Source organism: Liolophura sinensis, chromosome 8 (genome assembly GCF_032854445.1).
Source record: "Liolophura sinensis isolate JHLJ2023 chromosome 8, CUHK_Ljap_v2, whole genome shotgun sequence".
Taxonomy (NCBI): Eukaryota; Metazoa; Mollusca; class Polyplacophora; order Chitonida; family Chitonidae; genus Liolophura; species Liolophura sinensis.
In genome coordinates this window covers 32,724,900-32,796,988 of record NC_088302.1, presented here as the reverse complement: position 1 = coordinate 32,796,988, position 72,089 = coordinate 32,724,900, and the positions used below count along the sequence as shown (strand labels likewise).

Here is a 72,089-nt window from a genome sequence, read left to right as displayed (position 1 = left end):
CAGGAGCCATTTGTTCTCTTCGCCAATGAGGGCCCTTAAAGTCCCTTTAAACTGAGATGTCATGAAATTCATGAACTCATCTTTGAATTTGCATCATATTTCCTGTGCTGTATTTGGCTACTGATCAAATGTTGAAAAAGGCACTCTTCAAACTTATGAGCTCCAGGTTGTTTGGAAAATAGATGTATATATATATATATATATATATATATATATATATATATATATATATATATATATATTTCATCTATACAGATGTATGTATTTATGTAAATATGCTTGGGGTTTTAAGTCATACTTAAAGAAAGCTAAAATATGAAGTAAGGTTCATATAGACAACTGAAAACTACATGTAAAAATACTTTCATCCATTTTTTTCAGATTTGTTTTAAGAGTGTTGAAAGGCATTCAAATATTTGAATACTATGGTGGGCTGTATGAGCTATACCGACGGTATCTAGGAACATCACATCACTTGTTTTTCCTGATGTTCACCTGAGGATGGAATTTTTGGGAACATTATAATCCGTAATCTTTTACTCATAGGTAAAAACAGTTATTCAACAGTGTCGTGATTATAGTTGGATAAACTTCCTGTGACGTCAGAGTTCCTAACCTCTGATAGTATGGTCCATACAGCTCACTTTAGAATTCAAATGTTTGAGTGCCTTTAACTCTGTTTGCAAAAATCTATAAAAATAAATGAAAGTATATTTATGCACAGTTTCAAATGGTCTATTTAGTGATGCCCAATTCGATTTGAAGAAGTCTTTTCCTTTACAGTTTCAGTCATATATGATAACGAGGAGTCATTCACAAACAAATTTACCACCACAACATTCATGAAATATCTCTCGCATTAACTAAAATAAATTGCCACAAATTCTTCAGGTTGACCATGTTAATGGAGCACACATACATGTTATGTTAATATACATAAAAGAAATTTAGATGAATCCTGAAACTCTTGTTTGAACCAATTTGGTTGACACAAAACTATAGCCTAATCCATCAACCAATTAGATTTCCTTTCATGGGAATCTCAGTATCCCTCAACAGCAAAGTCCATCCCTGTAAGCACTTGCCACATTTGACACGTACAGTCATCCACATCTCCTAAAGAGATTACTGATTTACTCTTTCGCAAGACATGCGGGATTACCTCAAGATCTGAAGATGCCACAAGTCACCTAAGGCTCTATGTTCCGAAAAAAAAAAAACCAAAACATTTTCAGCAAGCATACTGTCCACACCTGGAAATAAAATGGCTGTTTTATATCCAATATTCCAAATTAATTCCCTTCAAAAATAAATTAAAGACTGAAATTGGTATGACAAAAAAATGAAAATTTTCATAACTTCATTATCAGTTATCCAATGACATGACATACATGTTTTCATTTTAATCTAAATTTCCTCAGGGTCCTTTTAGGATCCTCCAGTAATTACAATTTAAAAGCGAATTACCGTACCATAAATAACAAAAGAACAAGCATATGGGTACAATTACATTAAGATTTCATAGTTGATGTCTTGAAAGGCCAGACATTTGATTCACAGGGCAGTATATATTGATGGTTTGCTGGCGTTAAGCAACTCTGAAGTTATGGAAGAAATACATCACCATCACTGGAATTAAAGGGCCCAACAAGCATTCCAGATAGTATATCTTATTGTATTTTTGTACAAAAAAGCAATACTTCTTACTTCACCTTTACATGTTCATTATAATTTTGTTGGTTTTCATCAGTCATAACGGTTGTGTTTGAAATGAATTTGCAATTTGCAATTAAATGTCAGATTAGACAGTTTCATTTATGCATTTATTTTCGTTGGGGTTTTAATAGCTACATATTTAGGAATGCTTTGCCCAAATGAAGGCAGCCATCGTTCATGATGCAGAGAATTGGAGCACCCAGAGAAAACCACCACACTTTGTCAAGCACCTGAAAAACCTTTTGTCTTACAGATGAAGCATAACCAAGAGCTTGGTTCAAGTTTGCATAATGCTTTAATGCATGGGGCTTCAAAGAGCCCCAATGACACTTTAAATCCAAACCCTTGGGTTAGCAAAACTTGCTGTCCTATCAGTGAAAATTCATTGAGAAACACGAATCAAATAAATAAATGCATGTAATAAATAAGACTACAATGCAGCACCATAATTAACCTAGGTGGCAAGTGAAACTGGAAAAGGCATAATACACAACTGGCATGCAAGCATTAACATTCAGTTCAAGCTGACCAGAAGACATTGGCAACTGACATGTCCTTTAAAAAGATTGGCATTGGTTTGTCTTCACTACAAAAAAAATAAGAGTACTGTCTGTAGAAATGGTATTGCACGAGAGCTTTTTGTGCTTTTACGCATACAAAGAGTGGAATGTGTATAAAGCTGTTCTCCTTGATCACAGCATGAAGAAATTGCTCTCTATTACACCAGGCAGGCTTACATCCCTCAAAGCCATGGGATAAAAGAGAGGCAAAGGAATCCCATGCCAACAGCTGAGACATAGTGCAACTAGCATCTTTCTGGGAGCCATCTCTATTGACCAGTGGACAAGGCCCTGGTCTCCTTCTAAGACTATGTCAGCACAGGCCTGAAGGAATGCATTAAACATAGGAGAGATGATAAAAGTGGAGAAATGGGCCTTGGTAAACCAGTCGGCTGGACAGAGCAGCTATTGTCTAACCCCCATCAGGGATCTATAAAACTTAAGGAAACTCCATAATCAGAATGAAGTGAGATGTAAGGAGATTTTGCCCCTCTATTCTGATAATACCTTGATATAAGATGAAAACAGTTGCCAAGGAAACCAAGCAGATTAGGCCTTAATTGGATAATTATTTCATTGGTGAGTGTTTGCAGACCCATCTACAGCTCTCTAAATGAGGCAGGGCGGGTGGACTGTGACCAAACCGATCACTCATCAGCGTCATAGCTCGAGTCAACACCCGCCACTCCCGTTAATGGGCCTGCCCAGGTGGTCAAGGCAGGATACCTGATCATTCATACAAAGTCCTTTCACAGATTGAATGTGGTCATCAAGTGGACACATTCACCAACATATGCACACTGCAAGGTGTCATTATACCAATACAAGTTCTTTTTTCACAACTCATAGATTAAATACGCGAGTAGCAATACCCATAAGTGGATGACATGAGACATAATGATTGCATACATATGTATAAAGTAATTGTGAACAATGCTAACATCAGACAGATTGACATGATATAATACAAGTGATATATATCTAGCGATCTGACATCATGTCATCTGGAAACATTTGTTCTCCACATTATCCATTTTGATGCAAATCCAATGAGGCATTATACTGCAAGTAGTAACTGCAGACTTACCACAGTAAATACAGCTGACTTTTTGTGGCTTCTATTACATGCAGGTAAATACAGACCCGTGTCTCTAAGAGTGTTCAATTGGTCTGTTCAACATGGCTCTGGGCCCCATTTTACATAGTGGAATACAACATTTTTCTATCGTACATTTGTTGTACAACATTTTGTACGTCACTATTACCGTACCACTGTCCTATATTTATATGTTATTGAATGGGTACGGGCTGAGATGGACGAGTTCTGTTGTTGCGTGGCTGCCAAGCGGGAATGAGGTTGAGTGGCTGCGAAGCGGGAATGAGGTTGTGTGGCGGAAATAGAGTCCACATCAGCCTGTATACATTCAATAACCTATTTACTATGCACCAAACATTAATCCTTTCACTAGGTAGCAAAATTTAGGCGCCGAAAATGAAAATTTGACACAAAAATTTAAGCCCTGTAGTATTATTTTTATACACAAAATGACACAAAAATCTGTACAGGGAGAGAAGACCTGGTGTCAATGAATGATGTAACATTACATTGCCAATGCCAACATGCAACATGAACGTTGCCAATGCCGATGTGCAATACCAAAAATATACGGTACAATTGTCACGTTCAAAGATAGGCAAATGTAAAACGTTTATAATAAGTGTGATTACCATACATGTACAACATCTCTGTGAAATTGGGCCCAAGTCTGTTGCCTTGTGCTTATAGTATAGGTGTGTCTTCACAAGTGTATTCAAAATGTGACAGCTGATAGGTGCTTTAATATTATACATGTTGGTGTATCCAATCTAAACTGCTGCATTCCAAAAGTGAAAGCTTCTTGAGCGTCAGCTAGGCAGATGCTTATTACGGGTGTACCTTCCTAAATGTATCTTGAATGTGACAGATCATTTGTCTACACAGGTGCTTTAATATTACATGTATGTGTATCTACATGTATAAAGCTGTAAAGTTATAGCCTCCAGTACTTATTACAGGTGTGTCTGTGTCTTTACAAATGTATATATTGTCAAATGTGATAGCTTAGGTGTCTTCTTCATCAGGTGTTTATTACAGGTATACTGATCTTCACAGATGTATCCTTAATGTGCACAGCCAGGGTGTCTTGCCAGGTTCTTTATCACAGGTGTGTCTTGCCAGGTATCTGGATACCGTGACAGACAATTAAGCCTTGTCAGGTGTCTGTGTGTAAAAGACAATGTCTTGACATGGGTCAGGGTGTAAAAGACGATAAGTCTTGCAAGGTGTCTGGGTGTAAAAGACAATAAGTCTTGTCAGGTGAATGAACAATTTGACAGACAGTAAGTCTTGTCAAGAGTCTGAGTGAAAGACAAAAAGTCTTGTCAGGTGTCTGGAAAGACTGACAAATAAGACTTGTTCGGGGCCTGCAAAAACCCAATCAGTCTTGTTAGGCGTCTGGACAAGGTGGCAACCAGCAAGTTTTGTCAGGTGTCTGGACAATGTGACAAACAATTATCAAATGTTGTCTGGCATGTGGAAGATGTTGAAAGACTTATTGTGGTATTTGGATCGTGAAAACAATTAAGACTTGTTCATCTGCCTGGTCATCTGTCTACAGGTTCAGCACTGTGCACTAGATTTTGATGATGTGCATGTAAATGAAATTGAATCACTTTAATGATATGTCCTAAATAAAATCTGAAAACAAAACTGATTGATCCCTGCATAATTTCATTTCCCATGGCGTCACATACTGTCATAAAGTAACATTAAACAAGATAACATCTTATGAGCGTGCTCACATTAATACACATGTGTAAATATATGCTTTCATACAAACACAATTTAAAAAAACATAAATTTATGGATTAATAAAATTAAGAAAATATAATACTAAAAGGATAATTAAGATGAAGAATATATGGTCAAATTTATGGTCAAACTTGTCAACAAACTTAAGAATTAAGAATAATTTGGTGTACAAAAACATTAAATTGAGTAATTAATCTTCATCGTTTATGATGCAATCTTCCTTAAAGTTTTAAAAACCAATGTGGGCATGATTTTAACATCAATATCTGATTTTACAGCTTCACATAACCATACATATTACGCATGAAAAACATCAGAGGCTTTTGTTGTTTTGGAAAGGAATTAACTACGTGAGAAAAATCACAGCCACTGTTGAGAAGGAAAACAGATCTTTTACAACGACTACGTCCATTCTTCTTGAACCATGGCCTGAACATGTCATTTTTCAATCAGTATATGACAGTTTTACAAAAGGCATATAAGGCTATTAATATCTTTCACAAAGAAGTCAAATGACGGGAAAAACTGGAGCAATCAATACTCATTCAAGGATTATTGCTTTTATTATTAAATATGGTAAGGAAAAAAAACATGATTTATACTGGATTTCACTTTTGAAACTGCATTAAAATGTGAGTTTTACACCTAATAATATTGTAGAGAGCAAGAAACAATAATAATAAAAAAAAAAATAAATAAATAAAACAAAAATTAAAAAAAGAAAAAAAAAGTAAGCCCAAAACAAACAAGAAACAACAAAACATTTATAATATAATAAAAATATCAAAGGCTTTCTTATGTGAATTAATTAAGCATACAGCTGTTATTAATTTCTCACAAAAGCTAGAGTCTGATGAAACTCTTCCAGACTAAAGTCTTAGTTTCATAAATTTCACACCATCTGTGACGCTTTCCGTAATTTTGTGCGAGACAAAACCCCTGCTAGAGGTTGAAGTTTGAGGCAAGGGCAACTGTACACTGGAGCGAGTCTGTCTTATTATCACACCAGATTTACCTTCAGAATGTGGCAGATGTTACGTTAGAATTATTTATCCTGGGATATTATTGCGCCACACCGCCATGTATTGATTATTGTGAACAAGTTTGACGCAGCAGTCTGGTTGTAATTAGTACAGTCCCCTTTGTTTCTGCTGGAGTAGACTTTAAACTCGTTCACACATCCGTGGCGGCAAAAACTTGCATTTAACACGTCAACTGAGAGTTTAACTCTAGCATGAGGAGAAACTCCAGTGCAATATGCAACTGTTCTACATCTCTGCCTCTATGAAAAGTAAACACTTTCTCATGATTCTCCTGCATACTTGAGGAATAACACAGTGAAAAAAAACAAAACAATAGAAATGAAAAAAAAAAACAAAGCAAAACGAACTGTTTAATTTTTGGTGGCAATTAAGTTTCCTACATATCCTAATTCCTTAACCTTTTCAGACATGAAACAACAACCTCAGTTCACTTTTTTAATTTGTTTTCAGAGACAAGACTATATTGGTTGGATTGATAAATTTCAGGGTTTAATTTTGTCAGTCTACGCAGAATAACATTTTCACAATATGCTTCAATAATCACCTTGCAAACATGCCAAAAAGGTTGAAAAATCTACATGTACTATACGTGTTCATAAGATACTTCCTAAAAATTATTTTCAACTCAATATGTACAAATGATTTTCTCACGTTATTTCAAGCCTGTTTACTTCCTCATTATTTACTACAGCTGTTTGTTGATCTGACAATTATGGCTCTCAAATTATTTTTTAACATTTATATTACATATAGACAAAAGGGGAGACAAATCCATAGACAATCACACAGAGAAAAAATAGATGTCAAAAGGTCAACAACAAAAAAAAAAAAAAACAGAAAAGAGAGACAAGCAGCTAGATCTCCTGTTTTTCGGACAAAATAGGTCACAATGCACTATGTGTGATTAATAATATCATTGTAATAGCATTTGTATCAATATTTCAGCTGTGCATCGGTGTTGAGGTGGGAGAGAACAGCTTGACAGGTGTGAATGTTGTGTGACTCAATAACATTCTAACACAGCTAATTCACTTACACAGAAACACTGCACTCTGACAGGCAAGAAAGCACACACACCAGAATCTGAAAGCATAAATTCATTACCTCCAAATGCCTTTGTTTAATCAGATTATAGTGTAGTCTTGTGTATTGTGTTGGAATTAACAGAACCATCTGAGCAGTGTAGAAGTGATTTCCTCCTTTTCAGTTTCAATTTCATGGAGTAATATTCTTTTCAATTATCAACAGGATATTAATCGAAATGGACCAAAATATACCATTTACTAAAAAAAAAAAAAAAAAAATCTAACTTAATTTCTAAGACTGACATGAAAAATAGTGTTAGATAGCTAGCACAATATTCATTACATCTACATGTAGAGACAGGCCATATGTATACTGCCAGGCTCCAGATCAATACAAGGTAATACATTAACGGTAAATAATTTACACAACATACTTGTTCTTGTAATAGAGATATTCAATCACTTCCCATACACACACTGAATGATCACTACACGCAAACAAAACAAACAAACCTGATAAAGTTTGAATTCCTGTTTATACATACATGCATGATGGTGTCCACTAGTCTTTCATTTTTATTTCTGCTCAACTGATCATATTTATACAATATCACTGTTTGATGGTCCTCTTGTGGCCATTTGCAAAGTCCAGCATTTGTTACAGATCACTTGTCTTCCATCAATATATATGTATATGGTGCGCATATCTGTATGTTCCATGTGGGAAAGTTCATTAGTGAGTTGCCAAAGGTTAGTGGTTTACCCTGCACGCTGCTGTTGTCTCCATCAATAATATTGACTGCCATTGTATCAGTGAAAAAAATCTTGAGCACTGTGCTCAACAACAATCAAATAAATGCATAGATGAATGCTATTCATGTCCAGTAACCAACTAGTAACAGCCACAAGTTCTTGTCTGGGAACTCTGGCTTCCTACGCCTTATCTGCCAAGACACACTCTCCAGACATATTCGACTTACTTTCGGCCCACCTACACTTCCTAACCCTAGAAAAACTGGCAATCGCAAAATAGGCTTTATCATGGAACAGTTCCAGCTATGTTTGGTCCACAAGTGATAAAATCTGGCAATCATCCAAGCAATTCAAGAATATAATGGAAACATCCATGCACGTCATCTGCATATCGTTGGCAACAGTCAAGGAAATTATTCAGGATTGATGTTCAAGCAATTGGCTAGCACGGGACCTTTGGCTGTGCCCAAGAAGTTTTTCCTGTGTCGGCATTAAAATGCCATGAGAGGAGATATTAGAGGAAAGCGTCTTGCTTCCTGGGACAGTGCCTCTCCATGATGTATGATAGGTTTCATTTCTCCTGTCAAAACAGCTCCCCCAATTGCTGTATCTATTCAAGAGTACACAAATAAAGCTTTCATGGGAAGTGCCATCAATCTTGGGCCCCAATATTAGTTCTACTGTGTACAGAGTCAATTCCACAGCAGCTCACAGAGTGGCGGCTATGATTGATGAAATGATCTGTGGTACTGCCCCTGGCAATATCCAAGCTCACAGAATCTAAACCAAACTGTTTACTACTGTCTGGAAATTCCATCTTTAGTACCTTCAGACAATAGCCAGTTCAACAAAAGGTGGGCAAAATGGGCAATCAGTGCTAGACTGGAGATTGCATGCGTTTCCAGCTGAAAGCATATAACATCTTCAGGGGTTTAGATTTCCTCTTTTCTGGATGAACGCAAATCTACTCCAACTAAGAAAGTCAACCCTATTAAGCATGAATTGTACCTAACAGCACGTATACTTTGTCTGGCTGTAGAACTTTGGGGCGTGCTACTAAAGCAAAACGGGACACTGAGTACAACTGTACTTTGATCCATACACTTAAATGGTCATTGATAATTACATTAACAACATCAGTACTCAACTGACACAATTATACATTGTATGTCAAGAAGGAATACTCAGGAGACAACAAATGTCTGATGTTATATTTTAGACTTATTGTCTTATATTCATAGATCTGTCAACTAACAATTACAGCCTTCCCTGCACATACATGTACGTTTTTTTTTAAAAATTGATTTGATCATCATTAAGGCATTCTTAAAAAAAAACAAAAAAACAATCATTTTATATGGAGAGTTTGGGACACTTAAACTTTATTATGACTCATCCACCAGTCAATCACAAATGCCTTCTTTTTTCTCTATGCTTTATTTAATTACTCATAAGGATTTTATCAGCTGTATCAAAAGTTAAGGACAAAAATACCTCAAGCATCAACTGAAAGACTAGAAAATAGCACAATGCTACTGGAATAACAGCTGAAAATTACTTGCTACCGACTATGAGCCACCTTTACAACAGGAGGGGGTGGCGAGGTGGGGGTGGGTGAGGTAATTTTGTTTTCTTTTATGGAGGTGGCTGTTTGATGATTTAGTCATGATGAAAAATCAACCACAATGTCTTCTAGCATTCAAAAAATCAATATCCTTTTTCGTAGTGTTGGAAGATGAAGAAAAGAATTACCTTTATACCAGCGGGTTTTCTGAACAATTGTCCAGACAGCTTTTAAGCCAATGTTTAAGTTTTCTGGAACTTCCTTATGGTGAACTGCTTAAAACACTTCACATGTATCTGATCACACTGATTCAAAAGTACGCTGAGATGGGTATACAGCATACATGTGCAGGTGCATGTGTATTTGCTATGTGCAGCACGTTCATCCCTGTAGCAGTGACCGAACTGTGCCGGTTGCAGAAAAGGAGCTTAAAACAATTAACACTTATTCCACCCTACCCATGATTTTTTTAGATCATACATCTCTATACTGTAAATCTTCAACCCTTTCAACCATCAAAGCACCTTCTTATCAGTGGAATGTATGCATACAATTATTATGAAAATCATGCTAAAAATTATTTGTGTCTTTATAGATGCAAGCTTCATAACATTGTACAAATCATTTCTCTACACCCCATAGTTCTCCCAGAATGTTTTAAAATGTTGCTTGCAGAAGTGTTTGGAAAGGTTGAAGAATTAGGGTGTAGGCATGGTCATTAACAAGAAAGTTATGTTCTTATATACACGTAGATGTACACGTACATAAGTAATCAATTTTGGTTTCAAAGTGCAAAAGAAATTAAGCCAAAATAAATCACTGAATCTGCATCAGCCCATGATAAATTCTTTCAGTAGATGAATTTAAATTGTTGCCAAGCAACATTTGATCAGATATGTACTTTTGCCAATCAACTATCTCATTTCAAAACAAACACATTTTAGACACACAAGAAGTTCAGAATGTTACAGATAAAACACACATGCACAAACTAATAGAAGATTTTTCAACCACATTTATCTTAGAAACCAACCAGCTTCTGGCTTAAATTTGACAAAGTGATCAAGACAAGAACTACTGTGAGAAATAAAAACTGGACTTGTTCTGGATTTATTGGGTCCATTTTTTACTGCTTTCAAGCTTTTTGCAGGGCACTTGAGCAAATCAAATATGATCAATTACTAGCAATTTATTTTCTTTGATGAATAAGATACTACTTTACAGCGAAAAGACTGTTTGCATTAATAAGTTCATCAAAAAGCCATTCATTCAACGCAAATTAAAATGTTTGATGTAGTGACAAGGCCAAAAGATAAATTTATTCCAGCAACATCTTTTGTCCGCAAGCTTAAGCCATTCATACCACGGGTGACACCATTTACCCTTTTGTGAAATTTCTCGGAAAATTGGATAAGTCTGAGAATGATGAAATTTGTTACCGCCTTTCAATACACAGAGCGAGTTTTCTACTTAAGAAATACGGCCTTCGCATCTCTGCCCACAAGTACTATCACATACAAACAGTTTGTTTTTTTTTTCTGGCAAAGAGGTGCTCTTGCATGCAATAATTCAGACATGTGACTTAAAGCAATGTAATTTGATTGTGCAAACTTCAGTATCATTATGTCACTCATCAATAGCGTATTAGCCTCCTGTATATGCCTACAGCACAGACTGTGGAGTCTACAGTCCTCATTATATAGATTACATTGCCTCAATAAGTTAATTATTCAAATATTCATCACATAAATTGTGTTAGTCACCAATGAATGATCCAAACAACCCTTAACGATTTCAGTTGTTTACACACTTTGGCTGCCACATGCATATTCAACAGATTCCACGGCTGACTGGTACATGGGTTTTATCTCTGGTCTGCCTGGACCAGCTTAACGTGAGTGGGGTGGGGTAGGGGGATGACGGGATGTCTGAGAACTGCACATCACCAGAGGAAGCTTTTAGTCACAATTCTGTCCGCAGAGATGAAGAATGCACCTCTTGTTTTATGTTCCTACAGGTCACTTTATCATTAAGTAGCCAGAAGTGTGGTCCTGAACAGACAAAAATATGAGCCAAGACACTTTCATTATTACATATATACCCAGGCCAGACTAATTTGATATTCAAAACAACCATTCTCAGACAGACAAAACTGCCCGACGCTCACACAGACCACTTTACACATTATCAGTAAAAAGATATCCATATTTACTCAAAATAAATCAAAACGCTATAATTAGGATGGGTGCCAAGCTTATGTAACTCAGTCAGAATGTCTTTTTTTTTTAGAAGACATGTCATAATAAAAGTCACATGACCGCTAAATTGTCAAAGACTGATGGTCTGAGGTGGAATGATAATTACTGGAACTGTACAAAAGACAAACTATTGTATCCGAAATGCAATATTGACACTGACATGAATTTTGCATGAGCAATGTGTGTGACACAGAGAAATAATCCATAATTCATTAGTCTGAGAAAAAGTACTTATTTCACCCCAAGGTTAGTATACAAAAATGCATGTTCAGAAGCACATAATGGCCTACTAAGTTTTTCAGACAATCAATTAATCAAACTTTACATAAAAACAACTTTACAATGTAAGTATATGCTCCATGTACAAGGTGAATAAATTAATCACCATCAAATAAAATGTGTCAATTGAAAAATGCAAAACTTTACATGAAATACAGTATGACATGTTACATCTGTTACTGACAAAGAATCACCTTTTGTGTCGTGTGTTGGGTAGCACAGAACAATATACATACAAGTGTTTATTTATGCATACATTGGGACATAAAGTCCAAGGAGATGATATCAGCATCATGGAAACTAATGTTGCACACATACATTTGTAGGTATACTCAATATTAACAGACAGATTACATGTAGATATGTACAGAACATCTTCAAAAGAACAGGTGCAACTGATACGTTTCTTCCTCTCAACCTGTAAGTTATTCCAACATCCAGACTGATCAAACCGCCAAAACATTTAAACACTGTATCAATTGTCCAGCGCATCAAAATGGCAAAACTAATATCCCAACACAATACCCCAACACAATACCCCAAGACAATCAACTCTACATACATGTACATTCAACAATGAAAATATTGCAGCCGACCAAACCACCAAATTTCAGACAAATCAAAGTGACCACTCGCACAACACCTATATACACTGTATGCCTATATAAGGACTAAAAGCAACTTTGCTGACCTTGAACACTACATGTTCGAGAATGATCCAAAGGCCAGGATGATTCCCACAACACACATATGTGCATGATGGGTAGGAAAAAAAAAAACATCATAAAATCAAAATGGCTCAAGGGGCTAGAAAAACCATACTCTAGAAAGATCAAGATGGTAAGAAATGTACCCAACACACCTATGAACACCTTTGCAAAAACACCAAACTTCATAAAGACTCATTTGGTCACATACACGTACTAAACCCACTGATATGTAATGCGAAATAATATACAACAAACATGTACATACGTTTGAATATTATACAAAGTAGGATGTGACTAAGTTGTAAGATGGGTGATTCTAACCAAGCACACAAGGTGCAGCTTCAATCCTAAGACAAGAAATTGATTTATTTCTTTGTTTTCACTGTTCACGAGGCCTTGGTGACAAGATACTTAAGAGCCTGAACTTGCATTCAACCGTCAATATGACATCATGGAGTAGTCACATGTAAGCTGGTACCTAAGCTGGCTTGCCAAAGGTCGGTGGTTTTCTCCAAGCACTCTAGTTCCAGTCCACCTATAAAACTGACCGTATTTTATAATTGATCAATAATTCTTTTGAATGATGTTAGTTAGAAATATAAATCAAAATAGCCTAATATCATTAGGGTTCTACACAAAATTTGTGTGAAACACAAAATTCCAGACAAACTAAACACATGCCAGCATAAGCACACCATGACTTGAACAACAAACTACAGATAAAATCAATATATGGCCAAGACGTATATGCAGTCTTTCACATCCAAAACAAAACAAGTAAACACTGTCAAAATACTATTGAGTATGTATCTCACAAGTAATTTCCCAATTTTAACCCTGGTATCCACTGACATGAAATGTGTTAAAAGAACCAATGGAAAAATCAAACCAAGCAGCAGCAAGGCTATAAGTCGTGAAGTCAAAGAGCAGTTCAACACAGTTTAGCAAAGATTAGAGGGGAACGAGACGAAGGAAGAGTCTGAGGCGTTAGCAGTGGCATCAATTAAAGGCAAAACAGATCACCACATTTTTTGTTGTTTACCCTGAATCATACTGGAGATGCACTGGTTAAGGTTTCAGCTAACTGGCTGTTGGGTGAGAGCTTGTACAGAAAGGACAGCGAGGCTGGTGTCAATGTTAAGGCAAGCTATAAAGAGGTTGACCCTGGCTGAGCCTTTCCCTTCCAAAAAAACTCATCTTCTGCTCTTATAATTCTCAACGTGTTTACATTGAAACTTGAAGACTGCAAATATGATATAGGAAAATATTGGGATTCTCAAGTGGTCAGGGTAGCTGGGGCTTAGGATCACCTAACGATTCTATTTACAAATACTGAAAAAAAAAAAAAAACAATAGGTCAGCACTAAACTCGAACATGCTATAGCTTGTTAACATAGCTTAGACACAGAGCAATGAAATTGCACAAATTACATGCATATGACAGTAGGGCTTTCTTCATTTCCATTTTCAAAGTTGTTTTCCAATGATGTTTATGCTGGAGTTGTTTGAAAGGATTTTCAGTCACTTACTGTTCATGATGGTCGGATTTTATGCTTCAAAGAAAATTTCACACATTATAGTGATTAGTTGAATGGATGGAAGAAAATAAAATGTCACTTCCATCGTGATGGTTAGATTTGTGAACAAAGCCGAGTTTCACTTGTATGAATGTCTGATTTAAGAACTGATGAAAACTGAACGTCACATATGTAATGATGGTCAGATATATGGATGGAAGCCGATAACGAGACATCACCTGTCAGGTAACAAACCTTTTTTACTGGTTTGATTTTTACGGGGTTTTATGTCGTACTCAAGAATATGTCAGTTAGTTCTATGATGGGAGGAAATTGTCAGAGTCTGCATGGGGGAAACCCATAACAATCCACAGGTTGCTTACAGATCCATCTTCCCACCCATGACTGCAGAGAAAGCCAACATGAGCTGGACTGGATACTTACAGCCACTGCATTGGTGAGAGAAAAAGTCTCAGAGTCACTGTGCTGCACTAGCACTCAAACCACTCAGCCACAGAGGTCACCCCTTGGTGACAATTATAACCAGATGATAATGCTTCTGAGGCAGTTTGAGCAATCTTACACTCAATGAAGACCACAAGTCTTCAAGCCACCATGAAAGTATAGCTATAGCTCGCCCAAGGTAGGTGGTTTTCTTCAAGCACTCTGGTTCCTCCCTTCCACAAAAATGAGTGTATTGTATACCTGAAGAATTCTGGGATATAGCATTATCTACATGTATTAATCAGATTTACCTAACAGTATTTACAGACGACACCAAAACTTGGCTGAAACCGCATTCCAGACAAACTGAACACTTGTCAACTAAAATGCATGACTTAAACAGCAATCTGACAGTCAAAAATCAGTATGGCTATACGATACATCTACATGTACAAGCCTCTAAACTTAGAACAAAATGAATGAAACTCTCTGTATATTACTGAGTACTAAGTGCATGTATGTATCTCACAACTTATTTTCAAGAATGGTGAGACACACCTGGGGAATTCTGCTGAGCTAGCCCTCTAAACCACTTGGCCAAAAAGGTCATCCTTGCCTAATTATATTTCCATATAAGCGTAAGCCTACCCAACCAGAGATGAATTATTTCCACGTGCACTAATTGAGGGATTACTAACTCTGATGAGAGCCGTCTAATATCAGCGAGTATTAAGTGAGAGGACTTTCCAGGTGTATACCACGAAGAACACTACGAATGCTGATGACGTATGTATGCATATTTTCCTTATATATACATCCATAGTAGATACGGTCATGTCTTCTATCTGACGTAAAAGCAAAGCTTCTTGTTTCATATGTAATCATACAGATCAATAGACTATAGATCTAACATTACTACGTCTAACGAATGACTGATCATTAAATGACCTAAGCAACTCGGTGATTCCAGTGTAATGAATCTGATGACAGTACCTGTTGTGAAACAAGACATCTTTGATCAGCTCTACCATACACTTTGATTATACATCTATATGTACAGCCTCTTCATGGCCACTCATATGAAATATTCATCAGGCTGTGAGCATGCAGTCTATGGATACACTAAACCACGTATATACAGCATTGATTTACTAGCGTACATCAAGCAAAGGGAATACATCTCATCAACTTTATTAGGCAGAATGAGAGCATGAAAAACAGTAGTGAAAACAAACATAAAATACAACTGTATAGTCCCATACAATTAAACTGTAAAACCAGGTCAACCTGACCTTGACCCTGAAAATACATGTAACTGGAAACAAAACTGGCCAACTTCACGGAACTGTACATGGGATTAAACAAAAATACTTTGGGACATTTCACATCCATTTACTTGATGTAATCAACCAACTTTAACTATCACTATCATTAAAGGCAAAGAAACTATGAACTATGAAAGCATCCACTGAATGGATCTTAAAACAAACTTATTTCAAAGCCAAAAATATCAATGCAACGTCTCTGATACCCTCTGGGTTCTTGCAAACCACTAGAATCCTCTATTTTGAGTGTTGGAAAAATTCCAAAAAAGCAAATAAAAACTATCTTCCTGGACTTTGTTTCATGATCTTTCATCTGATGAACATCTTCATACTTCATTGTAGTGTTTTCCTTCCATACGATTTATTTATTTATTTATATATTTCAATGATGTTTTATGCCAAACTCAAAAATATTACACTTATACGACGGCGGCCAGCATTATGGTGGGAGGAAACCAGGCTGAGCCCAGGGGAAACCCACGACCATCCGCAGGTTGCCCCAGGACCTTCCCATGTATAGCCTTGCATATAAAATTGCTGCCAGAAAGCTAGATGCATGCCAGTAACAAACAAAACGTGTACATTTGACTTCCATATCCGTATAAATTGAATATACACTGAATGGTTGATTCAGCTAGTAAGGTACATGTATAACTAAAACATTCAAAATGTTCAAACGACCTAAATCATCTAATGAAATAAGTTAATCATATGCTTACAATGCCTAGTTATTTTATTTATTTGATTGGCGTTTTTACTCAAGAATATTTCACTTATTTTACGGTGGCCAGCATTATGGTGTGAGGAAACTGGGCAGTGTCCGGGGAAAACCCACGACCATGCGCAGGTTGCCGGCACAATGCCTAGTTACAGTACACTTTATATACTCACAGACCAAACTAATTAGTTAATACTGGATGTAGCATTTTCCACTGTGCTTGACATTTATGACAAAACATACTTGATGTCCAATGCTACAAGCTCTTCATCGTGTTAAGGTACAATGTACATGCAGGCATGTATGTGCTAAATGCCAGGCATTCCGGAAACAAAGACAACCCGACACTGTCATGTTTTGTAAACTACAATGATAAAATGTCTGGCAGTTTTCAATAATTAATTTAGCTTTGAAGATATAGTCATCTGGTAATCTTTAGCAACATCAATGAAAGTTCCAAAGACAATACTTACAAATCTAGATATATCAAAACAGACATCCATGTACCAGCCATCAACCAAAATGGACATTCCAGCTCAATGATAGCAGGGCCAACTCTCAAAACAACATTCAACACAAACCACTAAAGGACTAAGAAAGCATACAAAGTACGAAATGAAGACAACATTTTCCATGATGTTGAGAATTAAAGACACCAGGAATGCTCTAGACCAATGAAGGAAATCAGTAACCAAATCAAGTACGGTACCATGGTAGTTGTAAGCTGTCGATAATCAAAATATGCATTTCTGTTGCACCTTGGTTTGCAACTATGAAGCAGTGTGCCTGATATTCTGGACATTCTACAAATTTATACTTTTAGAATTACACATAAAACTTGAGAAATTTATAGTGATGGCGTCCAAATCATGTACCATGAAGCCAATGTAAAGATTCTACCAGTAGTGTGAAAATAGCTATGTAAATCAGTTGATTTGCCTGTGGTAAAAGTCAGCTGATAAAGGACGGTTAAACAGTCCTGAAATGTTGAGCATCGGTTACAGGTGAGCTACACTGTAGTCACCTTGTTAGAAACTTTTACTTTGCCTGATTGGTTCATAAGGTAGATATAACAGGTAGAGTGACACTCATCAATGCTTTCAAGTACTATAAACCGACACAATCTCATTCAACGAAATGTCTTAACTACATTTATTCATTTATTTATTTCTCTGATCGGTGTTTTATGCCACACCCAAGAATATTTCACTTACACGAAACCGAGCATAGCCCAGGGAAAACCCATGACCATCTGCATGTTGCTGGAAAACCTTCCTATGTCATATCGACTGCATTGGTGGGAGGCTTGTGGGTCATTGCACCGTGCTGGCGTGCTTACCTCTTGGCTGCTGAAGCGCAAGTTTAACTACATATACCTTTGCCTAAAACACATACATGCAGTAGTGCTTGATATCAAATGAATGTAAATGCATACACTGTGGTATATGGTTTTGAACCAGTATTTTCCTGATCTTTATATCCATACCACTCCAACAATGCAATGCTGAAACATGGCTTATAGACTGCACATGCAAGTGAGTATATGCAACATCATTGTAATGATTTGTTACCAGTTATTGCCAGTTGCCACGGGTCGGTTTCATGAAACATACTTAGTGTTAAGTAGCCCTTAGCTATGTGCACTTTATATCTCTACAACATACATTGTCATAGGATCTAAGGGCAAGCTTAGCTAAGTGAGCTTCATGAAACCAGCCCCATGAAGCATACTTAGTGTTAAGTGGCCCTTAACTAAGTGCACTTTATATCTCTACAACATACTTCGTCATAGTATCTAAAGGCAAACTTAGCTAAGTGAGCTTCATGAAACCAGCCTGCTAAGAATCACGAATGTTTCTTTCACAAGAAAACAGTAGCACTCAGATCAAGCCACAGAGGTACATGTATAATGGTAGAGCCGTTATATCCATGCATACCAAAAGCACAACGTACATCTGTGCCCTTCCATGTCCCTTTATTATTTGACCAAGATAATTGAAACCATAAAATGGTTTTACTCAGAAGGAAACTTGTCAGTCAGCAGCCAATAAATCAAATGTCTGTACATTCAGGCTGAGACCTCGCTTTTCCTGTGCAAAATTAAGCCAGCATACCGCCGTAAATGACTGTTTTGCACTGCAACCAATTTTAAGGGTAAAGCCTTGGATCTGTCAAAAGTACAACCTAGATCTGTGGCCACACTGCATGGCCAGTTCTCTTGATGGCTGATGTGGTTTTCATGTCTCGAGACTTTTATCCTTCCTTTAACTTTATTGATAGTTTTAATAAGTTTAGGGTAGGCTCATCTCGCACCGAAAACCAGCAGCATGTAATATCATTGCTGAGGTAATTTCCCCACAGCTTAGTCTGTGTAAAGGATGATCAGATGGTCCAATCCCGGCCTGATAACCAGATGAGGGCCGCGGTGAGGATGTAAGGTCAGTGCTGGACACAGGTGCCTGGACATGCACTGTACCCCCGCCACTGATGGCCAGCCAGCCTAATACAGCCCCTACCCTCATTCCAATACCAGATGGTGTCTGGAATTCTTCCTTCCAAATCCTGCCCAAATAAGCCCTGGATATCATGACAGGATTACATGGGAAGTGCTTGGCTTGGGAATCTCCCTATCAGACAGGTATTGCCATGCACGGGGATCAACGGGCCAACTTTAGCCTTTGTGGAAACTAGGATGAGACTGAATGAATTTGGCTCAGTCAGGATGCAAAATCGCAAATAGGGAATACAAATGACTTCCTACCAACAATCGTTTTTATATTTACATGGTCCAGTTTAATCAGAATACATTGGTGATGATGATCCAATTTTTTGAACAGCTATAAATTTTGAGTTCAGATCTAGTATTTACCTAAATAAATATATTTATTTACATGTATTAGACTAGAATGATTCTTAATGCCATCTGGAAGATGGCAGTGAAATTCAAAAAGTACCCTCAATGACTTAAAACTTCACCCACAAAGTGCATTTTTAGAGGCAAATAAATGTCACAAAATATTATTTTGGTGCTAACAATTTTCCAGCAGAATATCATTCCATGTTCCAAGGAAACTTCAAAACACCTTTCTAAAATCAAATACAACCAACAGACTAGGAAAAATGGGAAAAACAGTCATGGGCAAGATAGTCATGGACAAAATTTACTGTCATTTAAGGTACCTGAAAAACTGATCTCCTGACTAAGAGCTGCACCTGAACTACAGTAGTAAGAATATGATTTGCTCCTGCAACCCTTTCATTCAGATAGAACAGTTAGTAGAGTGTCCTCTTCGGGTGCAGTAGATTCACACTGAAGAACTTAAAAGAGGGAGTTGAAACTTCCTTGCATGGCGTTCAGCATGAAGGGGATAGTGCAACGACTGGTTGACCCAAAATTAGTATAATGGCTCGGGAGGTGTGGCTTTCTTGCCTTCGGTGCGGCGTCTCAGTGAAGCAGCACTATATAAAAGAGCAGTAGAAATTCATCCTGCAACAAGGCGGCACATCATATAAACCCTAAAGATTCCTTCGTCGTCATATGACTGAAAATTTGTTAAGTACAACGTTAAGCCACAAGCACTCACTCACTCACACCAGCAAAATCAACCACTTATTATCACCAAGGCCCACACGCAGTCAAATTGGGGGAATTTACAAAATTATACCCTGTCCCAGGTTGTGTTTGAGGCCGACATCTTGTGGGTCCTAGCTTTTGAAATACAAGCGCCTTTACCCATTACAAAATGGCCCATTTCTAAATTTGACACTTAAGTCTGTGTTGAGTGTTGTAATGCTGGCTATTTGAACGGTGTTTAACTATGCATGTATATAAAATTGATAATGCTGACATGAACAGCAAACCATTACGACATGTTCACTCACAATGAAGTATGCGTGTACTATAAATACATACATGTAATGCAGTGACAAATTGTTGACATCAAATAAATCTTTTAATGGCTGATCGAAAGACAGCATAAAACGAAGCGTATTTTCAATTCTCAGATTATACAGTCGTGTTTATCAATTACTGTAATGACATCAAACCATTTCACTGTGCAAAGCATTAAGATTGGCTAAGATGGTTGGCATGAAGTGAGCATTCTTACTCTGCTATCTCATTTCTAAACCTTCAACCAATGAGAAAGGCTGGATGCCATTGTTTCACTGGAGCTCATATTTCCATGCACAGGATACTTAACGTGGAGAGAACCTTTTTGGAAAGATCTAAACAGCGATTTTATTTCGAAGAAGGGCTAAAAGCTGGGGTTGATGTGTAAAAAATGCACAAAATTACATTGGAAAATATTCCTTAGAGAGGCAGATAAAAGCATTTATGTCCATGGCGGAATTCAACGTTTCAACATTTATACAATTACCGCAAACTACCTCGCTAATAGGCACAGGTGTAAATTCTGCAACTTCGTGTTTTTTATCCCCTGAAGTAGATTTATCACTTGCGCTGAGCACTCAACCTTCTACTACAGGAACGCGAACCCATGAACTGTCAACTTGTGAACTGCAAGCATTTCATTTTTACATTCAACTGCTGGAAATTATAAAGACTCTTAGAAAATATTACAGGAAGCATTCATAATATGATTGGGGGGTGGGGAGGATGCAAGGTTGACATAGGGGAGGGAGGAGGGTGGGAATATATTAATGTTGAGGCAATACATTGAAATGGTCTCATCTGCATTAGCAAAAATTTCCTTTTAAAACTCCTGGGGAGGTAGACCCAGTTTGAATAAAGCATTATTACCTGTAGAGATACTGGCAAAGGAGGAAGGTCTCCAGAGAGAGGAATGCATAAAAAAGCCCTTACATAAGGCCTGTCCAAGGTGGATATCTGAAGTGTATGGAAGAGTCCTGGGTCCCTATAGACACTTCTCCAGTCAACGTCATTTCCACAAACCAGTTTACCACAAGCAGCTGATTACAGAGCTTGCAACTCACGGTGTTTAACTCATTAATCAGGGTTCCGTGCTGTCCCCAGCGTCCCCCTGCTACCAGCGTCGTTCTGGCTTATTCTGGCTCTCTTGTAAACCCCACCTGATGTCCCAGTTAAAAGACAATATGAACACAAGTTATGGAAAGCAAACAGCTCTCAGCCCGCTTAACGGAAAATGAATTATATACTGCTTTTGGTGAAATTAGAGATGAAAAGACCGCTTGATTGGTTTGCCTTGAGTCACTAATAAAAAAGCTGGGTCTGGTTCAAGAATATTGACGTTTCATAACAAAAAGCCAGAACAAACATTGCACGGTGAAAAAAATTCATAAATTTCAAGACAAAAATCCCGAAATTCAATGCATGTCCATAGACAATCTTGAACCAACCGTGATGTGTGGAAGCATAACAAGCTCTATGATAAGCTAAATATCATGACATTTTTTTTATTTTTCTATACTCAAATGGCTATACCTCATGTTTGAATTGGCTTCGAAGTCCTAAAAGAAATCTAGGTTGTTAAGGAGGAAGGTCTGGCTGTTCTTCTGTTATCTCTGTGCATGAGCGTCTTACATGGAAGAGATGGGAGGGGGGAAGGGTTGTTTAGGGGTGGGTTAGGAGGAGAGGGATAAGACAAGTTGAAGAGGACAAGCAATCCTAGTCTATCCCCTCCGGCAGACATGAGACTCAGTCAGGAGCGTCACGGCTGGTCCAATACAGACAACAGATTGACCATTTCCCCCCAATTATGCAGATTGCACCAATAAAGCACATCAATAATAATCTCTGTGATTAAGTTAGCAGACAAGTTACAGTCCAGAGGAATGTGTATCGTCTCAAAATGCCATCGTGATCCATCTTGATTTAAAAATGAACATGGTGCAGTTAAAGGAAACAGACAGAGTTTTAGAAAGAAAAAGAGCTGTCCGTGTCTCAATTAACAGGCTTTGAAATCCTAACAGAACGAAGCTGCCATTTGATGTTCCGTGTTGTCGAGATGGATATCAGGTTTTAATGCTCAGAAAATGACCCTGCCAGCATAAAGCCTATCCGTGAAGTAGCGGAAATGCATGGAGTTCCTCAAACCTGGGAATAATATAAAAACACTCCATGAGTTTCCTGACCTTAACTGTTATCCCCTAACAAAAAGGCTGCAGGCTGAGCTAAGAAGGTTGATTGAGTGGGCTTAAATGAATGTTTGCTACAACAAAGGAAAGGGGAGTTGGGGTAAGAGCTGTTCTCTTGCAGACAGATAATACAGAGAGAGACTGAAGCTATCTTGTGGTACCGAGTGTACAAAATCAACACACTCTTTGCGTAAACCTGCTTCGTGTAAAAAGCATGTAATCACCACACTGGTGGCTAATGAGCTTTAGAACAGCGGAGCACTAATTTATTCTACGGTGAATTTGGTCAGCCTCGTTGAGAGGAATCCGGAATCACAGCCAGCTCAAAGAAACATGCCATAGATCCACTCCTTATCGCTAACATACCAATTTTCCATCTCATTGGATTCAAGAGACCCCCAGCATCATTTGACAGATCCAATCAAATTTCAGCGGTTGATGACTGCATTTCATCCCACTGTGTCAGGCCTGCTATTCTCGCTGTGACAGAGCTATGAATGCTCCTGCTGACCAATGAACCGTGCCGTGTCTGTGTCACAGAAGTCCGAGAAAACACAGCAGTACTCCATCACATTATGATACCCAGGGAAAAACTGAGAGCCCAGATCTTCTCTCTAAATGTCATGGCCATTCACACTGTGATGCTGAGAATCGCGTATCTGTAATCAGGAGAGATCAGGAGTTTGTGCAGACCTGTGGGGCAAATCCCATCAGTCCAACAACTATCAGCATCCAGCACTGAAATCAGCCAAGCCTTAAATGGATAATGTAAATTATTTCCCACCACAACTTCGATAAACGGCCCATACATTTGTCTCAGCCAGTGATGATCCTGCAGATCATAATATGCTTTAAGTATTTCATTCTCCTGGGAATATAAATCGGCAATTATATGGTCAGAAGTAACAGCAAAAGAAACTGCATTCCAAAGGCAAATAAACAAAGCCTGTTGCCAAACAAAATGGCTGAGAATCTTATGACCTCCCAAGGGATTGGATACTTGTACACGGCACTGCCCTGAGGAGATTAAAATAAGTAATTATAAACATTTATATTGTCATTATCAAACTCTCCTCTCCCTTGATCTTAATAAAGTTGCACTCTAATGGATTTCTCCGACTAATAACATAGTTCATTCATTCGTGCACTTCTCTAGTTAAATTCCTATGCTGAAATCATTGTTAATTATATTCAGTCAATAATTAATACTGCCGTCAAAAATAGACAGCAGATATGTGTGACTAGAAAAATGGCTACATTTCTCGAAGCAGTTACCATAATTCCTCAACTTTTTCACATATAACACAGGAACTTTCAGTTCAGTTTATGCTAACTTATAATTCGATTTTGAAGACAAAACTACATTGTTTGGATAGGCCATTTTCAGGGCTTCACAGAAAGTATAATTTTATTAATCTACACCGAATGATGCCTTCAGAATATGCTTGAAAAAAACATCTTGCAAACATGAGAAAATGTTGAAGAATTACAGTACACGAGTTGAAAGGAAATAGTCTAGTTTGATTATACTGAAGTTTGGAGCTAATTTTTGGCTGTAAAATCAAAACAGAAATTAAAGATACACTTGTATATCCTCAATTTTGTGAGCTGTATTTGGTCAAGCACTCAACATCCTGTTAATAGAGGGATACCTTGTTCGGAACCAATTGTTAACGGCTTTTTTTTTCTTATTTGTAACAAGGAGCATGATTATTCTCGGTATTGAGATACGTAAAGTGTAGTAATGGCTAAAGTTTTGATTCTTTTTTCCACAACAGACATTTTATCACCAACTTAAGTATACCAGAAAAAACGCCACTAATGCTTTCCCTCCCAATGGTATATTGTGCATACAACTTGCATGGCTGGATAAAAAATCATCCAAGAAGCCTGAGCATTTTCGTGCTGATGCTCAGTCCATTATCACACTGAATTTACTTTGCTAAAGTAAACTTCTTTAATTTTTTTTTTTTTTTTTTAAATTTTCCTTTTCAGTGATTTTTAATGACAGGTTAACAACTTTGCAAACCTATTCCCATGCATAAGGCCACTGCAAATATTTACATGGAACGCAAGGATTTATTTTGCTGTCAAAATTACAAAATTACAGAATTCACTTGGCACATGAATTCATCATTCATTTCACAATTAATTTTCAATGGCTGACAAACAAGACTACATCTTGTAAAAAATGCATCTCTTGTTATCTCCTGTTATTGATAATGTGAAATACTGCCATCAGCATTTCCGTTTCTTCACAAAGCATACCAATTTTATACATGTCAAACTGGCAACATTCAATGAATGTTGCATAAAAAAGCACACAATACTGATTTATTCATTCACTCCATTGGTGTTTTGACGTAGTACTCATGCAATGATGGAGCTATTAGATCACAGTGGCCTGGTTTTTGGGTGCAGGAAACCTTGCAGAACCTGGAAGAAACCACTGCACTTCATCAGGTACATGTACCTGGCAAATTTCCGGACATATGGCCGCAGCCAAATTGGAAGAAGTCTGCATGGATTTAAGCGATCACCTCTTTATTTCGTCACCACAGCTACATGTAGTGAACTTGCAGAAGAGGTTATTATAGTACAGTTGGGCTGCAAGGGCTCCCAGAAACATTCATTTCATCGATGCTATACTTAAGAATTTTTCACTCATACCACAATACGATGGCAGTCAGTTTTATGGATAGAGGAAACTGTCCTTCCACGCACATGTATGTCCACAGGATACATGTTATCTGCAGTGGCAAAGATTGCCCATTCACCTGTTGTATTCAACTGAACACAGAGCCATTATACAATGGTGTATCAAGGACACTGATAATACATGGTCAAAAATTCAGGATGTTTACAACAAGGAAAGTGCAAACCGCAACTCCCAATGTTCACAAACATTTAAGTAATCTTTCAGAGAAGAGACATACACATATGTGCTAAAGTACATCTTATTTTAAGCTCATCTTACAAATTTTTGTCCAAAGGTTAAAGGTGAACCAAATCCGAATGTTGCAATAATGTAATGGCAGAGGATACCCGAGAGCCCTTGGTATACCACCGATATTTAACACGTTACTGAAAACTTTCACTGATGTTTAACATGCACATATGCACACTATGAGTGGAAGAAAATGCATGGGTCATCTATGAACTACAGACTGCACAAATGCTTAAACAAGAGTAGTCCACCCAAAATATGCAGGGCAGCACTTGTAAACATGGTTGCACTGGAACACCTGGGCTGAATACTGACCATTTCATTGAATGACCAAAACACTCTTAAAAAGCCTGTTGGACATCAAGCTAACAAACAAAAAACAAATACACCTCTCGGTCATTACAATGCTGTTGTTGAGGGACAAAAAAGTTATAATATAAGAAGTTTGTAAGCCTGTGACATACATATAATATAGAAACATACTGAGTTACTGGTTGTTATTGGTAAGCCAAACCAGAATAATATCATATCTACTTTAAATCTTCAGCCTTTTCGATCAGTAAAGTACATTCAGTGGAATTTATGCATACAACTATTATGAAAATGACATTAAAAACAATTTGTTTGTGTCATGAAAGATACAAGCTTCACAAAACTGTGCATATTATTTCTCTACCCCATACAGCTCTCTCAGGATGTTTCAAAATATTGGCCGCAGAAGCAGATGAAAAGGTTGAAGAATTAGGGTCTATATCTGTGGATACAGGTGGTCAAACACACTAAAACATCGTTAAAAGAATGATAATGCTTCTTCTGAAAGATAAGTTCCAGGAAAATGAATAAATCAATAAATTCAACAAAACCAAGCAAAACAACAAACAAAGAAAAATGGTCAACTTTGGTTAACATGTTTTTATTTAAATAAAGGTTAACCTGGCACTCACTGCGCAGTGTATGATCTCCATAAAAGCAGTCTGCCCTCCATGAAGACTGAAAATTTCAATAAGTTTTTAATAGTAGTTTTGAGTTTGAGATCACTGTCCGTTTTTCTGGTTCTGTCTTTCTTCATGTTTTCCGACCGGGAAATTATTAACTTAAAACTGGGGGATTATCAATGAAGAAGGCGAACACTTGGCTGCCGCCTGCCCTTTGCAGGCTAGATGAAGGACTTGAAACTCCCTGAATTTCCAGCCACCTCTGGAATGGAATTTTCCCATTTACAGATAAAAATCCTCCAGATGCCCAATACCCAGTATCCATGGTGATGTCATTGATCTTTCCCACCTCTTGAACTGAAGAGCTCTGCCGGACATTGCTAGCCTTGATTGGAAAGTCCTCATTTAAGGAGAAGTGTCCTTTTCGGCTGTAATCTTCAGTCGTCAGCAAATGTGACCAGTCATCTTTGCAGTATGCCGGGGAAGACCTGGATAAATGAGACGAAGAACCAATAATGAACGAGTAAACTGCAAAGATTGTTAGAAACTGGGCCATGGGTACCACATTTCATCCGGCAGTGCACAAGGTGGGTGAGAAATATTACTGATTACTGAAGTGTCTGAAAATCAGAACGGTTAGCTTTATGACAGCATGGAATTAGCCCCATAGCGAACATCAAAGGGTAGATAACTGACTGACTAGCATTTAACACCGTACTTGAGGTCATATCACCCATAAAACGGCAATCCATGGTAACCCCTAAAAGGCAGGAAAGACCTCGCTCCCACGTCACTGACACACTTAAGCTAGGTCTTCATCAGACTAAAATGCTTTATAACCATTCCCATGAACTGACTGACTGACTAATTAGCAGGGACGACCACACCCAAGATTTAGTCTCTTTAGCAAGTCACAAGGATTTCATCCTGAAAGTAAAACTAAAATAGTTCAATGCCAGTAGAAAAATCTTCAGAGTGGAGAACAAATAATGTATTATGTTTCTGACATGTAAAAATGCACAAGTGTACAGATGACATAAAGGCCTGGGAATGATACCGATGATTCCAATGTTTATGGTTTTCTAGTAGAAAACAAAAAAAGTTCACAAAATCTCGTAAGTTGTCCTAATTGGATTAACTGGGTTGGATTAATCAATCAGATTGTCAAGCAAAATGTGTCACATAAAAAATGCTGAGCTTTAGGTGAACAACAGGACCTACATGTAGTCACCTAGGAACAAAGACAAACTGCCAGGGGCTGAATGTGAACTAAATACATGAAACCAATTAATTAGAGGATTTGTAAGGACACACAAAAGCATCTTTTGTTGAGTAAGCCAGCAAGGGATCCCTTATTGTATCGGTAATAATATTTTGGACTGGTATACAATAGCAAATAAGTACCAACAAATCTGTAGCTTCATATTAGTATTTACATATATTTAACCCTGGGTTTTTAAATCCACAAATTTTATTTATTTACTTCATAATATTTTATTAGTGTATAATGCTTTATTCAACATGTGAAAAAAAAGATGTCTGGACCAAATCAATCGCCTCTGGCAAGTAACTGAATACTACCCGAGGTGTCACAAACACAAAAACAGTGGAGGCAAGGCGACCTTGAGGAGGCAAAACCACAACTTATACCACACATGTACATTTTAATACGAACAGGTATGTGGTTCACAAAACTGCAATGTTCAGTAAGAAAGTGAGTGAATGTACAGATGATGAACTACAAGTGCAGCAGTCCCCCATCCTACTTCTTTTTGCTTGGCGGGTTGGGGGAGGTGGGTGCAGACCGGAGAAATGAAACAATACCTTCTAACAGAATATTTTTCAACCAAGAAGTATTTATTATTATCATGTAAGGCATGCAAAGCTGTAGTGTGTCATTCAGAAATGTTAACAGAATTCAGAAGTTACACAGAATGCTGTCACTAGCTAGATATTTAACAGTTTATGTAAGGTTGTAACTGAGGTAATCGTTTCATCATGATGTCCATTTTTAAATTTCCAATACAGCTTCATTACTATTTTTAGCTAAAGATGGCCATTTATAGTGTTTTATGAGAAGCTGTATATTTAAGATGTCATGGATCATATTTCTATCACACAGATCTGCGATCAGGAATGAAATGGATCATATTTGTGGGAAATCAGTGGCAGTTTAATTGCTAACAAATTAGGCTGAATTTTTAAAAATTCATTTATTCATTTTACTTTTTTTTTCTGTTTTTGATAAAGATATAATGCAATCTGGGTGTATTTATCCATTAGTGCTATCCTGTAGATGTAATAACCAATTCATGTGCCTCAATGTCTGAACAAGGGATATCCCCTCATTACCAACTCTACTGAATTCCACTTGGGTACGAATCAATACTCATCAGCCAGCTATGCTACGATAGCCACTGAATAAAAGTGTACAATTGTTCACAGTTGGGTTTGTCAGTTGACAACCCGCAGGTTAATGAATCTAAATGCTTTGCTGTGTTACATGTCAAAGAGATGAAATCTCAAACACAGCTTTTTTCTTACTTTCCCTTAATGCAGTCGGCTATCACATCCTATTAAAAGTTCAACTTTCCCCCCACCCTCTAATCTGTGTTACATATAACAACAAACTCCATAAATTTTGCCAATACTCATAATGTTGGTATCATACATGTCCTATTAATCAGTAGTATCTAATAAAGGCTTATACACAAGCAAATGGGTACATACAAAAAGAAATCAGTAATTTAACTACCTTTATTTATTTATTTGATTGGTGTTTTATGCCAAACTCAAGAACATTTCAATTATATGACGGCAGCCAGCATTGTGGTGGGAGGAAACCAGGTAGAGCCCGGGGGAAACCCACGACCATCTGCAGGTTGCTGACAGACCTTCCCATGTACGACCGGAGAGGAAGCCAGTAAAAGTAGGACTTGATCTCACATCAACCGAATTTAATTACATACACAAATAAGTCGTATCTTACACATGACCTACACTGGGTCATTGTTTATGAAAAAAAAAAAATAATGCAAGAAAAAACTACATACATGTAGGCTGATGGTTCCACAAATAGGAAAATAAATCCAACAGCATCCTGATAAATGCCTTCAGGGTTGCAAAATGCTCACAAAAATGGTGTAACCAAGAAAAAGTCAACAGTATGACATTTTAAACAATCCACTTACAGTTGTTTGATATGCAATAATTTCTTGGAAAGCTCTTGATTGAACAGCAATATTTATGTTTACAAAATGTCACATTCATGTACAAAAGGCTACTGTAAAAGAAAAAAAAGTTTGATGTTGCTAAGTGGAAAGCAAACGATATCACAGATTTCATTGTTTCACAAAGCAAATCAAGTGCGTCATTTGGGCATAATTTCTTTGTTAAAAACAACTGTTTGCTGATTGGTGACTCTGTACGATCAGGTAGATTATATATCAGTTACAAATACATGCAAGCTTTGCTGCACAGTATTCGGTTTGGTTCCCTAGATAGCTGGCGGTGGTCGACTTTAAACCATAGGCTGCAATCAGACATTACCATCTCCCCACATTTTATCCCCATGCCTGCGTCATGTTAATATGATGGACAGATATCCTCAATACTGGCAAACGTGCTACTGAAACCTTGGGTTTCACCCTGACCTGTCAAGCAGAAGACGTTTCCACATTAGGAGAAGATTTCAGAATTACCTGTATTCATCACATCCTCCCTTCAACACTGCACTCGCTCAAGTGGAAAAATGAATTTTAGAGCCACTTTCTTACACCTCTTGTCAAATCTGTATTAAAATACACCCGTCATAAACAGGGCTAAGTGTCCATCAACGGGTCGTTTGGTCTTATCGCCAATAAAGAGGTCAAGTTTGCCAATAATATTACAGGGATTCGAAGCCTGAAGCTTGTAAAATTTTCCAACAAGCAGTCAACTCCTACTGAAGCCCTGAAGGGTAATATTACAGAAGATTAAATATGGAAATTAAAGACATCGTATTTATAATTCAATAAACCCAGGATTAAATAAGCTGAGGGTTAAATGAAATGAACTACAGAAGAGTGTGACACCCAAGTGACATCCCTTTCCTGTGCAAAGGTTGCCACTTTACATGAAAGATTCATTTTTAAAGTAACTGTAACATAGGTTCACATATACAACAAATGTAATTATCTAATTAACAAGTACAATCACGGGGTGTAGACAGTAGAATTAAGGCGGAAGTCTGAATACTTATCAAGATACAAAACTCACAACAGCCTAAAGGGAAATCCGTGCATAGTCATAATTTCGTGCCTCGAAAACCACATGCTGAACAACAAAATATCTGCACAGGCCAGACGATGGAAGCGCGTCAAACAAACAATGCTTAAATATCAATATTACAAAGCTCTCGAAGTACAAACTTACATGTACATATATATATGCATATGCCAAGTAGTTCAACAATACAAATAAACAGATCTCTCCATACTGTATTTCACCTACAGTTTGCAATGTAAAAATGCACTTTCAGAAGGATATAAATACATTAATATGGTACTTTTGTCAACAGTTAAGTTTTCCCTTGATCAGACATCATCAAAAAACTATTTAAGTTGTCCTATATAAGGTTTCTGAATCAATCAGGATCAAGCAAAATGTGTAGTTTCAAAATACTACAATTCAGGTGAAATGAAATATTATACTAGGTAGTTCCGATCTGCGCGCAGTGCAACCCTCACACCTAAAGCAAAATGGCCAAAGGGTAAATAACAGGTACAAACTGAAAGCTAGTGAGACAACATTTATCAAACTGGCAATAAAACATGTACCGAACTGGAATAGTTTTAACTAGTTTCGCAGATTTTACGGCAAGCACACATTGATTTGCTTAACCCCTACACCCACAGTTGCAAATCAAGATGCTCTCATTGCATGCAAGCGCAAATAAAAAGACAGTAAAGAAATAAAACAGTATATGTAATTTATTGCTCCTCACCATGGACTTAAGATATTATGAGCATTATCATCTAAACAATGTCTAAACACATTTAAGCTCGCTTACACTGTAACACCGTTGTCAAACAATTCGTCTTGGAGTCACATAACAACATTGAAATAACAATTCCAACGCTAATAAGCCAAAGGCAACAACCTCCCTGTATGCTTATTAAAATAATCACAAGTCAGACGCACACACTGTAAACCAGGAAGTATGAGGATTTGTAGGTGTGAAGGGTTTGTCTTGAAAACAAATGTACAGTGTCAGGATTGGCTATACTCTTTCTCCAGCTCAGTAAATCATTTGGGTCCTAAGAAAAATAAATTCCATACAATCTGTGGCCAATTTTCTTTTAACTTAATGAATCTGTCCTAAAAAAAATCTGAGGTTATACAACTCCTTATCTCTGTCTAAAACCCAATCTTTTGTCTCCGTTTTTTTCTTTTCTTTTTCTTGTCGGCTCTCAGACGTAGATCTTCAGAAGAAACCGAGGCCAGATTAGACCAAGCCGCTGCAATAATACTCCATTTCAGACAGTCGATATCAGTTAAAACCTCTGCATGCCATTTTCACCACGCCGAAATAAAGTGGTATTAATTGGGACCAGAGCTACGGGAGAAGTTGGGCCCATATCAAGTCTGGGAGGATTGTTACAACACTTGGAAAGGAGATCGGCTTCGTCAATCACTTTGTGATTATCCAGGAGGAGAAGGACAATTTTCCTGCAAATCTATACAAATTCCACGATTAATTCAGTAAATATCAAATTAGTTGCCCATTTATATTGATTACTGTGCCACCGATGGCAATGTAATTATTCAAAAATACAGAGAAAGAAAAAAGGGAGGAAAAAAAAAAAAAAGCAGCAAAAAATAAAAATCTTGGGAGCAGTATAAACCTTCATTGATTCAACAGAGAAGTGTAAGGATGTGTAAAGGTACAGGCAATCTGTTCCTCCCACAGGCTGCCGTGGTAAACCCTACATACGTTCACTGGTTTCTTTCGAAATGGCTTTGCGCAGTGATTCAATTAAATCCCAAACTGTTACAGAGGAATGTCCAGAAGGGTCAGCAAAGTTGTCCGTGACCAGCACAGATTGGATTGAGAGGTGTCCAGCGGTGAAACAAGTTTACATAGCTCAACCAGCATATATTGATTACAGCTCTGTATTGAGGGGATGTCTTGAGGTATCTATAAACGGGTAAAGTGTACCTATATACTCATTCCAAACAGGCCTATTGATCAGAATCTTCACCACCAATCTTCTCCAACCATTCACACTAATTTGGTAAAGTGAAAAGGAATTAATTACCAAAGCAAAGGGTCTTCTTGGAATACCAATGGAGGGATGAGGTTTATACAAGCAGTAGCTCATGGCAGGCTGTTCCATTTCATTTCCAGACTCAGACGTCAAATCTGCGACCAGATTAAACGTGCCGAGTGCAGAAAAAGAAAACGAGGCGGTGAATATGGTAAAGCAAATCATCCTTCATTCTGCCGAGGAACTTTCTCCGTGCCATAGAAAATTTGGCAGTTTTATAGAGGGGTTTCTAACGCATCACTATGGCCAAAAATGAAACAAATAAGAGTCGTGAAAAACGATTATTTTCACTGCACGGCTGGCCGTCTGAAGAGCTAATGCATTTCTTGGAGAGACCCTGAATGTGGCTTTTGGCTTTTATTTTTTTTTATCTGTGGGTGAAATAGCTTGACGAATTGGTAGCTCTTGAAGTTTTGAGTTGATAGATGGCTGTTCTTGCATCATCAGCTTTACTTAAGGCCCTAGAGTCAGTACGATGTATCAAAACTTCCAGCAAATGCTACTCATGAAATCCGAAACTTTGGCAAGAAAATCACAGTGAAAAAACTGGGTTGCTCTTCAGTGCTTGTAGTAGCCCTACCTTGCAGCAGGTCAAGATATTTTTATTTATAAAGAGACCCTAAGGAAATTTTCACAAGTTAATAACTGGCAAAGATGCCAAATAATCTTGATATATTACACATCCTGAAGTATGCAATCCTACAAATAGGTATTTAATATTTAAAAAAAAAATAAAAAATTTAAAATTTTTATGTCACCTCCAAAACAGATGCAGAGGGAGAGGGGAAGAAAGCCTAAGAAAGAATATTAATAGTTTCAGGAAATACTGCCGAGTGCTCAATCAGTTTTCAAACGATTGAATTAATGATTATAGCTTAACACCACATCTGCAACATTTAAGCCATATCATGGCAAGAACATGTTTAAGTCATGAAGCATTAAATAGTTTTCAATGTGATGTTGATAATGAGAGCATAAAAAATAAAAAAAAATCAAAGGACGTGTAAAACCAGTTAAGAAGGACCAAACGTCGATTAAACTTCCAACCCACATAATTTTTAAAATATGCAATCTGGAAAAATTGATCTAAATCAGCTGAGTTAAAATTCCTTAACTCTTCATTTCATCATACATAAACAAGTACCTTTGACTACAAAACCATGTGAACTAACAGAAAACATGCACATACTGTATACTACAGTAGTGTATACATCAACATATGACAGGCTGAATAGTCTAATTAGATCCTTACTTAATAATACAATAATTTAATTATGTGAATTGTCAGCCGACAAGTTAAATAGAATTATTGGTGAGAGCCTGACAAGGGTGCAGGATTCATGTCGACACATGTCTGGCGTTACGCCTCACAACACCGCTCCATCCTGAATTCACACCCAGCCACCGCTACGCCAGTTTTACTGTTAATTATTAAAGTGCACTCGTTATTAAGTGGTTTATGTTCCGTTGACAGTGAGTGTATATATTAGGAGCCTAAAGAGCTCAAATGCCTGCTGGTATTATCCCTCCTGCTGAGCTGGTGTGGTGTGATCGCTATCAGCAACTCAGCCACACATGCTCACTCGTTAACCACTCAAATATTTATTACTGGACACATGTAGCTGTCAAATCTGCCAATCATATGTCAATGAAAGTTCTACGTTGCCATTTCATATGTGACCATAATGATCGGATAGACCTGTAAACAGAAAATTTTTGCATAGAGTCACAGGTGTTCTATCTACAATGCGCCAAAGCAATATTCCCATACACAAAGACAAAAAGCTTGCTTGCAAATCGCTGTTTGTAAGACCACAGTGACCTGTCCACACCACGTTGCTCACAGCAAATGCACGTGGTGAGTTTTTTCTTCTCGCTATCAATGCCGCAGTGTGTTCAGCAATCATACTTGACGTGTTATTTTGACACGCAACACAGTAAGAGTACTTCAGTCTTGTCAGTGACTGTTGTTATGAAGAATAAACAAAAACCAATGGCACTCCTGGATAATTGTCATCAAATAATACAAGTTTAATCAAAAGCCGTTGGCAGCATTGTGACGTATTCGGAATCTAAAATCAGTTCATTAAAACACGATTAATTACATGTAGCACCACAGTTATTCGTACATCACACCTTTAAATCCAAATAATATCAACAAAAATGAACTTTGTTGGGCACACTAGAACAATCTCCTATACTACATGTGCAATAATTGAATATTTTATACATACAAACTCTAAATGTCGACTGCAGTTTCAAAAGTCGCCAGACCTGCTTTAATTTCAAGATAGGTGTTTCTGGATGATTCAAGACAGACCCCCATGAAAACAAAGCCAACTACAATGCTTTAACAGCACATATATGTTGAATGATCTTCCTTGCAAACCACATGAGATGCTTCATTTTAACTAGTTTTCTCTGCCTTTTGTGTTTTAAAATGCAACAGCCAATATGGCCATACACATGAACCTTTATTGGAAAACTTTCAACCTCTTAAACCCTAACATACCTTTACACTTAACTTATTTATGACTCTATAGTTCAGAAGTTGACAGATCAAAGTCACAGGATTACAACTTCTCACTTATTAGTTTGCAAGGTTTCGATGTACATTCTAACAGGCTTGAAACATTGCAATTAAAGTAATATGAATCAGAAGTTATTTGTAAGGTGATATTCCTCTGGAACCATTTGTTCAACTGGCACTTGCTGTGCCTTTCAATCCATGGACATTTAGGTGAGCGAGGCCACCATAATATACATTATAAATGGTCACTGTGTATGCTGTCAATCAATGGTCATCTGAAGAGCTGCTGTCATCCTCCTACGCCGACAGTGTGGAGGACACAAATCTCTCTGTCCTCCTCAGTGCACCTTATCTCACGCGCTATGAAGGTAAGAGCAGACTCCATCCCTCCTACCCACATCCACTAAGTTTTTTCAGCACAAATCTTGTGTGTGAATGGGACATTTGGTCTAGGTGTAGGGGGGAACCTCTAAACCGCTTAGCACTTTCTGGGCTCCCTTCCAGAAGAACAATGCCACATGCAAGCCTCTCTTCAAGAGCACCACTCTACAAAGCCAGAGGCTTACAGTTCGCTGGGGCCCCTTGAAAAGAGCATGTTTGCCGTGGCGCGGAGGTTTTGATAAATGGGGAGAGGCCCTGGCTGTGCCTCTCGCCCCCCACTTTTGGCTCGGGTAAAAGGAGGTAGGGTTGCTGCGGGGCTTTTGTTGGCGAACTCCTCACTGCGGGGTCATTGTCTGTGTCAGACTTAAAGCCCGATTCTGTGGCCAGCTCAGACAATGCCATACACTATCGCTTGACTCCTTCCACAACTGTTATGGTTAAATGAGAAAGGCTGACAAGCAGGGGTCTAAAGGCCGACAACTGGCCAAGTGGTTATGTGGGGAGAAGATTGGTTTTGGGGGGGAAGGGAGAGGAGGCTAAAAATTATAAAAAAAATTTCCATCAATAACATAGGCTTTGTCAGTAGAAGGGGAAATTAAGAGAACAAGCTGGCATCATTAAAGGTTATCTACAGCCCAGAATTACAAAGTAATATATAGAGTTTCAAACTCATAACTCACACTCAGACTCTCATGTTTGTCAGAAGAGGGGTTTTAAGAACACTACTTTTATGCGGCTCTTAAGAGACTTCCCAACTTCCAATACAAAGGCACTTCAAGGAGAGGGCAGGACTGATTTGAACTTTCTTTTATGCAACTATCTAACCTTTGAAATACAGTACTAGAAAACTTGATTAAGTGAAACTACTTTTTTCATATTCAATCCTTTCAGTTCATATTTCTGCTTATTCCTAGGGGGTAGTGCAATATCACTTTGACAGTTTATTAAGACTCTTAAATGATATCTACAAATTGCCACAAGCAAGATATAAAACCATTATTTAGGGTAGTGCAGTTACAAGGGTTAATTTCTATTTTCATAATTGGTACAAAATTATGTTACTCACATGCAGAACTTAACCTAGGATAACAAAGATGTTGTATCTCTACAATGTTTGGTAAAGTCAAATGTTCTGATGTGGAGAACAGATACACATATAAGAAAACAGACAAAATAAACCTCCTCAAATTTTTACATTATTGTACATTTTTCCCGGTTCTCCTAGAACAACATGAATACTCCGCTTGTAAATTTCATAAGTCAATCACCCAAGATGTCACTCAATGTATCATCTCTTGAATCATGAAAATAGTGTATGGTTGATTATTCCATGTGCGTATCTGAATAAGGAAAATGAATGTGACTGAAAGACGTTACGACGACAACACAATGGCTAACACTACCATCAATACAGAGCATATCAATTAAACACAAATTATTATAAAGTTGTTAGTTTGCCAGAATTAAATTAGTGCCATGACAGGCAAGAGATGTGAATACAGATGTGCCAAGTTTAGCAGTAAAGTTCACATGAAGTGAACATTCCTCCAAAAACACAACCATTCTCTCGCTCGTCAGACCAGTTCAGTGACTTGGAAATTCACTTAATCTGGTAAAAACAGAAACTAAACAGTTTGAAATGTTGCTCACAGATAAACATTCCTTTTATAGGTGTGCATTAAAACAAAGAGCAGCAGCTAAAAAATGCTGAAATACGTTTACTCCTTTACTTACTTACTTATTTATTTCTTAATGTACCCATGTCTGAAATACTCTTACTCATCATGGTAAAATGACAAGTGATGTACGTGCGTGAGTCAGACTTTGATTGTAAACATGACAGCTGCGTTGAACCTGAAGTGGTTCAGCCATTAAAATAAGAACATGCTATTACTCAGCTTATAAACAGGAAAAACTGTATTACGCAACGTGTTTTTAGGTGTGCAACAGCTGACATGATATCTGACCGAGCTCCAATTCTAAGCAAGGGGGCATAACTTAAGGCACCAACACTTGTCCGACGGCTTTCAGTCAGGGCAACGGTGTTTCATTGTTGCTTGTATATATACATGTACACACACTGTAACAGCCTAATGATACTCGTTTTTATCACAGGGCTCGCAACATTAGAGGTAAACAAACAGAAACAGAGTGGCATTGTTCTCACCGCGCCTCACATATCGCCTGTATCCAAACAACCCACTTAGCCTCCTGATTGGTCAAACAGGTAAATCTGGCAAGTGTGAAATTAACGAGTGCTGCAATTACGTCAGGCCAGCTCACAACATCTTCACGTAATTACACTCTTGCTATGCACATGAAATGAACTTGATGCACGGGGGAAGGCTTTGTGCATTTGTTGTAATGCAGCTAATGGAAAAATCTTGTCCTGGATTGCATTGATTATTGTTGAAGCCTGAATTCCACCAGTCTGGCCTGACCAGGTTTATCGGTCGGTGGACTGAAGTGTCCAGGCCTCTGGGCTGCCACTCAGCACCCTGGTTTGAGACTGTGTTTTACTTAACACTTACGGTCGCTTCACGGCACAGCGCCGCGATACAGTGACGAGAGCAGCCCACGTCAACGGACCATCCGCCCATACTCTATTACCCGGCCAGACAAGTTTAAGTGGGTGGGAACCAAAAAGGCTTCAAACTCGAAAAAAAAAAAAAATTGTGTGTGGGGGAAAAAAAAAAACATAGACACGCCAATGAAATTTACAACTAGGAGCTGAAAGCTCCACTTAATTTATACCAGCAATTATTGAAATCATGGCAGGCGTAGAGAAGAAATCAATAGCAAGAGATAAACACTATAGCTTACGCTGGACGGACAGCAAGAACTGTCGATAAAGGATAAACCAGACCGTCAGCCAAGTTCGTCTCGAGGTTGTCAAATAGGTACATCATATACAAAATTATCTAAAAAAAATATCTGTTTGATAATAAGTCTTGACAGTAGTAATATGCCCACTACATCACAATAGCATTCCATGCATAGCTGATAACACAACACTATCGGGTAACAAAGTGATAATGAAGATGATTTGTTGTTTTGGTGTTTAGCAACTGTCTGCCCAGTCAGAGTGAATAATGGCTACGGGTGTCATCACTAACAACTGGCTTGAATAATCACGAAGTGCACATGAACATGTATGTTCCCTACAAAACCCTCAGAATAATCAAAAACCTTGGGATTACAGAAAACCTTGGAATAACAGAAACCTTCCAGGTAACAGGACTATAAACAGAAAACCTTGGGATAACAGAAAATCTCAGAATAACACAAAACCTTAGGACAACAGAAACCTTCCAGGTAACAGAATTATAAACAGAAAACCTTGGGATAACACAAAACCTTGGAATAAGAGAAATCTTCCTGGTAACAGAATTATAAACAGAAAACCTCTGAATAACAGGAAAATTCAGGATAACAGGGTGACTTTGAAATACCATACGACAACCTAAAGTCACAGGATAACGAAGTCCATGGCTTCTCAATGTTGGGTCACTGCACAGAGCCACATCAATAGAAATTGCTGTTTTAGGAGCAGAATAAATCTGTTTTTCAATGTTGAAGGAGAGTATAAAAATAGAAGTAAAAGTTGAAAATCATCTAATTTGTGGGAAATGTGGACTATGTAGCAACTTTTCCTCTGGGAAACATATTTATACGATTGGAAAGCCTTGAAAAACCACAAAAACATCAAGATCAGACAAGATAAAAAGGTGGATTTTCAGTTTGACTTAAGGATTTTTATAGTGTTGCTCGAAAAACACAAATAAAAACTGGTGTCACCCAGGAAAACAATAAGTTTTAAATGAGAGGTGATAAATTTGCCCCAAATCATCACACCATATGCACATAACAACCTGCATACATTACAGATACAGTAACACTGCAATCATCGTCAGGGAACACATGGACTAGATATCTCCACTAGCTGGAAATTATCTATACCCAAAATACCGTTATATGTTGCATCATATTGCCCCAAAAAGTATATTTACAAGGGATTATATTTATCAAAGGGTTTAAAAAAGTGTCTGGTCATGTTTACGGTTATTTCCACTTTAATTTCAATCTGTTTTGCTATTTTTTTCACTATCGCTGTCGCCAATGTGACAACTGAATTTTAACATTTATAATCAGAAATAATCAGATTATAAAATTCTGTGTCTGCTTGTAAACAAAATGGGCATCTCAAATTTTGCAATTGAATTTTTTTGTTAATTTCAGCTAGCCACAGATGAAGCATGGCAGAGGGTGAGCAATCTAATACATAACACTGGAAATAAGGAACAAAAGCTACTAAGAACTTTTTTGCTGATGAGATGTCAACACAGGCCAGATTCTAAAAGTGTAACAATTTAAGAGTGCCTACAAAAAAAAAAGAAAAGGCATGAGGTAATAAAAAACAAAGACGTCTAAACGGTGTTGCCATGTCCTCAATTACATTATTCACCGGGCTCAAAATACTCTTGATGTTTGAGCTACAAAGCCTGAGCAAGCTTGTAGGACAAATACCACCGTTAAATACCTCTGTCAGCTACACAGTGAGTGAGAGAGTGATTCACTGACTGACTGACCAACCAAGATCTGGTCACTCTCCATAATCTGGGGAACACACACACCGACCAACACCACCAAAAGAGAAAGAGATAAGTTGGTGAAGGGTCATATAAGTTAGCTTGTTCTTCCTTAGCTGTGACATAAATCAGGGTCACTGGTGTGTAAGCTAGCTGACAAATCAGTGAGTAGGACTGGGTTTCACTCATTTCATTACGCAGTGGTCCTCCGACTCTCTAGTGTTCTCTGAAAGTATGTTCAACACTGGCCGCATGTAAATTGAAGCTCATTACTCGCTAATTGGACACTAGCCAGGAATTGATTTTCATGCCAGCGAGAGACCATGGTGTGGCCGAGCGCTGTGAATGCTGTACATGTGCGAGCCGCTCGACCAGCGCTCACAAAACGCCAGCTAGACAACTTAATTAGCCTGTAAACAAACAATATACCTCTGTTTACTATCAGAAAACAAAAAAAAATTCACTTTTCTTTTTTTCGGAGAGATCTATTGTTTGCCCAGATGTACACATAATGGCAACAATTTTTCTTCTGTCTCGCCTTGGTTTGTTAACAATCATTGGAGTGGAAAACCGGTTGGACGTGTTTGCCGATTGCTAATGTTTTTAGCTTCGGAAAACCTGGACAAAGCCATTAAGGTAGAAAATTAGGTGTTGACCAACTAATGTCTACATTCCTGGCTGCCACTCCTTGTGGATAGATGGACTGCTTCAGGGCAGGTATACTGACAGAACAAAAATTTGTCCTCTGGTAAACTGTGTGAAAATACTTCGTGATTTCTTAAAAGAATAGCTTTTGTAAGAGTATCATTGATCATGGTTTGTCAGAATTATGGATGACATAACATGGGACTGCCAGTCGTGTCTTAAGCTTTACCTTTACTCAACCTGTCTCTGCTTGTGTGTATATCTAACTATTAGGTTTCTACAAAACAAATGCCTACAGAATACAGCCTATGGTGACGCACAGCTTGTCACCTGAGGCCCTTTTCACAAACGTATGTAACATTCCGTGCACTGAACTTCCATGGTGACCAGTATTGTAGGTATTACGTTGCCACGGTAGTTATGAAAACATAGCGCTACTTGCAATTTGTGAAACGGGCTCCTGAACTGTAAACCATGTGAAACAAAAATATAACTTACACTAGGTTTTTAACTTTACGAAAACAGATTTCATCCCAAATACTTAGAAATCATCAACATACGACAAAATTTGTTGATTGAAGCACAGATACGCTAAACTGCACATAGGATATGCATGAAAATTAATTTCACCTGTTGTGACAATCATACTGCTATATATGGTAGCCATCATGATTTGTTTCCAACAGTATTAATATACCCGTGACAAGACAATGAACTGCCCACCAATAATATATTTTTTTTTTCAAGGCGTGTGAATGATATAATCCATATATAAAAAAAACAAACAATTTGTTTTATTGTAAAATAACTGCATCATTTAAACTGACATTGAAAAAAAATTAGTGTAATAATACATCATAAAGAAATAAGATAAACTATTATTTTTGCATCATATTAAAATTAAAAAAGTGCTTAGTGCAGAGGAGGTTTAATAAACGACATAAGAAATGCAGTTGTACTTTATCACTACAAAACACTCTGAAGATCATTGCTATTTATACACTTAATTGTACAGCTTATCCCAACTAAAGCCATACAGCTCGCACTGAATCTGAAGTACAAAATATTGTTTCACATTACGTCACAGTCCACAGTAAAACTACGAACACCTAACAGTGCATGTGCCATTCTCTGAGCTCGCTAGTACATATCACTGCAACCACCAGACAAGCTTGACATTTCAAGTCTGTGTGATACTGGTTTCTTCAAGCTATTTATAATGAATATTCCTGAATAACGTTTCTGGTGTTGGTTAGAATAACACTGTGCATACTTTACACACAGAGAATGCATATGTATACAGTATTGCTAAAAACAATGGTTGATCTAAAGTTTATGTGTTTTCTCTGATGTGAAGCAATTGTAATGAGTGACCCAGACCCTGTAAGGATTATGTTATACTTAACCAAACAGATGTCCCAACTATCAACCAATAAGAGAATTAGTCCAGACATCCACCTCACCTTTATTTTCCAATTTGATTGGTGTTTCTTTCGAAAACTAAAGAATTTTCATTCAATTCAGTTATATGGGCAGGGGTCAAAATGTTTAATATTTTAAGGTCATCAGAGAGATGACCTCAACAAAAATTGAGATCGTTCCAGGTCATTGAATTTTAAGGAGTGAAGTGCAGATTCTGTTCAGAAATACTGTAACTCAACACGGAAGTGTTATTATGACATCTTTAAAATAAGTTAAAGACCAAATATTTTGACCCCTGTATGAGTGGAGAAGACCACTGATCGGAGTAAATAACAGCTTTTTTTCGCAAAATCTGTAAATAACAAGCATCTCCTGGTATTCTTAAAATAGGATGGCAGAAGCGACCTTTGTCAAAAAAATTCATAAAGTACTCTTAATATTAAAAATGTTTACAATTTCAATGTAAACTATGGAAAATGCCCATTGATTATCTCCCTTTGCTTTTAGAATGCCACAATAATTGATCAGTGGTGTTCGTCATTCAGGTTATTGTGACACTGTTGACACTCTGATAAACGAACTAGGGCCACAATAGCGTCGCAATGTTCCAAAATCCAGAGACACAAGTCATAGGCATTTCAACCAAATGATAAACCATCCATTTCCTTGCAAAAGAAATTCACAAACAGCATTCATGTACACCAAAACACAGAAAATGTAGAACAATCATTATAATGTATTCATTCTCTCAACTTTCAGTTTCTGATCAAAAACCTCTGCAGTTCTTTTGAGCACTGAAGTCTTTGAGTTTTTGATAATTTCTTTATTATGATGTGTCTCCCATCTAAACCAAATTACAGTCACTAGAGACCTTTAATTAGAAGTTACAAGTCGTAACTTGGGACTTCTGACTTGAATTAGTTTACCTATTACAATTTGATGTTACAAGTTACAAGTTTAACTTCTAACTAAAGATCTCTATTAGCTATAATACAACATCTAAGTCCAGATAGTATTTACTTATTCAATTAGATTTTAATGATATACCAACAGCATTTCAAGCCCTTGTACGGCCCTAGCAAAGCTATGGTCTATCACTGGTCTGCAGTGTGAAAGTGGGTACAAGCAGCAAAAGAACCTTGTAAAAAGGAAATGTGCTACATCAATAACAAAGAGGAAATCAGAGTTTAATTCTGCATGCACATGTTATCTTACATTTCTTAGTTTCTTAAACAGATAGAGGTTCGGATCCATGTAAATCATGTACACAATCAAAGGGAGGTAACCAAGTCATGTCACCAGCCAAACAAAGTATCTGGTTAAAATTATCTCCCTTGTTTTCGTAGGATTTTTCGATTTTTTTTATTCTGAGCACATAGCAAATGTTAAGGCACCATTGTCTCTGTTACATGTAATATAATGGTAAATATTCATTATCTTCCAGACATCAACCCAGTTTGGCTTATCCTAATCCTTTATTGTAACAAGGCTTCAGAAGTCAAATTTACCTATCTTACACACTTACCCACTTGCCCAAAAAACAAATGTGTATAGTTGTATTTATAGCTTGAAATACAGTGCATGTACACGAAACGTTTGTGGGGGTAATTTCCAGGAAAAACGGTGTTTCTTAACTGCTGATAATTATAAAAACAAAGGCCTTAATGATCTACTGGAAAAGTGTTTCTTTCTAATTATTTATTTATTTATTTCATTGGTGTTTTACTCTGTACTCAAGAATATTTCAATTATACCACAACGGTCAGCATTACTGTTTGGAGCCCGGGTGAAACCGATAACCTTCCTTACGTTGCTGGAAGACTTTCTCAGAATTCACTTATATGCCAGAGTACAGGTTTTCATGGGTGGAGAAACCAGAGAAAACCACTGGCCTTCACCAGGTATCTCACAAGCCGCCTTACTTTAAGTCAGAGCCAAAGCAGCAAGAGTTGATACAAGTATGCAATACAACCTATCAAGGGCCAATTGTCTGCTACAAAATGTAATTTCTCATAACTTTGAGTGAAAGACCCTGTAAAGCCTTAAAACAACATGATTTACAACCAAAGTTTTTGACTCATGAAATTACTTGAAAGTGGGCTCAGCACTTGATTTTCAAAGAACAGATGTTACTTACTGTGTTATGAGGGTGTCTAAGCGAATCCTTTGATAGCATCCTGCAGCCTCTTTCTGGCATCAGTCACGAGTCTCTCCTGTTGTCTCACATCCTCCTCAGACACCACCGTCGCCTTTGGGGGCACAAAATAAGGTAAAAAGTGATTACTGAGGGTTAAGGGAGACTTGTGCTTATAAAATGCACATCTGAGGAAATGAAATATAGCCACTGTGAAGTACACATTAAAGGCAAATACCCTTCGGCAAGTATCTTGATTAATTCTGTCAGATTTTATCCCAAACATAGTTATTTTGGGGATATGCTTATAACACCTCAAATATACAAGTAAGGAATGTGACTGTGAAAAAGAAGATAACTAAATTATTGTAAGTAAATCATTCTACCAGTAACATTAAAAAAACTGCTAAGGTTAGCAAACAGCTCACCTATAGGAATGCAAAACTTCAGCTTTATACATGAGGTACTGCAGATGTGTATTTGCTAATTAATGGTCATTAATATGCACACAGTGCACCAGCAATGGAATACCAACTCGACCCCCCCACCACCCACCTCCCACCCCACCCAATCCATGTCATTGTGCTTCATATGCATGTAAAACTTCAGGTCAATACATGCTGTACTTTTTTGAGAGACCACCCCTAACATTTACAGTAACATTGATTCTAATGCATGAAATTATGAATTTTGTAATTTTGCTTCTGATAATACTGTATATTCATGCATTCTCTTTATCTAAAATTTGTGCAACATGTTTTTAACCAAACTCTGAAACAATTTTATTGATCAATGCTGATTAAATAGTTTGACCAGGACATAAGTGGTGAGGCTAAGTCTAATCAAGCCTACGTGTGTCTCACAGGCTCCAAATGTCAAGCTTGTCTAGTGGTGGCAGCGATGTAAAGCCAGGGAGAGTGCTGTAAGGCGTATGGCCTGGGACATCACATAATCTACTCCTGTACTTTGCACAAGTGAGTTAAAAGCCATCAAAGTAATTTTGTAAAGTGACACAAAACCTATGTGTTAATGGATCTTCATCGGAATGTGCACTTCTTTATGATGTCAAACATACTGGCATTCATCACAATGATACTAGTAATGCTGGCTGTACCTGTTAAAATAAAACACAATTTTTCTTTTCTTGTGTTCACTTTCATTTCGACCATTGTTTAACACCGTACTGACAAATTTTTTACTTATACCATGGCGACCAGCATAGTATAAGCAGAGAAAACCGTATGCCCCCGAGTGAATCATTAACCCTGACAAATTATGCTGGTGGTAAACAAATTGTCTCCAGTAAACTTTATGTAAGACTATACAAGGGAGACTCCATTGACCAATTGTTACCATCAAGGTCCTGAGAACAAAGCATTGCGTGTTTCCGTGTGTTGGCAAGGCGTTTATTAAAGCATATTCTGAAGTTATTATCCTGTGTAGACTGATGAAATTATACTTTTTCTAAAGCCCTGACCCTGGCCAATCCAATCAATTTTGTCTCCAAAATCAAATTAAACACAGGGAGTTGAGGAATTCGGGTAAGCATGGAAATCTTCAAAATTTGCCGTCAGAGACTGGTATTGAGCCCACATTTCTTGTAACATAGTGTTGAAGCGGCAAGCACCTTAGCCCCTCCAACAAAGCTTGCTCCCCGATGCATGTACACGTAGCTATTTGCCTTACCTGTATGTGTGGCTGGTTCGCATCAATATGGACACCTGGATTTTTGTTGATTGAAGATTTGGAAGCGTTTTGGCCAGTGACAGGCTGACTGTTGAGATGAAGGGCTGCCGAGATGCTCTGTAAGACACTATCCGGTGTCAGCTCTGGCCCAATACCTGTACAACATCAACACAAAATTGGTGACAGTGTGACTGACTAGTTGATGGATATGGGAAACACTGTACATTATCATTAATTTCAAGTTATCGTATGAGAATTATCAAGGCTAGAAATCTCTGTCTCACAAAAGTAACAAAAACACAGACAACAAACCACCCAGACAATACATGTACTGTAAGTTCCACAGTACATGTCTCACAGTCAAATTAAAAATGTGAATAAATGCTCTTCATATGCGAAAAGACTGAGGTACTGAAAGTTTCCATACCAATTCTTGCATACTTCCTATAATAATGCAGACGATCAAGCATGAATAATCAGCTGTGGACAAGCTCTGTAGGGCTGTAAATATGTATGCTACCACAGCCCTGTCTTTTTTTTTTTTTTTTTTTTTTTTTGATTGGTGTTTTACGCCGTACTCAAGAATATTTCACTTATACGACGGCGGCCAGCATTATGGTGGGTGGAAACCGGGCAGAGCCCGGGGGAAACCCACAACCATCCGCAGGTTGCTGGCAGGCCTTCTCACGTACGGCCGCCAGCATGAGCTGGACTTGAACTCACAGCGACCGCATTGGTGAGCGACTCCTGGGTCATTACGCTGCGCTAGCGCTTTAACCGACTGAGCCACGGAGGCCCCCAGCCCTGTCTTGTTCCATGAGATTACTTTGAACACCTCTGTACAATGTACTTCCAATCCAATCTTCAATGGGTCGATGCTGAGGCCATTAAAAAGCATCTGTCCTTACTCATGAACATGGCTGTAGGGATTACTCATAGTGAGAGCAGAGATTCTCCTGTGTTATCACTGACTCATGCACTTGATAACTGACATACAAGCACAACTTGAGTATAGACTCACCATGAATGGATTTAGGAAGTTGCAGTGAGAGCAGAGATTCTCCTGTGTTATCACTGACTCATGCACTCAACAACTGACATACAAGCACAACTCAAGTGTAGACTCACCATGAATGGATTTAGGAAGTTGCAGTGAGAGCAGAGATTCTTCTGAGTTATCACTGACCCATGCACTTGATAACTGACATACAAGCACAACTTGAGTATAGACTCACCATGAATGGATTTAGGAAGTTGCAGTGAGAGCAGAGATTCTCCTGTGTTATCACTGACTCATGCACTCAACAACTGACATACAAGCACAACTCAAGTGTAGACTCACCATGAATGGATTTAGGAAGTTGCAGTGAGAGCAGAGATTCTCCTGTGTTATCACTGACTCATGCACTTGATAACTGACATACAAGCACAACTTGAGTATAGACTCACCATGAATGGATTTAGGAAGTTGCAGTGAGAGCAGAGATTCTCCTGTGTTATCACTGACTCATGCACTCAACAACTGACATACAAGCACAACTCAAGTGTAGACTCACCATGAATGGATTTAGGAAGTTGCAGTGAGAGCAGAGATTCTTCTGAGTTATCACTGACCCATGCACTTGATAACTGACATACAAGCACAACTTGAGTATAGACTCACCATGAATGGATTTAGGAAGTTGCAGTGAGAGCAGAGATTCTCCTGTGTTATCACTGACTCATGCACTCAACAACTGACATACAAGCACAACTCAAGTGTAGACTCACCATGAATGGATTTAGGAAGTTGCAGTGAGAGCAGAGATTCTCCTGTGTTATCACTGACTCATGCACTTGATAACTGACATACAAGCACAACTTGAGTATAGACTCACCATGAATGGATTTAGGAAGTTGCAGTGAGAGCAGAGATTCTCCTGTGTTATCACTGACTCATGCACTCAACAACTGACATACAAGCACAACTCAAGTGTAGACTCACCATGAATGGATTTAGGAAGTTGCAGTGAGAGCAGAGATTCTTCTGAGTTATCACTGACCCATGCACTTGATAACTGACATAGAAGCACAACTCAAGTATAGACTCACCATGAATGGATTTAGGAAGTTGCAGTGAGAGCAGAGATTCTTCTGAGTTATCACTGACCCATGCACTTGATAACTGACATACAAGCACAACTTGAGTATAGACTCACCATGAATGGATTTAGGAAGTTGCAGTGAGAGCAGAGATTCTCCTGTGTTATCACTGACTCATGCACTCAACAACTGACATACAAGCACAACTCAAGTGTAGACTCACCATGAATGGATTTAGGAAGTTGCAGTGAGAGCAGAGATTCTCCTGTGTTATCACTGACTCATGCACTTGATAACTGACATACAAGCACAACTTGAGTATAGACTCACCATGAATGGATTTAGGAAGTTGCAGTGAGAGCAGAGATTCTCCTGTGTTATCACTGACTCATGCACTCAACAACTGACATACAAGCACAACTCAAGTGTAGACTCACCATGAATGGATTTAGGAAGTTGCAGTGAGAGCAGAGATTCTTCTGAGTTATCACTGACCCATGCACTTGATAACTGACATAGAAGCACAACTCAAGTATAGACTCACCATGAATGGATTTAGGAAGTTGCAGTGAGAGCAGAGATTCTCCTGTGTTATCACTGACTCATACACACAACAACTGACATACAAGCACATCTCAAGTGTAGACTCACCATGAATGGATTTAGGAAGTTGAAGGGAGAGCAGAGATTCTCCTGTGTTATCACTGGCCCGCAAACCTTGTAAGCGCTTCTCCCAGAACAGCTGAAACATGCCAACAAGTACACTTTTCATCAAGACCTCGTCCATCCAGGACCACCTACCCGCGATTATGAATATTTTCATATTTCACATTAGCTTCCCAACATTCAGCCTTAGTTTATAAATATAAAATCAATGGTGCAAGACAGATCATTATGACAAATCAATGGCTTGAAAGCAATTTTCAGTATGAACACAAGAAATAAAGTGACATATTTCCACAAAAACTTTTTAAGGTTCTGCACTTTGTCCAGATAAAAGGTATTTTTTTAATAAATTTGTCATTTTGACATCTGCTAAGGTGACACCAATCTTATTTCGTGTTTTATGGGCAATCTGACACTAAAATATCTAAAACTTGAATATAAAAAACCTAAAAACCTACATTTTTATTTTGATTGACACACATTTTTTTTGATTTTCCTGTTTTTTAAATATTTATTGATCAAATAAACATGAATTTAAGACAAAAAAAATTTCTGGGAAAGTCCACATTTCTCAAAAAGAAGATATTTGTCAGTTATTTTTTTTTTTTTATACCTCTTTCAGCCAAAGAGAAAGAGAGTCATTTCTGCCGGTAAAACAAAAATATAAACTGGTGTGGTCTAACGCAAGATTCAATTGTTCTAATCAAGGTCAGGCTGAGAGTGGTTTTCGACCTTGACATGACCTCTGCCCACCTGTCTGGGTTGATTCTCCTGAGACCCCTGTTTGAGGTCTGACTTAGTCTTCCCCTCGGGGCGCGTTCTCACCACAGTTACAGGCTGTTTGAAGATAGAGGCAGTCTGACGTATGGGCAGAGCCAGTGTAGTGTCGTGACAAATCCCTGCAAGATCACACACAGCAATGCCATTGGTTAAGTCTTTGCTAATATTCAAGAATGTTCAGTGTAACAGCTTGTCAACTAGACAAAGGGAAGCAAAACAGAACAAAAAATAAATGAATGAAAAATGTAACGAGAAACAAAACTGGAGTGATAAGCATGACTGGGCTACATTTAGAACCTAAAGGTTTCATAGATGATAATAAAAAAAAAACATATATATGTATATATATATATATATATATATATATATATATATATATATATATATATATATAGCAGGTACATGTAAACACAGACGTGCACATAATCTTACAGAAGCAATCATTGAAAAATATAAAATATTATTGTTACATAAACATTTAGCTTCTAGCATGGTCCAAGACCCATTTTTTTCAACAAGATAATTAATACCAGAAACTGTACATACAATTTTCATCATTAGTGTTGATACTTCCTGATAATCCAGATGCAAACACCATTTAGAGTTAGAGATAAACAGTTAATGTGATAGTGCGCAGATTTTTATGCAAAATTAGAGTGCACAGGAGAAGGGTCACAGAATGGCATAAATGAAACCATGTTAGAAGGTCTAGTTTTGGGACAGAATGAACGAATGATCTGTGTTTACCCTCACCCTTAATGACCATTCATCCAAACAGAATAAAGCTTCTATTATTGCTGTTTTTTTTTTTCGTTTTGTGTTGTTTTTTTTAAATGTTATGTTCGCCTGGCACCAGTTGATTTCTAAAACATGTGAAAATGCCCTGAACTTATAATACTTCAATTGTACATAAGTTCTATTATTACATTAACCACTGTAGGTATATTTAAACCAACTCTAATGCACAAGTACATATTTAAACTAATTTCATCTTGTTTAAAAAAAAACATTTAGTATGCGAGCAAAGCATGCATATAGTGAATCCAAGAAAAAAAAGCTAAACATAAACACTCTTAATTACGTGCAGATGCCAGCTGAAATATTTGCAAAAAAAAGTAGTGAGGAAAGAACACACAAATGTGTAACACACATATGTTACATGTATTAGTATGAAGGTGAACGGAAATATAGATGTTGCCAGTGAATTCTGCCATATACAGGGAGCACAATTTTATGAAAGATTTTAACAATGAACAATTTAACGGTTCTGTTTATACACACAAAATATTTTTTCACCAAGCTCAACATCAGCACAATGCAGAAGTATATACGCTATTTGTGGGGCTCTGTGGGGTAATGTTTATGTATAAATTCACAAGCATAGCCCAATCTGCTAGTATATCCTTCCCTTCTGCTGTCCTCACTCTAATGATCTGTACATTGTTCAACTAGTTGCCCAAGTGGTGTTTCTGCACCTGATATACAGTGTGGTCAGTTTTAGTGATATGCTTCACATTGCAATCACCTTGCAAACGTGCCCTGGACAAACTCCTCTCTAGATACAGGACTTGCACAGCTCATTGAGCCAACACTGAATGTCCTTGTTAATCGCTCGGCAATATGCAGAGAGAGACAGGTACGAAAGGAGAATAAGTTCCGAGAATTGCTAAACGATTATCCAGGATATTCAAACATGGTGAGTAAATTACACACGATGCTTGTAGACATTTTCTGGAGAAGTTTTGGTCCAGTGCACGTTTGTCAGCGGCAGCACATCACTAAACTGACCAGATCGGGCGCAGAAAAGAACAGCAATTACAGACAACTGAGTCACAATGTCATACCTTACATTTTGACACATTTTTGACACAAAATTATGCCACACTGTATCTACATATGGCTGAATATGCAACATCACACCGTGCATAATACATTAGATTTAATCATTACTGGCAAATTTGGGATGAGGAATTTATGGGAAACACACGGTGGCTCCATACAGTTTGCCTGTCAGTTACGCACGTGGGGTGAGGCAGGGTGTTCAGGTGGGGGGTGGTGAAGGGATAGCATCTCAGGGTGGAGTAAAAAGAGATAGAGCACGGGACAATACTCTAGGGAACAAACTAATGTAGTCTTTGGATTCTTACCATCTTGTCAGCTGTGTATTACATGTATTTACCACTGGCTTAATGATTTTCTTTTTTTTTTTTTCGTTGTCAAGAATATTTCACTTCTACAACAGCTGCCAGCATTATGGTGGAAGAAAACCCACAATCTTTAGCAGGCTGCTTTCAGACCTTACAAACGACATACACCAGCTTCATGAATTAAATGTAGAAATATTGCGCAATGTATTACTCAAAATTGCTCATAGGGCATATGGGAATAGAAAACACTTTAAACTGTTTCCGGTCTTGAAATAAATACATGGTACATGGAGCTTCTTGAATGAAAATTTGCACTTTTGTATAAGAAGTTTTGTTCAAGCAAATCCAAGAAAGAAATTATATGTATACTTTATTTCTTCATTCTTTAAGCATGTTTGCAAGGTGTTAATTCAAGCATATTCTGAAGGCATTATTCTGTGACGAAAGATAAAATTACACTTTTAGTGAAGCCCAGAAACTGGACAATCCAACCAATGTAGTTTTGTTTCCAAAATCAAATGAAAAATGCACATAAGCTGCACTGAAAGGTTGCAGAATTGGGGGTACCAACAGCTTATAGGCTAGTTCCAAATTCAGGTGAACCAAAAGTACATATACAAGATCAAAATAAATTGCAAAACACTACCTTTATTCATCTGCATTTGCTTTCTGTTTCTATCATATGTTTTCTTTTTCTATCATTTGTTTTCCGTTTCTATCATTTGTTTTCTGTTTCTATCATATGTTTCATATTAATAAACACCAAAAAATTTGAACAGATCTGTTGTTTGTGACTTGTCAAATCGACGAAGGGAAAGCAGAAACAGAAAGAATTCAGTAAAAAAATGTGGACGTGATCTTAATATCAAAACAAACAGAAATTCAGAAAATCTGCAACATGTGAAACAAAATAATCAGAATACAGCTTAAGAGCTTAAGTGTTTAAATGAAGGCAAACAAAAATTACCTGAAAAATTGGAGGTTTTTCTGCCTAGAAACAAAGGTAGGGAGGAGGAAATAGCAAGGCTCTCATGCTTTATAATTTCATTTCTTCATTTATGTTCGCAAGCATTATTTCTGGTCACCTGATTTACAGACACCTATCTATATAAACCATGGTGAAGAGTCAATGTAAGGGAGGCAACTCACACCAGACAGTACAACCATGCATCTCTAGCCTGGGATAAAAGAATTTTACTGTACCAAGAGTTAAAATGTATTTGTGTACTTCAAACAATGCAAACAGCATAAATGTTGAATACACTTATTATCTCCCATCTCTTTTTTTTTTAATGAAAATCTCAATAAAATTTTCTCAATCTGTAAATAAGTGTGATTGCTAACTGAAAATTAACTGAATTCTGCAAGTTAGGTCGCTGAGAACACAAGGGTTGGTTAGCATTTGTTAGCCATTACCATTTGGAAGCAAAGCCCCTTATCAAAGCACTGGGCATTCCCTAGAACTACACTAGAAGCTGAAATCTGGCAAGACTTTGTTAAATGAATATGCACAAGTGTCCATGATCCCAGCAGTATTAGTACACGCATCACCCCCAAACACCCTTTTCCACCATGCTCACCCCAAAAATGCAAACTGAGTCGTAAGACAAACCTCTGGCGTGGTCATATACAGTTCCTCTGTGCCGCTTACTTTTGCGCAGAGCGCTGTGAATTGTCTTCCCAGATCGGAAATCAAAGGCGCTCAAGTCCAACAGTTCTCCCAGATAACGTGACAACTGAGGTTTGCTTCGGATCTTCTTGCCATCAGGACTGAGAAAAAGAAAAATATATAAGGTTAGGCAAAGCTGCCTAGTTTTAATATTTTTAGAAAATGTTGAAAGGGCCTCACTTGATTGTTTTTCCAAGGAAGACTGCTTCTGAAGAAAATATATGCAGCGAAAATTTATTTATTTATCTATTTGGTTAGTGTTTTACCCATACTCAAGAATATTTCACTTATTAATGGTGGGAGATGGAATAAAGAAACCCCTGACCATCTGCATGTTGCTGCAGACCTTTCCACGTATGGTCGGAGAGGAAGCCAGCATGCGCTGGACTTGAATTCACCACAACTGCATCTGCGAGAGGCTCATGGATCATTGCATCGTGCTGGCAGGTTAACCACCTCGGCCATGGAGGCCCCTGCAGCTAAAATAAAGCTCCTTTGATTTACCCCTATGAGTTTCAATCCTTTTGTATCATAAACTTACTTAAATTAACCCATTTCCTGTATAACACCATGCTGAAAATGTTTTCCACTTAAAGGATACATGAAACTTTCTTAATATATGCGGTTTAGAATGTCTCCCTAACTGAATATATGAAGAAACAAAAAAATTCCCAGATTTCTTCCCAGGGTGTAAAAGTGGATTTTAAGTAGAGTTATCATAAGACTCTAGTTGTGCATCTGGAAATTAAGTAACCTGCACTTGTGGCATCAACTGTGACAGCTGTGAAAACAATTGTGTTTGGGAAAAGCCAGCATGTCATGCATGCGGAGTGCTTAACCTGGTCAGGCTAAGCTCTCAAGTGCATCACTGACATTGTTTCCTCAAATTTTTGACAACTGGTGGAAAGTATGCTTAAAGTAGAGGGCTAAACAACAGAAAATATGTATCAAAAACAAATTAATTTTTGTGAGGAGGGGGGGAGGGAAGTCACCTTCTTCACATCCCATAATCTTTTTTTAGAGTTCCTTTTCACGAATGATTTAAGGTTAAATATCAGTCAGTTTTATGTAAAAATGATACTAGAGTGCCAGAAGTAACAAGCGCTGAAGACTTTCAAAAAATAATTATTTGTTGGGCTTCCAAGCTTCGCTTAGAGGACTACTGTTCTCACTACAGATCATTTTTCTTCTCCTCTGACAACTGTTTTTTCCTTCTGCGAGATAACTTCCTGTCACAGCTGTTAACTTTCTACACAGTTTCATTTACCAAATCACTTGGGCTACCAGCTGGAGTATCAAACTTTACCCACCTGTGACCCACTTTTCGGCCATATTGGAGAAGTATGGAAATCTAGAAAAAATTTCTTCTCCAGAACTGCCTATTTGATAGCAATGAAAATTGATATGCATGTACAAGACTACTGGGGGTATTGATAATTACCCCCAGTATTGATAAAGGATTGATAATTTTATGCAAATTGGTCGAGAAATGTGGAAGCTCGCTGTTGGTCGTTTTAGTCACATGATGACCTACTGTTGAATTTTGAAAAAAACAAGATAGCAATCAGATGTAGTTTGACCTGCTGAAGACAATCATGGTTTTAGTTCTTTCCTACAATGTGTAGTTTTCTTTAAATTGCAATTAAAGCTCGTTTTAGTGTCATTTTTCAAATGTCAAGTGACAGGATACCGCAAAAGCTATGAAGCTGAAAATTGGTCAGTAGATAGATCAACTAAATATCTTCATTTCTGACTGGTAGGACCACAGGGCTACAAGTGATAGTTTTGCCATTCAAATGTGTTAAAAACTTGTTATTTTTATTCACAGCCAGCTCGTAAAATTGCAATATCTCCAAAACCGGTAAAGGTAGCAAAAATAAACTTGGCATTTTAAAAAACAAACATATGAAGCAGCTCTTGACATTTTGGGCAGTTTGACCAGTCACGTCAACTAGCAGCCATTTTGAATTTTATTGATAAGCTTAAACCATCCTTTTTCAGAAAGGGCTACTGATCTTTAGACGAAATTTCACTTGCATGTTTCAGGTGGATTGCTGTGCCTATATTGTCAAAAAACTTTTTGTTTGGTATGCAAGTTATGCTGTAACTGACCAATGAAATTAGCTATAAAGTAGGTCAAGTCTAAAAACTGCATAAAATGCTTAAAAACACACTGTTTAGTAGTCTTGACGTCAGGATTACAGATCTGTCACAATTATTTTGTACTTGGTATAGTTTTCAGGTTATGACAACAAAACCATCAAAAATATGAAGTATGACTCAAACTCACCCACCCGCCCCCAGCGTACATACATACCAAAATGGACAAAATCTCCCATTCAAATAACACGAGAGCTTCATGTTAAGACTGCATGAAACACGTTCACTGTAGAGTGCTGGCTACAGGGTGTGAATTCTAATTCTGTCTGGCCAGGGGGAGCAGTAGATCAAAGGAATAATCTTTCTAAACATGTGGCCCAGTACTGTTATTTGAGAGCAATGTTTTTTTCTTTTTACTGCACTTCACCATAGCCTCAATGAACATCACCCATAGCACTCACCGGTTCAAATACAGTTTATTCCTGCCAATCTTTTGTTCCCTTTTTTTCTTCAATTATCATGAATTTACCAGACTATCGGTCCTCTCAACCTGGGGTCCAAGTCCAGTCTACTCCGTACCAATCTTACCAAATTCATTTTGGAGTTAAGTATGGACACTATGGTTCATTTGTGAAGATCATGATGACAGGTATTGCTGAAATAGTTTTGTTTTAAATGAAAATATGAGATCTGGTTTCAGAAGAACATAGAACTGATTTGAATGGTCTGTGGTGGAGAAAGTGGAAAGTTTTAGCAAGTGGACGCTAAAGGTTGGGTGTACAAACCACATGAAAGCCATATAACTGCCGGCAGTTATAGTTTACATCGAAAACAGAAAATATAAAAAACTTTACAGGAGAAAGGGTCAACAATAACATTTTAGTATTGCCCTTTTCTTTGGGTATGAAGACATATTTTAAATATTTGGAGAAAAGCTGACCAACGTCCACACTTAAAAGTTACAAGAGCCACATTTACATTTCAGATGGCCGCTATTTTCTCAATCAAAATGTAACAAGATACGGGAGCTGGGTCTTAATTTTCGCACTAAGCGCTACGCTTAAACCCTACTAGTGGTATGTGTGCTACTTAAAGTGCCTGTTTCATTGAAATTCTGCCTTAGAAATCATATCCCCATTGGCAGCAACTTGTAGTACAAATAATGAAACTGAAAATGTCAATCAGAAAGTGTTATTTTGATATGTTACCATTTTATTGACACTGAAAAGCTGCTGCAGCCACAAACGTCAATGGGCACTGTCCAGACCGGGAGCTAATTTGACCATGGCTGGTCTGCTGTGGCGAGTGCAGTAATGTGCAGACTAGAGTGTGAATGTGGCTTAGTCATACAACAAGAGTTTTGGCCACCCTTTTTTTTTCCCAGTTTAACACCAGGGTTCGATATTACAGTTGACTTGTCAGACATGTCCAGCAAAAAGTGGTTTTGTGCGTAAAATTTTATGTGCAGTTGTCCAGTAGAATATTTGGCGATGACAATTTGCACATACATGAAACTTTGCTACTTTGATCAGTTTCCCACACTGGCATTCAAGTGGATTCATAGTGGGGTCTTTAGCTCGTGAGAAAACATTAAATGACTTCAAAATATCACTTCATCGGAAAATTGCATTTCCATAAAATGTACCAGACTTCCTGTACGAGATTTTCCTTGTTACGAAAATAGATTACCCTGATCCAGTGGCTTTTCACTGAGCAAAGAGATGCAAGGCAAGGGGTTTCATGTGAACAGGAGTGCGACTCTAAGAATATGGTACTCGTTGGCAATGAAAATTATTGATCGCTCAAAACGACCAGCCTACATAAATTCGGGTTTACCAAGCAATCTACTAATGGATCAATAATTCGATGTTACTGCAAGACAGGAGACATTCTTCAACAAATTACGCTGTGTCAAAATGAAAGCGCTTTGCCATCGATCAGTGTTATTGTGGTCATTATTCTAATATTAGATAAAAGTGCTGACTATGTCTAGCCTCTAGCAAATTCATCCAATAAGATGGCTATAACTTCCCTCCCCTAATCCCCCTTCCCAGATTCATTTTACATGAGTGTTACAGTTGTCTAGCCCTTATGGCCTTTGACCTTCATCTTACTTCTGGGAGTAGAACACTAGTAACACACCTTTTATCCAAAACCTAAACACAGAATAAATTATCACCGAAACAACAACAACGCTTGTGAACGATTTCCTGCATCGTGGAACACAAACCTAAAGTAATACACGTCTGTTTTTCCAGCAGAGAGGCCAGATTTTCGCACAACTTCTTCGCGCTTCCATCCTGTGGGCAATCCGACACAATCACTTCGACGCTTTTCGGACATCATTTTGGGTAACAATGTCTTTCTTCCTCTTCGATTAAACCGGAAGTTTTGACGATTATTAATGGCGTAATGAGTAAACAGTCTCACGATATAGTTCTAAAAGATATAGGGCCATTTTAATGAGAAAATATCTATTTCCACTGAAAATTTATGTGCATTATCTAAGAAAATTGTGCTGTAACAGCTTAAAGTCGTGATTTTATGAATTTATTTTTGAAATAGAGTAGTGCATACAAATCCATAACCACTACTGATAACTCATTGTAATATAATTTACGGAATCGGACGCTTTGAGATTATTTTCGCACGTAGGCTCCAAGAACTCAAAATTGTTTCCAACAAAAAAGCAACAACATCAACTGGAAGTCTTTCCAATCGCACTCTCTTCATTGTGTACATGACTGGTAGATCATATTGTGTTCAAGCTTTAACCGATACCGCTACGTTAATCTTAGCTGTATGTATACATCATCAAATTGTATTTATTTGGTTTCATGCAAAGTATAGTCAACGCACAGCTGGCATGTTGGCGAGACCACACAAACATTACCTAACTGTAAATGGACATAGAAAATCGGTTAGCAGTTAATTTTTAAACATTAAACAGAATGATTCCGACTTCAGACAGAACATTCGTGATCAGGAACTATAAAAAATTGGATGTTGAACGGAACTTGGTTCATTGCTTTCATAACTGCACTTATGTATAGACGTTAATATATTTCAGTTGCAACTACAACCAGTTTGGGTAGAGATAAATTAAATGACTGTTTTAAATGACAAGGTTATATGGGTATATTGGCAATGTATAACTTCCAGTCAACCACACGATTTTAACATGTAACGCAACTGTTCAAATGCCATCAACGCAGTCAGGGTAGGTGGAAGTTTAGAAAAGTTTCTAAGCTTGTCACTGCCATTCACGCTCTATGTACATCTTATTTATAAGCAATTCCTCTTAAAATTGGTTATGGAAGCCACATCCTACTACACTGTATGTACCACCCCATGCCATCCGGGTATGTCAAGACATATATAGGACGCCATCCTATTCTCGACTTTAACAATCAGTTAGAACAGTTCAAACTGATGAAAATGGACTGTTCCTAAAATTCAGTATTGGTACTTAATTAGGGGCTTTAACTTAATCAACATAACACGACTTTCACATGATACCTGGGACTAATATATTATTCCCAGAGGATACAGAGATTTGCAATGCAGTACCAAATTATATTTCGACATACGACAGCTGTCGCGCATCTTTAATCGCGCGAAAGTAGTTTAAGGTGAAGAAAACCTAAAATTGATGCCAAAAATCGGACCAAAGATCGTGAAACTTATTTGCAAATATGGTCTTTAATATTTTTATGCGATATTCCCTTTCAGAAGAAAAAAAAGTATTTTAAAATATTTTTGTATGGTGGGTATGTGGTAGGCCTACCACCTTTTGGTGTTTATCGTTGTTGCATATAATAATGATAAGGATGTGGTGTTGTCTAATGTCTGAAAACATGTGCATTTAATCTGAATTATGATAATATTTATGAATATATTAAAAATATAAATAATTAACACACTGGCTAACTGAAAAAACCAAATTCTATCACAAATATATTTATTAAACATGTGCTACATCTATAGATAACATTATTGCGCTTCGTGGCAAATATATAGGTGGCCCCAAATACCGACCATAAACATTATTTTCAAGTGTTTTTTTTTTCTCTGTTTAAAAAAATCGAAAAGAAAATGTAATTATATAATTTTAATGTTTTCTCGACCTTAAATGATTTTGATATACACTTCTGGTTTCGATATAGCTGTTACTGTGATTCGTCAGACTTTAGTTACCATTAGTAAACAGACCATGACTGGAGACTTTTATTTTTGTAAAATATGTTAATTTTCTAAATCTGCTTGTGAGGGATAGGAAGAGCTGAAAAACATAAACATGAGAGCTAATAGGAAAACTGTCATTTCGACGTTGTTGTATGGAGAGTGAACGAAGATTATGAGAGAAAAAATACTCAGAAAATAGTCATGAAGGCTACTTCAAAATTTTGATGTAGGGGCCTTTGTATTGATTTAATCCTGGTCAACATTTTTTTCTCTTTATTGAAGTGTTGTGTTTGATGAAGGTGATTACCTTACTGAAGATTTGTCCATCATCACTTCAGTTTTTAGTATCTAATTTCATTATCTTTGCTGTGTGAGACTTTTCGGCAGTTCTTCACTATGAAAATCCATTTTCGACTCCATTCCTGTTTTGCAATTTGCAAGTACTAATATTACTACGCTCCTCAAAAGCAGTTCCATTTCCGGTTGTCTGCTCGTCGTTCCCGGGAAATTCTTGGGTTTGTCATTTTACTCAAATTCTTCGCTTCCTCAGGTTATACTTGATTGAAATTATTTGTCTGGCTTTGAATTTTTCTTTTTAATGGTTGAGTAAGGGGTATGGGATTATGGAGTGGGTGCAGGCTGTTATAGTTACAAGTACAAGTGACAGGACACTGACATATAGCCGTATCTTGACTCAAATGACAGGAAAGCTTTTCAAAAAATTTAAAAAAAGGTCATGTCTATTAACAGTTAAACGTTTTTAGAGTTCAACGTTATCCCTGTTTTATTCAGCGATGTACGTATTTAATTGCTAACATGATGTGTAGCCTTATGTAATGTAGCCTAGTCAATAAATCGGCAGTTAACAGCCGAGAGAACATCCATAGTAAATTCCTGCCATGGGCTGAAGTCAGGTGAATTTCACCTATACCCTGGCGGCAATGGGGTGCACAAGACGTCCACGCTAAAGATGGTGAGTGGTCCTTGTGTGTGAGTAGATATACTAAGGCAAAGCCATGCTTAGACCGGATTTTGGGTGGTTAGCTTGTAGATCAGTCGGACAGGACTTAATTTAGTATATAGAGCCCTAGCTGTGTAGGGCTGTGACTACATATACTATCATAGCCCTGTCTTGTTCCATAAGCTTACCTTGAAACCTGCTGGGCACCAAATAATTTGTCTGTCCGTAGTGACCGTCGTTTCGGCTATCAGTTCCAGGTAGATGTTCCCATGCGTCATCACTAGTAGACACAGGGTCTTTGCTGGTCTGTCTGCCATATCTTTCACATTGTTACATTGCGGTAAAGATGTGAGTACAACCTTTTCTTATAAATATGTGTCATATGTCATTTCCATTAAGTAAAATTTACTTAATATCACATGATTACATTATGTACACATTACATAATGATGGTAAAATATATTTTTGTATTCTACTTGATACACAAGTCATTTGTTATTTCTAATGTGCTCCCAGGGTCAAACACAATGACATTTTGCTTTATACTGTACAAAGATTTATAAGTAATTTTTTTGCAGTATAATTTTACACTGTAATTTGGTAATTTCAAACTTCTTAATGTCTGAATATTTTAGCCCAACATATGCTACGAAAAGGGTGACCAAATTAGAAAGCTGTATTTGTTCTGACTCTGCATTGATCATTCTCATTCTCCATCTCATTTCCTCCACCTTCATTGGCTCTGGCTTGACAACCTTTCCATCATGTTACTTTCAACATTAAATCATAATTTAAACTGGATTTTCAGAGATATAAAGCTTGTGCTACAATTATAACAACACATAACTATGTTGTAATTGAAATCTCATAAATTTTATAGACCTAGCCAAGCTGGTGACAGCAACCATGACTGAGAGTGAAGGAGGAATCTTCAATGGTTTGACTGCCTGGTTTTCTACAAGTGTTAGAAAGAAGAGGCGTAAGATCTGGGGTGAGTATTTATGCGTCGTCATTAGACAGTTCACGGTATTCAGATTTTATAGCACAATGCTCCCTTCATAGGACAATCTCCTTCACCATATATTACCATACCTTCTCAATAATTACAGATACTCACTTATTGAGACACAAGAATGGAACATGGATGATTGCCATTTGATCTTTGAAATAATAATGCTGCCTTGCATATGTGGATAAAACCCCCATGACGATAAAGCATACATGTCGAGCTGAAGGCAGACTTTCCATTTATTACAGATGACATGTCTACTTTGGTAAAAACATGACATAGATCTGACAGTGGAGTCTCAATGACAAGAGGGAGTTGGGGTGGGGGGGGGGGATTGGGCTACACTCTTTTTAGATTAATTTTCAAAAGATAGTTTGCAACATATTACCGCAGTCATTTCAAGAAAGAGTTAGTAATACATGTATATTCATATATATTCATATTCATACATGTATATTCATATATTTATGTCATTAAATTAGCTGAACCGGGCTTTAAACTTTACCATACAAATGCCTTAAAAACCCACTCATATACGTACCAGACGACCTTGAGAGAATATTTAGCTCTGAGGAGTATGTTTTGCCGTAAATGGCATCGGTAATTTCACAGAAAATACATAAACAATGTTTGCTCAGAAAACAAAGTTCAGGTGGTTAGATCCAACTGTAAATATGAAAGGCCTGATTTCCCAGTTCACTGACAAGAATACAAACCATGTAGATTTCATCAAACATGTGCAGGTCTAAGACATGCCTTACATACCATTTGTTCAGTGTCCTTATGAATGTCTAAATTAAAGAGAAATCCCCATTTGTATTTATCTACTAATCACTATAAAAGTATGCTCATAAGTTATGAATGATGCACGGCAAGACATGGCCTCAGTAACTACATTGCTAGGTATATCAACACCCATCCCTCGGAAACCTCTCCATTTATTCGCACTTCAATTAAACTGAAGTATCTTGACAAACTCTTCAGTTGAATGTGAGTGATACAAAATATGCAATGTGTATGTGGATTACAAAAATCAAAACCTCATGCACCTGTTACAGGTACTGGTTTTACAAATTACTACCAGATAATAAACTCACAACAAAAAGCATGATTAAAATGTTATAGAAATTCACAGCTTTTATATATCCTGCTGATAATATACTTTTAAGGAGCTTTCCCAAATCATTGGCAGGCTTACAGGTACATGAAATGGCTAATGAATGAACGATTACCTACTGTGAAAAAAATTTTGAACCAGGTTTTATTTTCAATATGGCAATAAAAACATGGCTTGAGCAGCAGGAGCCCACACAAGACGCCTCTGGTCACATCAAAAAGTCCTAGAAATTGGTATTCTTAATTAGATTCCAAGCCAAGATTTCCTCATAGTTTGACAATTCACATTACACAATACAGAATTTATTACTGAGTATTGAATGCTGTATTATGACACCAGCCGGTAGGCTATAAAACCTCCTCAACTGTCCAAGCCTGGTATGCCAGGAAACATGCATGTCTGTTTCTGACGTAGGCCTGTATGCGTAAAGTATCTCACCAAATATCAAGGGCGATATTATGGGCTCAGAAATATTGTGAAATAAGTAAGTAGCTGTGTATATATGTCAGACTCTGCCAAGCTTTGATTTTCTTGAAAGGTTTGTGTCGAATCGTGTCGCTGTTGTCGTTGTTTCTCCAGAATTATTTCTAACGTGCGTTTGTGTAGTCTTTTACTGCCTGACAGTTTACACAAGGATGTTTAAAATAATTTTTTTTTTAGATAGTCTTTGTGTAAGTTGCAAATGCCACTAGTTGTTATGAATGACAAATAATTAGCTTTCAAATTTCGAGAACTACATGTTTTGACAACATGTCATGTTATCCAACAAGAGATTCTATTGGCTCACATTCAGTTGAACACAGCTAATAAATACGTCACAAATGCAATGTACCCATATGTTACAAGTGAAAATTCTGAAAACGTAGTTAATATAGATCTACAAATGTAAGCAGAGTTTTAACCAACATTGGCATGATTGGAAAACAGCTGACCAATCACACAAAAAGTTTAATCTTTTCAAAATGCGGCAGTGTCTCTCCCTGTCTTGCCAAGCTGGTGAGGCTCACTGAGGTGTGATGGAGATGTGAACTACTGTCACTGTTCAACTACCAGTAATCCCCTATTCCCCACAGAGACTGTACGACTTCAGACAACAACCCCTGCAAGGCATCATGGTGTACATTTCCTAAAAATGCGTCTGAAGTTGTTGAGAATGTTTTGACAGGGGAATGCTGGTTGGTGCAGAACAAAATTACCATGTAAATACCCTTACAATTTTGTCAGTAATGTGAATATTGATTGGATTTATTTATTTGATTGGTGTTTGATGCCGTAATCAAGAATATTTCACTTATACGACGTCGTCCAGCATTATGGTGGGAGGAAACCAAATAGATCCCGGGGGAAACCCACGACCCTCCGCAGGTTGCTGGCAGACCTTCCCACTTACAGCGGAGAGGAAGACAGCAAGAGGTGGACATGAACACATAGGGACCTCATTGGTGAGAGGCTCCTGGGTGATTATGCTGCGCTAGTGCGCTAACCAACTGAGCTGTGGAGGCCTGTAATAATGTGCATAGCTGAAAGATATTCCCTTATGTCCCTTATGCACCAAATGAAAACTGATTTCAAGCTTGTACATGTACCATATCACTCCCTTTACCATGGCAACTTGATATGCAATGATGGTTGTTGAGAAAACTCATCCTGTCATCAAGTGCTGTGATATTATGTCGTACAACATTGCTAATGTATATCTGCATTCTTTCATGATAAGTAAATTGAAATGCATTTTTGTGGGCAAGCTTCAGTTTTAGTGCCCTTTTCTTTGATAGTCTCATTTATGTTTCAGAAAAGGAGGGAGGGGAGGTAACTCCTTTTGACACAGCTGAGTTCTTCTTCAGTGAAAATGCTGAGGCTGAGGACACAGAATGGTAAGTACCACTTCTGGTAAGGGCTAATTGTGGTCCAGCTTATTTAGAGCTGCCTGTTTTCTTCCCACCACAATTCTGCCCATCCACGTATAAGTGAAATATTCTTGGGTACAGTGTAAAACAACAAATGAAATAAAAAAAAAATTATTTGGAGTTAGGAGGTAATTTTGAATGTTGCTCAGATCATGGGTCTAGTCATTTCTTACAGATGTATGTATAGTTGAGCACTATGTGAAGATGCCAGGAAAAGAAAATCTGAATTCTTAAAAGTTCATATTTGGATCAAAGGAGTTAAAATTCTGAATTCTAGATGCCTTTGCTTTTAAACCTGACTGTAGTTATATCTAAATGGACAGACTAAGAGTACCTTTTATTAAAAGTGTTATGATTATACAAATCATAAATCATGGCTGTCGTAATTAAGCTGACAATGAATAAGTGAGACATGTTAAGGATGTTAAGTGTTCAGGATAGTTGATTTAAATGAATTTATTTCCCAGAATATCATATATTATGTCAACTTCTTCCTAGGAAATAGTGAACTTGATCAAAATATTGTTTCCTTCCATCTGTAGATGTCACACAGGTGAATATACATGTAATTTATGTGAAGTGAATTTACAGAAGTGAAGATAAATGTGTAAGAGTGCCAAAATCATGAGTTATTTCGATATCACATGTTCTTTTAGGATATACAAAAGTGATGACTATGAAAGGGACCATATCTCCGTGTTTCACTCCATGTATATAGAGAAGTGTAAAAGCATGGGCAGCACAGCTGATGTTAAGCTGGGGGACTACTTCTTGCCTCCTGCTGATATTCAGGAATGTGAGTACTTCTTGAGATCCAGACATTTGAATGAATACATACTCAAGATCACTTTGCACCACACCAATTAAAGATTTTGTTTTACAGGCAGACTAAATGTTTTATCAATGTCATAGGAGGGTATAAATATAAATAAAACGGAAAAATCATGTTACTTGTGGGAAATGTGGATTGTCCCAACACTTGTTCCTGTTAAAAGCATATTTACTGGAGCACAAAGCCTAGAAAAAAGGAAAATCATAAAAAAGCATACAGATCAGCTAAAATGAAATAGATTTAAATTCTATTTTTCATTCCAGTTTTGGATTTTTGAGTGTTGGCTCACCTGTAAAACTTAAAATAAAGTTGGTGTCAGCTTACTTTGGCAGATATCTTGATTTAAGAACTTCCAGTATATGAAAACAATTTCCTGTTGTATTGCTTATACACATAATTTGTTGATTTGATATTTTTGTAGTGACTACATGGAGATGACATAACATATCTTTCTTGTTTTGATCTTGTAAAGAACTTGGCTGATTTCTTGCAGTGGCCCGGAAACAAGTACACTACAAATGGGAGATTGATGAGCCAGCAGACCAGGAAGAGGTTGTGTCAGATTCAGAGGGTCGTGTAGGCTCACCGGTGAAGAGAAGGTCCACAAGCCACAAGGTAATTCAAACGCCTTACAATTGTGTGCAGCTTTAATATCTGTGAGAACTTCCATAGCGTTCTGAAATTTCCTTAGTGGGCAATCCCTAGCCGAGCTAGCTAGAGCTCAATTGACTCTTGTTCATGGATATCTGATTAAGAAAATTTCAGATAGGAAAGGTTACAGAGGCTCTTAGAGTGGATAAGAAATACCCACCATTTTGGGAAGGAACCTCAGTACGAAGTTGTAACGTGTGTGACGTTGCCTGAGTTAAGGTTGATTCCACAAAAGTTTCTAGGATAACGAGCGGTTTCGTTGGTACACATAACTCTGTCTGTCAGTTGAACGATTTTTTCACCTGTCTTTAACATAGGCCACTCACCAAACAAGGCGATTAAATGACATTCAGTTGTTTATAAGATATAACACCTGCTACAAAATTGCTTTAACTTCAACATAAAAAAAGAAGGTGATGAATAGTTTGATTAAAAAAGTATAAATTGTGATAGATCTGTGGAAGTGGCCTCTATATAGGTCTCTTATATCTTATTGATGATTCTGTTTCACCAACCCTGCTAGGCAGCTCAAACTCATGTTGACCAATCAGGTCATGTGTTTGAATCCAGTTCTGACTGGTTGGGCTTGTCAGGTACCTGGCAAAGGTTGGTGGTTTACTGTGGTTTCTGCCACCCGTATCCCAGACAGCTGTCATGGATGAGAAAAATTGTTAAGCTTAGCATCAAGCGCTAGCTAATCAATCAAACAAATGTGGTTTTTGAATTCCCATCTTCCAACATGCAGGTGCAAAAGGGTGGAAGGTTTAGAATTACCAGATTCGCTGTACAGCAGAAGAATACTGGAACCCTTTTGAAAATGATTGCTGTCCTGTTGATTGTAAGAAGAGAACTCAGCTCAGAATGACATACAATGCCAGTGAAACCAGTGAATATATTTTTATAAAAGCAATTTATAAATGATTTCTGTATGTAGTGGAAATATATACGTAATGCATCTTGTGATGTACAGTGTATTCACACTTGAGAAATATAGTGAAATTTTCATCCATTTTTTGTACCTTTTAAAGTTAGTAATCTGATACTTTTTTAGTAATATTTCTATTATATGAATAAACCTGATGGTTGTGGGTTTCCCTCGAGGCTCTTCTCGGTCTCCTCCCACCATAATGCTGGCCACCGTCATATAAGTTAAGTATTCTTGAGTACGGCATAAAACACCAGTCAAATAAATAAATGTTTTATGTATGTCTTGATTAAACCACATTTTCAAACGCCTATTCTCATGCATGGTTGAGGTTTAGACAAATGGCTATAATATTTGTGTATGTTGTTACAGGGTACAGAACATCAGAATGCTCCTGGCTCCTGTTCATGTGCAGGTAAAATAGTAAACTTTTTTGTCTGTATAGCATTGCCTCTTGGGTTTTTGTGGCATTAGCACTTTGAGCACAAGACAAGAAGAAGTGATACCTTTCAGAGTAAAAATTACTGCTGAACAAATGACAGTCTACACCATATGCAGATTGCTTACTGAATTCAGATCAACTTTGATTTACACGATCCAATCCATCTCATGTTCAGAGTAACACGAAAACGTATTCTAAACAGATTCTGATTTGTTTTGTGTTACCAAGTTTTGTTCAGTTTCATGTGTGTTAATTGTTGGACCAAATACTACATTTAGCTGACAGTGACTTTAGCTGGCTTATTGTCCTAGAGGACTCATTAAGGCACTTACCAATGAAGCAGCAAGGTTTACGTGTTCTGTTACAGCTTTAAGTCTTCAGGATTTGTTCTATGCATGTGTACATAGTAAAGGGCTGTAATTTACTGCAGGCACATAGTTGACCACATACCTGACTTTGTGCAAATGAAAAATTCTTCAATATGATATTAAACACCAGTCCAACAAAAAAAAAAATGCAGTGGCACTGGTTTTGTAGGATCAGGTGGCAGTATGTGATCTGATTCATTTATTTGATGGGTGTTCTACGCTGTACCCAAGAATATTTCACTTATACAGCGGCAACCAGCATTGCGGTGGGAGGAGTCGGGGGAGAACCTGGGGGAAGCTCACGACCACCTGCAGGTTTCTTGCAGACAGGTAGGTGTATATGTCAAGCCTGAATTGTGTCGTGCACAAATGTGCAGTGGGCATTTCTTGTGTATATTTATAATGCATGGATATCGACACCAAAATGGATTTACGAGGACACATACACTCCAGTAGATTATACTTTAGGCAGTAATACGAATGAAACAATGTTTAAGCCTTCACTGGATCATTCTAATGCACTCAAGTTGTTCTCCTCCCAACCATGCAGTCACCCTCGCACCGGTGAAGTGACAAGATCAAACCTCACTGGTTTGTTTGCAACTTAATTTACATTAGGTGATTTACCCGGGTCGCTCAGGTTTTTTGCACCCGTAACCTGACTGCTGTCTTGTAATTGAAACATTTTTCTGATGGTTAGATTAAACATGGTACTGTGCCAAGGGTGGAGGAAACCTGAGCATGTTGAGTAAATAGCTGCCCTAGGCAGTGGACCAGACAAACCTCCTGACGTGGCGCTGCAGCCAGACTAGCAATCCTAGATTTGAGTTTGCTACATGTACATCCTTTGTCAGTGGATGATCCGCTTATGCAAGACACAGTTTTGAGCCAGGCAGGAAAACTGCATGCATTCTTTTTATAAGTCAGGCCCCTCAAATTGTAACCAGTTCTTAATTTGCTCAGTTCTTCTAGTTAGTAGTTCCGTTTTTCAAAATTGTGTGTTACAGGTGCTGAGAAAGTACCAAAATATGAAGGACCTTTGACAGAATTTCAACCTGGCAAAAATGGCAACGAAGTGTTTTGTGTATTAAGGTGACAAGACAAATGTGATGGAAAGTGTATTTGTTACTGATCATATGCATCAGCTACACAAGTGTACTATGGAAGTGGGGAAGAAGTGCCACTCCGTTGGTGTATTTGTTTGTACATCGTCCACTGGTGGTATACATGCCTTTTGTTCCCTTCACAGAAGTTGCCTGTGGATGCAACTACATGTTTGTGTGGTTTAAGGAGTACATATCAGGAGATTTGAATATGCATGCAATGCACTGATGAACTACTAGTATCAATCAGTGATCAGAAGATCCAGCGCTATAGATGGTGCAGTCATTATCTTGTGCAACATGGTTTACTCTCACCTGGACTTCGTGATGTCTTTGATGTGTTTATTATACATGTAATATATTGAGTGATACACCAGTGAGCATAGATTTAGCCAGAATTTTAAGTCATGCCATCACATTTCCAATTTTCTCCTATTTTTCCTATCTCTGGCATGTTAATTTGTAAAATTGGGCCTCTCAAAGACACTGAGACACCCCTCAGTGAGTACCTTCCAGTTACACGTTGCTGTCTGTTGATTTACCTGTATAATTAAGAATGTACCTGAACTTTTAAGACAGTGTTATACAATATCTTTGTTTATGAAATGCTGTTATTCAGATAACTGAGGCCTGAAATACAAAATTATATCCTGACTGAGACAAAATTTTGAGCCTGTGTTAAAAGAATAATACAACATCAAACATGGTTCTTTACTATACATAGCTCAAGACATTAGTAGGCCTTCAGATCTGAGGAATGGTATCACACTCTGGCCCACACCTGTGCACTCCTGAAACAATATATGGACATGCGAATAAAAACGTGTAGCACACTCCAAACTCTGGAGAGCATGGATTTAGGTGTGCATAGTACCCTCCTAGTCTAATACAAGGTGTGTTACACATCTTCCTGCAACTCAGCTCTGTTAACAACCTTGCAAACAGTGGGTCATGGAATATTACACATCTTCGTGCAACTCAACTCTGTTAACAACCTTGCAAACAGTGGGTCATGGGATATTACACATCTTCATGCAACTCAACTCTGTTAACAACCTTGCAAACAGTCGGTCATGGGGTGTTACACATCTTCATGCAACTCAACTCTGTTAACAACCTTGCAAACAGTTGGTCATGGGGTGTTACACATCTTCATGCAACTCTAACTTTGTTAACAACCTTGCAAACAGTGGGTCATGGCCAAGTGGTTATGTCTTTTTGTCGTCACGACACGATAAATGGGTTCAATCTTGGCTTTGAACAGTATTTTTTTGTATTCACCCACCGTCCTTGAGTGTTGGACGATTGTGACAAAGGTGGAGGACACTTACATGACTGTTTCAGGTTGTGCAGTCTAAGCTTCGTTGAGAACTTGTCTTCCAACAATATGTTGTGCATACATGTACCTGAATGTCACTTGAGGAAGTTTGTAAGTACATGTAACTTGCCTATTTAATTTCCATGGTTTCCTCCATCTATAAAGTCATCTGCCACTGTATAAGTGCAAAGTTCTTCAGTTTGACATTAAACTATAATCAGATATATTAATAGAGATCATTATGCAAATCGGCAATAACTTATGTCATCAGGGTTTACAGGCTGTTTGGGACATGTCATGGTGATCATCACAACACAGTTACCATGCCGACATTTTGTCTCACAATGAACACAAATCTGATCAGGCTGCATTTTTTAAATTTGCATCAAAAATTTATCCACTTGAATGTTTCCATACATTTGATTAAATCACAAGTAAATTAAAACTTGTGTGTAAATTGTAACTTCCTTCATCAGATTTTTTGGTGGTGTTGATAAACTATTTATCTAATTGAAGATGTTGAATGTTAATTCTAGCTGTGAATAATTTATGTAGAATATCCCCTCCTTTTCTTGCATACCCTGGTAAGTAATGTATACATATGGTTAGGGACCTTCAGTGATCACCTGACAAGATACAACTTCTATGTTTTGTCAAGTTTAATTCAAATTTCACTTCAAAATAAAACAACACTGTGAAGTCAAAGTCCGATTTTGGTGTACACTTTTATTTTGATCCAGTTTCATGGTTACAGATTTAGCTGGCTTTAATATCTTCTAACATTGACAGTTGTGGTTAGGGACAGGAGGATGCTGATTGTAAGCAAGCACTGTTGAACAAACTGTTATATGGGCATTTGTACATGTAATTGTATGGGTACATGTATTAAAATGACAGTTTTCAGTGTCTTTAGGGGGAAATGGTGATGCGAATTTTTCTTTAACAGCCGAGTTAAACTCTAATACATGTACTTGGAATTGTACTTGTATTTTGACAAATGTCTGCTTTTTAGACATTAAAACTGCATGAATATGGGAAAACAGTGAATGCCAGAGAAAATGTATTACACAGTACGTATGTGTGTATATACTGTACATGTGATATATGCAATTGTCATGTGTACGATATGCAATTTGTCATTGACTGTTGTAACATTGACACGTATGACATTTGACATGTAATTATGTGTTCTCTTCCTTGTTTTGGTATTGACAATACATGTTTTGCTTTATTTGTGACAGGAAATTTTGTTGGTTTGACATGTTTACATGTGCGTTTGCATGTACATTTTATTCCTTGTTTTGGTATCAACAATACATGTTTTGCTTTATTTGTGCACGGAAATTTTTGTTGGTTTTGGTTAGTTCAAACCTGTGTTTGCATGCATAGGCATCTGGCATTATCACAAC

At 37.6% G+C, this 72,089-nt stretch overlaps 2 protein-coding genes across 4 annotated transcripts; one reads left to right on the top strand and one right to left on the bottom strand.

Annotated features, from left to right (window-relative positions):
* Nucleotides 1-26,213: 26,213 nt before the first annotated feature.
* LOC135472730 (methyl-CpG-binding domain protein 2-like) lies at nucleotides 26,214-58,239 on the bottom strand. 3 transcript variants are annotated; one of them, XM_064752379.1, is made up of 8 exons: nucleotides 58,093-58,239; nucleotides 53,706-53,863; nucleotides 53,061-53,084; nucleotides 49,920-50,065; nucleotides 49,152-49,242; nucleotides 46,419-46,573; nucleotides 44,736-44,847; nucleotides 26,214-27,211 (listed from the first exon to the last, which is right to left on the bottom strand). In XM_064752379.1, exons 1-7 carry the CDS (start codon nucleotides 58,206-58,208, stop codon nucleotides 44,752-44,754), a joined length of 786 nt encoding a protein of 261 aa, XP_064608449.1. In that variant the 5' UTR covers nucleotides 58,209-58,239; the 3' UTR covers nucleotides 26,214-27,211; nucleotides 44,736-44,751. The 3 variants fall into 3 exon arrangements, with proteins under 3 accessions (XP_064608449.1, XP_064608450.1, XP_064608451.1); XM_064752380.1 differs by lacking the exon at nucleotides 53,061-53,084; XM_064752381.1 differs by lacking the exon at nucleotides 53,061-53,084 and having other exon boundaries at nucleotides 53,745-53,863.
* Nucleotides 58,240-61,889: 3,650 nt separating this feature from the next.
* LOC135472641 (telomere repeats-binding bouquet formation protein 2-like) lies at nucleotides 61,890-70,389 on the top strand. The gene is made up of 6 exons (XM_064752245.1): nucleotides 61,890-61,999; nucleotides 64,927-65,008; nucleotides 65,698-65,837; nucleotides 66,367-66,488; nucleotides 67,822-67,864; nucleotides 69,267-70,389. Exons 1-6 carry the CDS (start codon nucleotides 61,915-61,917, stop codon nucleotides 69,353-69,355), a joined length of 561 nt encoding a protein of 186 aa, XP_064608315.1. The 5' UTR covers nucleotides 61,890-61,914; the 3' UTR covers nucleotides 69,356-70,389.
* The last annotated feature ends 1,700 nt before the right edge of the window (nucleotides 70,390-72,089 follow it).

Bases quoted from the DNA above. Each gene is read 5' to 3' on its own strand.
- LOC135472641 (XM_064752245.1), top strand. From the start codon at position 61,915: ATGACTGAGAGTGAAGGAGGAATCTTCAATGGTTTGACTGCCTGGTTT. The intron at 65,009-65,697 runs GTAAGTACCACT...ATGTTCTTTTAG, and splicing joins GAGGCTGAGGACACAGAATG to GATATACAAAAGTGATGACT. The intron at 67,865-69,266 runs GTAAAATAGTAA...TGTGTGTTACAG, and splicing joins TGGCTCCTGTTCATGTGCAG to GTGCTGAGAAAGTACCAAAA.
- LOC135472730 (XM_064752379.1), bottom strand. From the start codon at position 58,208: ATGATGTCCGAAAAGCGTCGAAGTGATTGTGTCGGATTGCCCACAGGA. The intron at 53,085-53,705 runs GTTTGTCTTACG...CTTTGTTTCTAG, and splicing joins TGTATATGACCACGCCAGAG to GCAGAAAAACCTCCAATTTT. The intron at 49,243-49,919 runs GTGGGCAGAGGT...GGCATGTTTCAG, and splicing joins AGGAGAATCAACCCAGACAG to CTGTTCTGGGAGAAGCGCTT.